Source organism: Bombina bombina, chromosome 2 (genome assembly GCF_027579735.1).
Source record: "Bombina bombina isolate aBomBom1 chromosome 2, aBomBom1.pri, whole genome shotgun sequence".
Taxonomy (NCBI): domain Eukaryota; kingdom Metazoa; phylum Chordata; class Amphibia; order Anura; family Bombinatoridae; genus Bombina; species Bombina bombina.
Genome location: NC_069500.1, coordinates 1,381,982,469 through 1,382,054,557, shown reverse-complemented (window position 1 = coordinate 1,382,054,557; position 72,089 = coordinate 1,381,982,469). Strand labels below are relative to the sequence as shown.

At 37.2% G+C, this 72,089-nt stretch overlaps 1 protein-coding gene across 1 annotated transcript; it reads left to right on the top strand.

Moving 5' to 3' along the window:
• Positions 1–44,892: 44,892 nt before the first annotated feature.
• On the top strand, positions 44,893–55,579 carry LOC128648314 (vasotocin-neurophysin VT-like). The gene is made up of 3 exons (XM_053700928.1): positions 44,893–45,012; positions 49,991–50,192; positions 55,422–55,579. The coding sequence occupies exons 1-3, from the start codon at positions 44,893–44,895 to the stop codon at positions 55,577–55,579; spliced, it is 480 nt and encodes a 159-aa protein (XP_053556903.1).
• Positions 55,580–72,089: the final 16,510 nt, after the last annotated feature.

The following is a 72,089-nucleotide window of genomic DNA, read 5'->3' as shown; positions in this document are numbered from 1 at the left end:
GTGTCCTAATCCTTCTTCAAAGAAGGAACGTCTTTTACATAATCTGGACGTGGTTCGTGCTTTAAAGTTTTACTTACAAGCTACTAAAGATTTTCGTCAAACATCTGCTTTGTTTGTTGTTTACTCTGGACAGAGAAGAGGTCAAAAGGCTTCGGCAACCTCTCTTTCTTTTTGGCTAAGAAGCATAATCCGCTTAGCCTATGAGACTGCTGGACAGCAGCCTCCTGAAAGGATTACAGCTCATTCTACTAGAGCTGTGGCTTCCACTTGGGCCTTTAAAAATGAGGCTTCTGTTGAACAGATTTGCAAGGCGGCAACTTGGTCTTCGCTTCATACTTTTTCCAAATTCTACAAATTTGATACTTTTGCTTCTTCAGAGGCTATTTTTGGGAGAAAGGTTTTACAGGCAGTGGTACCTTCCGTTTAAGTACCTGCCTTGTCCCTCCCTTCATCCGTGTACTTTAGCTTTGGTATTGGTATCCCACGAGTAATGGATGATCCGTGGACTGGATACACCTTACAAGAGAAAACACAATTTCTCCAACATTGGTGTGTCCGGTCCACGGCGTCATCCTTACTTGTGGGATATCTCTTCCCCAACAGGAAATGGCAAAGAGTCCCAGCAAAGCTGGCCATATAGTCCCTCCTAGGCTCCGCCCACCCCAGTCATTCTCTTTGCCGTTGCACAGGCAACATCTCCACGGAGATGGTTAAGAGTTTTTTTGGTGTTTAAATGTAGTTTTTATTCTTCTATCAAGTGTTTGTTATTTTAAAATAGTGCTGGTATGTACTATTTACTCTGAAACAGAAAAGGATGAAGATTTCTGTTTGTGAGAGGAAGATGATTTTAGCAGACAGTAACTAAAATCGATTGCTGTTTCCACATAGGACTGTTGAGATGAAGTAACTTCAGTTGGGGGAAACAGTTAGCAGACTTTTCTGCTTAAGGTATGACTAGCCATATTTCTAACAAGACCATGTAATGCTGGAAGGCTGTCATTTCCCCTCATGGGGACCGGTAAGCCATTTTCTTAGTCAAACAAACAGAATAAAGGGCTTAATATGGGCTAAAAAACTGGTAGACATTTTTATGGGCTAAATCAATTGCTTTATTTGGGCATTTTATTCATATTTATGCTGACAATTCGCATTTATAAACTTGGGGAACGTTTATTAAACAGCAGGCACTATGTTAGACACCTTTTCCAGTCAGGGGGCCTTCCTAGTTGTAGACTGAGCCTCATTTTCGCGCCATTACTGCGCAGTTGTTTTTTGAGAGCAGGGCATGCAGATGCATGTGTGAGGATCTGAAATTTGCTGGAAAAGCTTCTAGAAGGCGTCAATTTGTATCATATTCCCCTCTGGGCTTGGTTGGGTCTCAGCAAAGGCTATAGCTGGCACTGTATAGGGGTTAAATTTGTAAACGGCTCCGGTTCCGTTATTTTAAGGGTTAAAGCTCTGAAATTTGGTGTGCAATACTCTTAATGCTTTAAGACACTGTGGTGAAATTTTGGTATTTTTTGAACAATTCCTTCATACTTTTTCACATATTCAGTAATAAAGTGTTTTCTGTTTAAAATTTAAAGAGACAGTAACGGTTTTGTTTTAAAACGTTTTTTGTGCTTTGTTGACAAGTTTAAGCCTGTTTAACATGTCTGTGCCTTCAGATAAGCTATGTTCTATATGTATGAAAGCCAATGTGTCTCCCCATTTAAATTTATGTGATAATTGTGCCATAGCGTCCAAACAAAGTAAGGACAGTACTGCCACAGATAATGAAATTGCCCAAGATGATTCCTCAGATGAGGGGAGTAAACATGATACTACATCATCTCCTACTGTGTCTACACCAGTTTTGCCCACACAGGAGGCCCCTAGTACATCTAGTGCGCCAATGCTTATTACCATGCAACAATTAACGGCTGTAATGGATAACTCAATAGCAAATATTTTATCCAAAATGCCTACTTATCAGAGAAAGCGCGATTGCTCTGTTTTAAACACTGAAGAGCAGGAGGGCGCTGATGATAATTGTTCTGTCATACCCTCACACCAATCTGAAGGGGCCATGAGGGAGGTTTTGTCAGATGGAGAAATTTCAGATTCAGGAAAAATTTCTCAACAAGCTGAACCTGATGTTGTGACATTTAAATTTAAATTAGAACATCTCCGCGCACTGCTTAAGGAGGTGTTATCTACTCTGGATGATTGTGACAACTTGGTCATTCCAGAGAAATTATGCAAGATGGACAAGTTCCTAGAGGTTCCGGTGCCCCCCGACTCTTTTCCTATACCCAAGCGGGTGGCGGACATAGTAAATAAGGAGTGGGAAAAGCCCGGCATACCTTTTGTTCCCCCCCCCCCCCTATATTTAAGAAATTATTTCCTATGGTCGACCCCAGAAAGGACTTATGGCAGACAGTCCCTAAGGTCGAGGGGGCAGTTTCTACTCTAAACAAACGCACTACTATTCCTATCGAAGATAGTTGTGCTTTCAAAGATCCTATGGATAAAAAATTGGAAGGTTTGCTTAAAAAGATTTTTGTACAGCAAGGTTACCTTCTACAACCCATTTTGTGCATTGTTCCTGTCACTACAGCAGCGTGGTTCTGGTTCGAGGAACTAGAAAAGTCGCTCAGTAGAGAGACTCCATATGAGGAGGTTATGGACAGAGTTCACGCACTTAAATTGGCTAACTCTTTTATTTTAGATGCCGCTTTGCAATTAGATAGATTAGCGGCAAAAAATTCAGGGTTTGCTATCGTGGCACGCAGAGCGCTTTGGCTAAAGTCTTGGTCAGCGGATGTGTCATCCAAGACAAAATTGCTTAACATCCCTTTCAAAGGTAAAACTCTATTTGGACCAGAATTGAAAGAGATTATTTCAGACATCACTGGGGGAAAGGGCCAAGCCCTTCCACAAGATAGGCCTTTCAAGGCCAAAAATAAGTCTAATTTTCGTTCCTTTCGCAATTTCAGGAACGGACCGGCCTCTAATTCTGCATCCTCTAAGCAAGAGGGTAATGCCTCACAACCCAAACCAGCCTGGAAACCGATGCAAGGCTGGAACAAGGGTAAGCAGGCCAAGAAGCCTGCCGCTGCTAACAAAACAGCATGAAGGAGTAGCCCCCGATCCGGGACCGGATCTAGTGGGGGGCAGACTCTCTCTCTTTGCTCAGGCTTGGGCAAGAGATGTTCAGGATCCCTGGGCGCTAGAAATAGTTTCTCAAGTTTATCTCCTGGAATTCAGGGAACTACCCCCAAGGGGAAGGTTCCACATGTCTCACTTATCCTCAAACCAAATAAAGAGACAGGCGTTCTTACATTGTGTAGAAGACCTGTTAAAGATGGGAGTGATACACCCAGTTCCAATAAAGGAACAAGGAATGGGATTTTATTCCAATCTGTTCGTAGTTCCCAAAAAAGAGGGAACTTTCAGACCAATTTTGGATTTGAAGATCCTAAACAAATTTCTCAGGGTACCATCGTTCAAGATGGAAACCATTCGAACGATTCTACCCACTATCCAGGAAAGTCAATTTATGACTACCGTGGATCTAAAGGATGCGTACCTACATATTCCTATCCACAAAGAACATCATCAGTTCCTAAGGTTCGCTTATCTGGACAAGCATTACCAGTTTGTGGCCATCCCATTCGGGTTAGCCACTGCTCCAAGGATTTTCACAAAGGTACTAGGGTCCCTTCTAGCGGTTCTAAGACCGAGGGGCATTGCAGTAGTACCTTACTTGGACGACATTCTAATACAAGCGTCGTCCCTGTCAAAAGCAAAGGCTCATACAGACATCGTTCTGGCCTTTCTCAGATCACACGGATGGAAGGTGAACATAGAAAAAAGTTCTCTGTCTCCGTCGACAAGAGTTCCCTTCTTGGGAACAATAATAGATTCCTTAGAAATGAGGATTTTTCTGACAGAGGTCAGAAAATCAAAACTTCTAAGCTCTTGTCAAGTTCTTCATTCTGTTCCTCGTCCTTCCATAGCGCAGTGCATGGAAGTAGTAGGGTTGATGGTTGCAGCAATGGACATAGTTCCTTTTGCACAAATTCATCTAAGACCATTACAACTGTGCATGCTCAAACAGTGGAATGGGGACTATACAGACTTGTCTCCAATGATTCAAGTAGATCAGAAGACCAGAGGTTCACTCCGTTGGTGGCTGACCCTGGACCATCTGTCCCAGGGAATGAGCTTCCGCAGACCAGAGTGGGTCATTGTCATGACCGACGCCAGTCTAGTGGGCTGGGGCGCGGTCTGGGAATCCCTGGAAGAGTCTCTTCTCCCGATAAACATTCTGGAACTGAGAGAGATATTCAATGCTCTCAGGGCTTGGCCTCAACTAGCAAAGGCCAGATTCATAAGGTTCCAATCAGACAACATGACGACCGTTGCGTATATCAATCATCAGGGGGGAACAAGGAGTTCCCTGGCGATGAAAGAAGTGACCAAAATAATTCAATGGGTGGAGGATCACTCCTGCCACCTGTCTGCGATCCACATCCCAGGTGTGGAAAACTGGGAGGCGGATTTTCTGAGTCGTCAGACATTCCATCCGGGGGAGTGGGAACTCCATCCGGAGATCTTTGCCCAAATAACTCAATTATGGGGCATTCCAGACATGGATCTGATGGCGTCTCGTCAGAACTTCAAGGTTCCTTGCTACGGGTCCAGATCCAGGGATCCCAAGGCGACTCTAGTAGATGCACTAGTAGCACCTTGGACCTTCAACCTAGCTTATGTATTTCCACTGTTTCCTCTCATTCCCAGGATGGTAGCCAGGATCAATCAGGAGAGGGCCTCGGTGATCTTGATAGCTCCTGCGTGGCCACGCAGAACTTGGTATGCAGACCTGGTGAATATGTCATCGGTTCCACCATGGAAGCTACCTTTGAGACAGGACCTTCTTGTTCAGGGTCCATTCGAACATCCAAATCTGGTCTCCCTCCAGCTGACGGCTTGGAGATTGAACGCTTGATTCTATCGAAGCGTGGGTTTTCAGATTCTGTGATAGATACTCTGGTTCAGGCCAGAAAACCGGTAACTAGAAAGATTTACCATAAAATATGGAAAATATATATCTGTTGGTGTGAATCCAAAGGATTCCCATGGAATAAGATAAAAATTACTAAGATTCTCTCCTTTCTACAAGAAGGTTTGGAGAAAGGATTATCTGCAAGTTCTCTAAAGGGACAGATCTCTGCTTTATCTGTCTTACTACACAAAAGACTGGCAGCTGTGCCAGATGTTCAAGCATTTGTTCAGGCTCTGGTTAGGATCAAGCCTGTTTACAGACCTTTGACTCCTCCCTGGAGTCTAAATCTAGTTCTTTCAGTTCTTCAAGGGGTTCCGTTTGAACCTTTACATTCCATAGATATTAAGTTACTATCTTGGAAAGTTTTGTTTTTGGTTGCAATTTCTTCTGCTAGAAGAGTTTCAGAGTTATCTGCTCTGCAGTGTTCTCCGCCCTATCTGGTGTTCCATGCAGATAAGGTGGTTTTTGCGTACTAAGCCTGGTTTTCTTCCTAAGGTTGTTTCTAACAAAAATATTAACCAGGAGATAGTTGTACCTTCTTTATGTCCGAATCCAGTTTCAAAGAAGGAACGTTTGTTACACAATTTGGACGTAGTCCGTGCTCTAAAATTCTATTTAGAGGCTACAAAAGATTTCAGACAAACATCTTCCTTGTTTGTTGTTTATTCTGGTAAAAGGAGAGGTCAAAAAGCGACTTCTACCTCTCTTTCCTTTTGGCTTTAAAGCATCATCCGATTGGCTTATGAGACTGCCGGACGGCAGCCTCCTGAAAGAATCACAGCTCACTCCACTAGGGCTGTGGCTTCCACATGGGCCTTCAAGAACGAGGCTTCTGTTCACCAGATATGTAAGGCAGCGACTTGGTCTTCACTGCACACTTTTGCCAAATTTTACAAATTTGATACTTTTGCTTCTTCGGAGGCTATTTTTGGGAGAAAGGTTTTGCAAGCTGTGGTGCCTTCCGTTTAGGTAACCTGATTTGCTCCATCCGTGTCCTAAAGCTTTGGTATTGGTTCCCACAAGTAAGGATGACGCCGTTGACCGGACACACCAATGTTGGAGAAAACAGAATTTATGCTTACCTGATAAATTACTTTCTCCAACGGTGTGTCCGGTCCACGGCCCGCCCTGGTTTTTTAATCAGGTCTGATGAATTATTTTTTTACAGTCACCACGGTACCATATGGTTTCTCCTATATATATTTCCTCCTGTCCGTCGGTCGAATGACTGGGGTGGGCGGAGCCTAGGAGGGACTATATGGCCAGCTTTGCTGGGACTCTTTGCCATTTCCTGTTGGGGAAGAGATATCCCACAAGTAAGGATGACGCCGTGGACCGGACACACCGTTGGAGAAAGTAATTTATCAGGTAAGCATAAATTCTGTTTTATGCTTACCTGATAAATTTATTTCTCTTGTGGTGTATCCAGTCCACGCCCGCCCTGTCATTTTAAGGCCAGTCAAAATTTTAGATTAAACTACAGTCACCACTGCACCCTATGGTTTCTCCTTTCTCGGCTTGCTTCGGTCGAATGACTGGATATGGCAGTTAGGGGAGGAGCTATTTAGCAGCTCTGCTGTGGGTGTCCTCTTGCAACTTCCTGTTGGGAAGGAGAATATCCCACAAGTAATGGATGATCCGTGGACTGGATACACCACAAGAGAAATAAATTTATAGGTAAGCATAAATTGTGTTTTTAAGAGCAATGCCCCTTTTAGGGGCTTTAGGTAGTTTAGGATTTTTTTAGATTTAGGTTTTTTATTTTGGGGGATTGGTTGGGTGGGGGATTTTACTTTTAGGGGGGACTAAATGTTACGTGTAATTTTTTTTAGGTTAAAGAGAACTTAGGGCAATGCCCTGCAAAAGACCCTTTTAAGGGCTATTGGTAGTTTATTGTTAGGTTAGGGGGTGTTTTTATTTTGGGGGGACTTTTTTTTTATAGGGCTATTAGATTAGGTGTAATTTTTATTATTTTGGATAATTTCATTTTTTATTTTTTGCAATAGTGTTTTTTTTCCTCGTAATTTTAGCTTTTTTTTGTAATGTTAGATTTTTTAATTTTTTGTAGCATTAGGTTTATTTAAATTTGTAATTTAGGTTTTTTATTTTTTCGTAGTTTTAGGTTTTTGTAATCATGTAATTTAGGATTTTTAATTGGTAGTTTATTTTATTTTATTAGAATAGTTATGTTAGGTCAATTTTTAGTTTAATTTTAGGAATTTTTTTTATTTTACAGGTATGGTTATATTTTTTTTAAGAAAGTTATATTGTAACCATTAATTTAAAGTTAGAGGGGTGTTAGGTTTAGGGGTTAATAGTTTAATTTAGTTTTTTGTGATGTGGGGGGCTGGCGGTTTAGGGGTTAATAGGTTTCGTTTATTAGTTACGATGTGGGGGGCTGGTGGTTTAGGGGTTAATAGGTTTAGTTTATTAGTTACGATGTGGGGGGCTGGAGGTTTAGGGGTTAATACTTTATTATAGTGTTGGTGATGTGGGGGGTCAGTGGTTTAATGGTTAATAGGTTTATATAGTGTTAGCGATGTGGGTGGGTGGCAGATTAGGGGTTAATTAGCAATGTGGGTGGGTGGCGGCTTATGGGTTAATAAGTTTAATATAGTATTTGTGATGCGGAAGGGTGGCTGTTTAGGGGTTAATTGGTAGTTTATGGGTTTTAGTGTACTTTGTTTTATTTATTTTTTATTTTTTGTGAAACATTTTTGTTTCGCAAAATCCATAACTATTGGTCTCAGATCACAGAATGGATCGTGTCGGTATAGGCTGTAATGCAACCATTTTTGAGTGCAGAATGGACGTTGCGTTACAGGCTAAAATGCCCGCAGTATAGCTATACTGCCGCCACTTGTAATATGCGTTGCCTGCCATTCCACGCAAAATGACCAATTTGTCAGCGATATAGCTGTACTGCACCGTAACGCAAAACTTGTAATCTTGCCCATTGTTAATAAGAAGAATCTCATTTATTTTACACCCCCAATGATTACATTAACACTTCCTTAAAAGTAGTAGCAAATATTACCAATACAATATATAAGTATAGATATATGTTTCTGCTAAGAAAGGGTTGTTATTGTTAAAGTGACAAGAAACCCACATTTTTTCTTTCATGATGCAGATAGAGAATACAATTTTAACCATCATTCCAATTTACTTCTATTATCTAATTTGATTCATTCTTTAGATATTTTAAGTTGAAGAAATAGCAATACACATGGGTGAGTCAATAACATAAGGCATTTATGTGCAGCCACCAATCAGCAGCTACTGAGCCTATTTAGATATGCTTTTCAGCAAAGGATATCAAGAGCATGAAGCAAATTAGATTATAGAAGTAAATTGGAAAGTTGTTTAAAATTGCATGCTCTTTCTCAGTCATGAAAGAAACAATGTAGGATTCATGCTCCTTTTCAGTTACATCAGTAGGCTTTTTAAATGTATTACTATCAGTTCCCTTGACATGGTTTTTATTATAAAATCAGGCATAAAAGATAATCTGTAAAGGTTTAATTCAATGGTTGTATGAACAATGATAATATCAGATTTATCTTTGTCACATTACTAGATTATTTTACTATGTTATTTTTTATTGCATGCGATTTTTGTTTTGATTTAATTGAAGTAACAATTGAGCGGAGGTATTAAAACTTGGATGACGTTACTGTTCTCACATGCTATTTGATATCTCATTACATATTAAATATATGTGAAAGAGAGTATGATGATTTTGTTACTCTTTCTCCTTATAAATGTGTGATAATCTGTAATATTTTAGAGGTTTTTAAGCTTAACTTAAAAAAAGCATTTCTCTTTTTTAAGTTGACACTTAACTGTTCCATTAGAGAGGTATCCATCCATCACCATTCCACAAATGTGCAAAAGGTAATGAGGATTTTGGATGTTCTATAAATGGAATTCTCCAGTGACTGATTACTCATATGAGTAGACCATATTGACAAATAAATTGCCATCAGCAAATGAATGTAACCAATTTGTAAAGGAAAGTAATCAACTGAAATTGAAGCAAAACCAGGAACTGGTAACAACAAGAAAGAAAATGTGAAGATGTTCAATGACAAAAAAGGGACAACATAATAAAATATTCATTAGAAATAGAAATTAGCTATTATAATAGGAATAATAAGTTTTTTTTTCCAGTTAGGAGCTACTTGGGTACATATTGCTAAATTAACGCTATTATAAGCTTGATCCAAAGCAGCAATTGTCCATAGAAAGCCCCAGTTTTATAATGTTGGCTATAATTGTGTTACAAACCTGTCCTGCCCTGAGATCTAACTCAACAAAACTACTGTAAGTACTCAGGTTAAGGAGGAGAGAACTGAATAGGGAACTCAAATAACAGTGATTCTTAAATACCAAACATTTATTAGAACAAAGTAAATAGAGAACATATGATAAAGGATAATGATTTATAGAACTAAGAACCATTTACTATGGAGTCAATACTACTGGTAATACTGAAATGTATATGATAGCACAGTCAAATTCAGTCCCTAGAGGTGTAAAGAGCAGCACTCTGTTGATAAATAGCATCAATACAGGAACAATGTGATCTGCACTCACTAGTTCATAAGATCTGTTGTAGCCTGACAGTTCAGCAAACTCTAAATTATTAATAGGAACCGTAGCAGCAGGATAGCTCGGCAAACACACTCAATGGATTGGCTGCACATAGCTATCCTAAAATCAATGATGAAGCATCGAACTAGAGCAAAAGGATAACAAGGCCGTACCTTGTAGTATGTGCAGGACTCGCATATGAATCCAGTAGTATATATATACATTACGTGTTGCATGCAAAGACTACAAGAATCCAGATCTCCATTGTGTCCATGTCACATTTAGAATCATATTGAGAGTCCTAAGGTATCTATGAAAGTGAGCTCTGCAACCATGCAAATGTCAAACCTCGAACGGTGATGCTTGAATCTGCTCAGCATAGAGCAGTCCATAGCTGCATTGCAACTGTTTTGTTTATTGAAACCTCAAACCGTTCCTCTCAAGAATATGGCCATTTAAATGAACTGAACCTACAGTAGGGAAACCTTTAGCATTTGCGGTGCCCCACAGTCCAGCGCTCTTATTCCCCTCCCCCTGTATGCCCTGGCCCATGTATGCATGTTTTGCACACACCTGTCACAAGATTCAGTGTTAATGTAAAGAATAACAGTATATGTTACCAAGCTTTATACCATAAACACTTCTTCAGGATATACATTACACCTTCTCATACCTTAACCCCTGAAAGTGCGGGGGCCCCCAAGGCATGAGGTCCTGGGTGGGTGCCCCACTTGCCCTGCCCAAAGGGCAGGCCTGGCCTACATTTAGCCACCAATCAGCAAGTGCTACCCAGGTACTGAATCAAAGATGGGCCATCTCATAAGCTTACATTCCTGCTTGCAAATAAAGATACCAAGAGAACAAAGAAAAATTAATAATAGGAATAAATTTAAAAGTTGCTTAAAATGGCATGCTCTATATGAATCATGAAATAAAACTTTGGGTTCAGTATCCCTTTAATCCCCTTAATATACTTGAAATGTTCTGCTATACCACCTCTCTCTTCTTTTCTCTAAGCTATACATGTCATTGAGTCTTAATTTGTCATTTTCATTTTCTAGACCATGTACCATTTTAGTAGCCCTCTTCTGAACAGATTCAATTTTATTTATGTTCTAATGGAGATATGACTTTCAGAACTGCACACGATACTCAAGATAAGGCATAACTAGTTATCTGTAACGGGGGGCAAAAGAAGCTTACTATTCCTGCTGCAGATACCTCTACCTATACAACCAAGCATTCTACTGGCCTTACTCTCAACAATACTACAACATTTGAAATCATTCAACATGACAATTCCAAAGTCCCGTTGTAACAACCAGTAAAGTGTAGCTGAGTCTGTATTTAACTTTTTGATTCTTCTTTCCTAAATGCATAATTTTACAGTTTTTGATGTTGAAAATTAGATCCCAGACATTTGCCAATCCTCCAAGTTTTTGATAAGGCTTCTCACTTGACCCACCCTTCAGAACATCAACCATACTACAAATACTACTACAAATACTACTTCCTTTGTAGCCTATTGAGTATATCACTGATAAATATATTAAACAAAGCAGGCCCCAGAACTGACAGTACAGGAACACTACTAGCTCTCCATTTGTTAAGACACTCTTTGTTTATAACCACTTCTGTTTTTTAATGAATTTTTCCATATGCCCTTAATATAGATACATTTTGCAGATGTTTGATAAAATGTATCTTATATTGCATTAGAAGTATTCAAATAATAAAGTTTAAAGGACCATTATAGTGGAAAAATGATGGGCTAGATTACAAGTTTAGCGTAAAATATCGCTTCTGCGAAAGCAATATTTGTCTGAACTTAGTAATACCAGCGCATGTGAGGTGCAACATGAACACAACCTCAAGTTTGCATTGCACGTTTGCATTGCGGTCACGAGAGCGGGCTTCAATGGTAGCCTTGTTCTCATGCTGTGAGACATGGTATGAGAACTAGCGCAGGGAAGGGGTAAGTAGCACAGTGATGGGCAGCAAATTGAAATTTATATGTATATGAATATGTACATATATATTTATGTGTTAATATGTGTAAGCATATACATATATATTTACAGAGAACACACAGTCACCATATACCGCAATGTAAAGGCACTTTCAGTACCATTGTTTTCTAACACCCCACACTGGCTAACATTCAGCCCTCATAACTGCTTCTTGCAGTTATTTTATTAAAAAATAAAAATGCTTTTTAATAAACTACACAACACTGTATTTTGGGGCCAATTGGGGGACATTTAAAAATTTAACCAGAGATCTGATCTCTGGATCATTTTATGAGCGCTAATTGCTACCGCAAGCTTACAGTAGCAATAATCAGCCACTTGCAATAGCTGGTTATTTATTGTGTGTCTGTAATCGGGTGAATTTGCCCCTTTGCGGGCTCATGATAAATTAGCACTCCACTTGTAATCTAGCCCAATATGCAATAATTTGTTAGATCATGTATTTATAACATTGACAACCCTCATAGTTAAATTACGGCTCTGGAGTCGCAGAGCACTGCTGGTTATGAGTGGAAACTGCTGCTCGCCCAACCAGAAGCAGCAGTCACATAGCTGAGTCGTGTGACTACTGCTTCTGATTGGTTCAGCAGCCATGTCAACTTGAGACTAGAAGTGATTAGCAGCTCTTAAGTGCTACTTAAACGAGATATTTAACTTCTTTTCATGGGGTAAACACATAGCATTGCTGGGTCACTAGTGTTGAAATTACATAATCTAAAGAATTTATTTATTATGAAATCTTCTAATACAAAGAATATACTAATATAAACTAAACATAAGGTGGGATTTAAATGTACATCTAAATACATTAGTGCTATGCACTCAGTTAATTCCAGTTTTATTGTATAGGCTTTACTGACTCCCAAAAGAAATGCGGTCTGTACATCGGTCTTTGTGTTTTATTTTTGGTGGTGTTTATAATTTTTCATCAAAATTCATTAAAATTATGGGGGGAGATAAAAAAACTGAAATTAAAATCCTCCATGTCTCAAAATTAAATCAATGTAAATATTAAAAAGCAAGCGGGGATTCTTGCCTAGATGTGCTAATTTCCTATGCAAATATTTACATTGATTTAATTTTTCATCAAAATATGTTTTGATGTAAGTAGAAAATATGTTGTGCTGTCTACAAGAATTAAATAAAATGATTGAACTAAAAATGATATTGGTTTATTGATTAACTAAATGATTTTCTATAAAGCAATTGCTATGATCACTTACAACTACAAGCAGATATCCTGAGGGAGCCAGCACTTAAATGCTGTGTCACAGTTCCTTAGCTAGGACATGTTATTGGTTGTGTAGAGCTATAGTACTTAGCACTAGATGAAAAGGCACATTTCTCTGGTTTTTTTATACAGCCAATTTCTTGCCTATCTGTGTATTGAAAAATAAAATGTTCATAAATTATTAGAAAATGCCCCGCCCCCAATTGGAAAAATTTGCAGGTACAGGTATAGGCTAGTGTGGTTGCAAATTTGTTAGTTTGTGAGTTAGGGTTTGTGTTTAGGTTAGGGTTAGTGATTGAGTTAGGGGTTGTGCTTGGTTTAGGGTTAGAGATTGAGTTAGGGTTTGTGTTTAAGTTAGGGTTAGTGACTGAGTTAGGTTTGTGTTTAGATTAGGGCAGTGATTGAGTTGGGGGTTTGTGTTTAGGTTAGGTTTAGTAATTGAGTTAGGTTTGTGTTTAGGTTAGGGTTAGTGACTGAGTTAGGGGTTGTGCTTAGTTTAGGGTTAGGGATTGAGTTAGGGTTTGTGTTTAGGTTAGGGTTAGTGACTGAGTTAGGTTTGTGTTTGGCTTAGGGATTGGGATTGAGTTAGGGTTTGTGTTTAGGTTAGGGTTAGTAACTGAGTTAGGGGTTGTGCTTGGTTTAGGGTTAGGGATTGAGTTAGGGTTTGTGTTTAGGTTAGGTTTAGAGATTGAGTTAGGGTTAGTGTTAAGGTTAGGGCAGTGATTGAGTTGGGGGTTGTGTTTAGGTTAGGGTTAGTGATTGAGTTGGGGTTTGTGTTTAGGTTAGGGTTAGTGATTGAGTTAGGGTTTGTGTTTAGGTTAATGATTGAGTTAAAGTTTTTTGCTTAGGTTAGGGTTAGTGACTGAGTTAGGGTTTGTGTTTAGGTTAGGGTTAGTTAGGGTTTGTGTGTAGGTTAAGGTTAGTTATTTAGTTAGGGTTTGTGTTTAGGTTAGGTTTAGAGATTGAGTTAGGGTTTGTGTTAAGGTTAGGGGAGTGATTGAGTTGGGGGTTGTGTTTAGGTTAGGGTTAGTGATTGAGTTGGGGTTTGTGTTTAGGTTAGGTTTAGAGATTGAGTTAGGGTTTGTGTTTAGGTTGGGGTTAGTGATTGAGTTGGGGTTTGTGTTTAGGTTAGGCTTAGTGATTGAGTTAGGGTTTGTGTTTAGGTTAGTGATTGACTTAGAGTTTTTTTCTTAGGTTAGGGTTAGTGACTGAGTTAGGGTTTGTGTTTAGGTTAGGGTTAGTTAGGGTTTGTGTGTAGGTTAAGGTTAGTTATTTAGTTAGGGTTTGTGTGTAGGTTAAGGTTAGTAATTGAGTTTGGGTTTGTGTTTAGGTTAGTGATTGAGTTAGTTTTGTATTTAGGTTAGGGTTAGTGATTGAGTTAGGGTTTGTGTTTAGGTTAGGGTTAGTGATTGAGTTACTGTTTGTGTTTAGGTTAGTGATTGAGTTAGGGTTTGTGTTTAGGTTAGGGATTGAGTTAGGGTTTGTGTTTAGGTTAGGGTTAGGGATTGAGTTAGGGTTGGTGTTTAAGTTAGGGTTAGTGATTGAGTTAGGGTTTGTGTTAAGGAAAGGGTTAGTAATTGAGTTTCGTTTGTATTCAGGTTAGTGATTAAGTTATGGTTTGTGTTTAGGCTAGGTTTAGTGATTGAGTTTGGTTTGTGTTCAGGTTAGGGTTAGTGATTGAGTTAGGGGTTAGGGTTTGTGTTCAGGTTAGGGTTAGTGATTGAGTTTGGTTTGTGTTAGGTTAGGGTTAGTGATTGAGTTAGGGTTTGTGTTTAGGTTAGGGTTAGTGATTGAGTTAGGGCTATGTTTAAGTAAGGGGTAAGAGATTAAGTTAGGGTTTGTGTTTAGGTTAGTGTTAGTGATTGAGTTAGGTTTGTGTTTAGGTTAGGCATAGTGATTGAGTTAGGGTTTGTGTTTAGATTAGAGATAGGGATTGAGTTAGGGTTTGTGTTTAGATTAGAGATAGAGATTGAGTTATTATGGTTTGTGTTTATTTTAGACATAGGGATTGAGTTAGGGTTAGGCAAGGGGCTTAGGGTAAGGGATTAAGTTAGATTTAGTTAGGGCTACGACTAGAGTTAAGGATTGGTTTTAGCATGAGAACTAGAATTAGGGAGATAGGATAGGATTTGAACTAGGATTAGATTTAAAGGACCAGTCAACACCAGAATTTTTGTTGTTTAAAAAGATAGATAATCCCTTAATTACCAATTCCCCAGTTTTGAATAACCAACAAAGTTATATTAATACATGTTTTACCTCTGTAATTACCCTGTATCTAAGCCTCAGCAGACTGCCCCCTTATTTCAGTTCTTTTGACAGACTTACAGTTTAGCCAATCAGAGCTGTCTCCATGATAAATTCACGTGCATGAGCTCAATGTTATCTATATGAAACACATGAACTAATGCCCTCTAGTGGTGAAAAACTATCAAAATGCATTTAGATTATGCATTTAGATTAGAGGCGGCCTTCAAGGTCTAAGAAATTAGAATATGAACCTCCTAGGTTTAGCGTTCAAATAAGAATACCAAGAGAACAAAGCAAAATTGGTGATAAAAGTAAATTGGAAAGTTGTTTAATATTACATGCCCTATCTGAATCATGAAAGCTTTTTTGGACTTGACTGTCCCTTTAACCCCTGAATGTCAGTAAGTGTTGTAATGTGAGCTTGTCTTCTTCTGACAAGGTTGCCTATGACATTCCAGTTGAGGTCATAATCCTGGTCTGACATTCCTGACGAGAACATGTGAACTCATCTTAATGCATAAACATAAATCTGAATTCATGAACTTAACTAATGAAAACAGCCATTTCTGTCTAAGCAACAGCTGCACAATGGGAATGAAGATGCTATTAACCAATACATATTATTGGTTCTCCATAAATCTGGTTTTATTGTCTGGATGATGCAGTCGTTTACTAAAACATTTTCCTTGAATATTTCCTGCTTTAAATTAGTTTATTAAATCAAAGTAGCACTACAAATTGTATGAAAAGTTAAAGAGACAAGGACAAAATCACTTTTATTATTATTTTCATCATGTAATTAATATATTGCACATATAAAATCAGTTGTTGAACAGTCCCTCTATTGTCTTATAATAAAGGCAATGTTTAAATTACCTACAATTAAAAAAAGGGGGATAGTAAAATCAACATTATTACCCCGTCCATTTTAAATTAAAGGGACATGAAACCCAGATTTTCCTTTCATGAATCAGACACGTTGCAATTTACCTCTATCATCAAATTTGCTTCATTTTCTTTGTATCCTTTGTTGAATGAGCATCAATGCACTACTGGGAGCTAGCTGAGCACATCCTGTGAGCCAATGAAAAGAGGCATATATGTGCAGCCACCAATCAGTAGGTAGCTCCAAGTAATGCAATTATTCTCCTGAGCCTACATAGGTAAACTTTTCAACAAGGAATACAAAAAGAACAAAGCAAATTAAATAATAGAAACCCATTGGAATGTTGTTTAAAATTGCATGATCTATCTGAATCATGAAAGATTAATTTTGAGTTTACTGTCCCTTTAATGAAAACAACATTGCAATAAACATTCTCATTATCTATATTGTTTGCTTTTGCTGTAACATATGTCTAGTAGATGTAGTTGTTCCATTACTACCAGATTGAAGAAAATATTCTCTACTCTGCATTTGCATTTTTGCTGACCCAGCTACATAATACAGAGTTATTACTTAGATTTCATAGGGATTGCAGTACACAAACACTAGCACAATAAAGGGATATAAGCTCTTGTGCATATTTTAAACATTTATCTTATATGTAGATCATTTTGCAATTGTGTGCATGATTGCTAATCTATACTGTATATAAGTAACATTTACTTTACTCTCCATTTAAGAAGCCTTGTTTGCTTTCCAGCATCTCCTCCCAAACATTACAGGCTTCTTCACCTGATGCTGAGAGCGAAGTTAACCCCCCCCCCCCCCCCCCCCCGCCACCTTCTCCTATAGTAGGATCGACACTAAATACAACATTAACTACCAATGCATACAACAAGGGTAAGAAAAATATATCCTCAGGCCTCCCCAACAGGCCAGATTTTTAGGATTACCTTAGATCAGAGTAGGTAAACTAACCATGTTTACTACTCAGCTGAATATTTTACCAGATATCCTCAAAACAAGTTATAAGTAAAACTTTAGCACAAGAGCAAAACCTGATTCGCACAATCACACAGATGAAAATGTTGTTTTTAATTTTAAATCTTTAAATGTGTTTGAGTGGAAAGGACTCCAAAGTGTGTATATATATATATATATATATATATATATATATATATATATATATACATGTGTATATATGTGTGTATATGTATGCATATACATATATAAACACATAAATACAGTTGTATACCATCAACATATATACACATATACATATATAAACACATAAATACAGTTGTATACTATATACATATATACACATATACACATATAAACACATAAATACAGTTGTATACTATATACATATATACACATATACACATATAAACACATAAATACAGTTGTATACTATATACATATATACACATATACATATATAAATACATAAATACAGTTGTATACTATATACATATATACACATATAAACATATAAATACAGTTGTATACTATATACATATATACACATATTTACACATGTATATGCATACAAATGCAGCCTTCAGTGAAACATGGTGGAGGGTCTGTTCTGGTTTGCGGCTGCATTTCTGCCAGTAGTGTTAGTGACATTGTCCGAATTTATGGGATTATGAATGCTGAAAAGTACAGACAGGTTTTAGTTCATCGTGCCATTCCTTCTGGAAAGCACCTGATTGGGATTGGCCATATTTGGAGCGAGAAACAGCTGATAAAACACTGACAGTCATGGACTGACCTCCACAGAATATTATAGCGGCAGTATGGGGTCACCTGGACAGAGAAAGAAATAAAAGACAACTTAAATCTATTCTAAAGAATTCTGGGAAGTGCTGAAAGAAGCCTGGTATAATACACCAGAAGATTACTTCAGAAAAAAGTTCAAGACGTGCTTAGTGCCACGGGAGGGCACACTAAATACTGACTTTTGCTGTAAGAAGCCATTTTGTTCTGAAAATTGTGGGGTGTTTTATATTTTGTGTAGACATTTCCAGTATTTTCTATTTGTATCGTAATAAAGAGACCAAAAAATAAATATGGATGGTCATTAAAACTTTGTTAAAACAACAAATCTAAAGGTAGCATAAGACTTTTGCACAGTACTGTATATATATATATATATATATATATATACATACACATATTTAGACATATGTTTATGCAATATAGCCCTTTCCAGTCAAATACCTTGTCATATACCATATAACTTTTAACCCATATACAAATTTGTTATTAATATTTATATGTAATATTTTATCAGAAAATATGTATATGAGTCCAATTGTATATTTAAATGTATTCATGTGGTGTTTGGTACAACTTTTTTTCCAACCCTTACACTTATACGCTACCTCTTCTAATCTGTTGACTGCAACTTTGGGGGACATTGTTTTGTGTTCACAAGAGTATTTTTATTATTTTAAACCTCTGGTCCAGGTTATTAGTGACCAGCGTTTGTATACCTGTGGTATTCAAGAAAGCTGCCTTGGAATCTTCATGTGATTTTTCTGGAATGTATCTTCTTTTTATTTTATTTCACAGTTGTTGATATTACATTTTTAGTTTAGTCTCTATTGATATTGGTTCATTTGATTCCATTCTTGATTTATTGTGAATGTGCTACACGCCGTTTATTATTTTTGTAGAGCTTATCCTTTTAGCTTTTATTTATATAAACAATATATGAGGCAAATATAAGCCAATTTGTGGATGCTGGGAGTTTGAAGTGCGTAGGACAGCACTAAACCTCTACATCAATATCAAGTATGACAAATTTGAATATATTGTTAAGAGACCACTAAAATACAGTAGAATTGACTAACTGACAAATACATACTATAAAGAGAGCGCAATAGCACTTACTTTGAAATGAGCAGTGGACTATTTTCTGGCAAATGTCAAAGTAAATCCAATTTTCTCTCCCATTATATCAAGTGACAGCTATCAGCCAATCACAAAATACATATACGTATATACTGTGCACTTTTGCTCAGAAAAGGTGCAAAAAAAATAATGTACACCCTTTGATAATGAAAGTATATTAGAAACTTTTTTTTTTTAAAGTGCGTGCTCTATCTGAACCTTGAAGCTTTAATTTTGACTTTAATGACCTTTTAATTTAGTCACAATAAAGCTTTTGTTTTATTAACATGCAGTACAAAGGGTGAGCCCCATAAATAAGTGTACATATTTCTAGTTTCGCCTATATTCAATCAGTTGTCTGTAAATATTTTACAACATTCTATTTCGTGTAGGGCTGCCATTTTTTTGACAACAGACTGGTTACTATTTTACTGTTTGAAGAGGTCCAAAATCACAAATTTCTAAAAATCAAAAACAGAGGCAAAATATAAAGTCAGATTAATAGTATAAACTAGGGTTACACCGATACTAGTATCGGTATCGTACCAATACCAAGTACTGGCACCAGTAGTTGTACTCGTGCAAATGCACCAATACTTAAACGGATACCTCCAGATTTTAGAGCTTACCCATACGCCATCTTGTGGCGTTTTTTTCAAATTTAATGTTCCTATTTTATTTTAAAGTGAATGTAAATTTTGATGCTAAAGTGCCCGATTTTTAAAAATTTGATTAAAAACAGGGGCACTTTAATTCATCAAAATTTACATTTCACTCCTGTTGTGAAAAAAAACATCTTACCTTTTAATCTTCACAGCAGCTCCAGCTTCCTCCACCCGTTGCAAAGCCTCTTCCTGGGTCTAAAGTGAGGAAACAGGCTTCCTCCAATCACGGCGTTGAATCAGACACTGATTACCCTGGGGGGGAAGCCATGATTGGAGGAGGACCTATCCATCATTTCTGACATCAGAAATGGCTTGCGATGACCGGAGGAAGCTGGAGCTGCTGTCAAGTTTAAAAGGTAAGATTTTTTCACAACAGGAGTGAAATGTAAATTTTGATGAATTAAAGTGCCCCTGTTTTTAATCGAATTTTTAAAAACCGGGCACTTTAGCATCAAAATTTACATTAATTTTAAGCTGGAGTGGAGACTTAACTAAAAATTGTTCACTTCTGTTCTGCCAATAAAAATTTCTGTTATTTGTATTATTGTACATCTGAGAGCAGTGCTCCAAAAGCCGCTACTATACAGCTGGAAGCCTACATGGGAGAGATCACTGTACCTCATTCAGACAAACCCCTGATGTACTGGGCACTTAATAAACTGAGATTTAATGGCCCAGAAATATCTTTCAGCCCCATGCAGTAGTGTGAAAAGTGAAAAACTATTCAACTTAGCGTCAAACGTCCTTACTGATAAAAGAAACAGACTTATAGCTGAACATGCAGAGATGCTTCTGTTTCTTAATAAGAACTTGCCACTAACTTTGAATAAAAATTATCCTAATTGCTAGATGGCCTGTTATACTGCTAGTTCTCATCTTGCACAGTAATGCTTAAAACTTTAATGGAGTTGGACATGTAATGAGAGCATTGGTAAAGCTTACCAGTCAATATAATCTATCCCATAGTGTTGTTCCCCATGATTAAACAGTGCACTGTTATATTTTTAACTGTATTGCACTTTTGGCTGGTTGTGATTTATATTTGTTATGTATTGTTGTTATTATTAAAATATTTTATTGTAATATTTTTATTTATAAACATGTTCTGTGAAATTTCTTCATGCTTTTACAACTTTGTGTGACAACAAGCAAATTAAACTGTTTTATTATTTCATAATGTATTTTGAGTTACAGTTCTTCATAATTATAAAGAAGCTATCTTAAAGGGACACTGAACCCAATTTTTTTCTTTCCTGATTCAGACAGAGCATGCAATTTTAAACAACTTTCTAATTTACTCCTATTATCAAGTTTTCTTCATTCTCTTTATATCTTTATTTGAAAAAGAAGACATCTAAGCTAAGGAGCCAGCAATTTTTTGGTTCAGACCCATAGACAGCACTTGTTTATTGGTGCTGTCCAATCAGCAAGGACAACCCAGGTTGTTCACCAAAAGTTAGCCTTCATCTAAACTGACATTTTTGCTTTTCAAATAAACATACCAAGAGAATGAAGAAAATTTGATAAAAGGAGTAAATTAGAAAGTTGCTTAAAATTGCATGCCCTTTAAATCATTAGTCTGTATTGTGCTTGAGAAACTATCACATGACATAAAAAAGTATGGTTAATTGGTATTGGAGAGTATTTGAAAAAAGTATCAGTACTTGTACTCGGTTTTAAAAAAATGGTATCGGTGCAACCCTAATATAAACTTATATTAAAGAACGAATTGCAATTTGCAGAAACCACCAAAAATATGAAAAGTTTTGATGACATAACAATTTACAATGCTTTACATTTATTTTAACATTTTTGTATATAGTAGAAATAAAGGGAATATACATTTCTCATGTTAATATGTCCTCCTAAAGGGACAGTGTACTGTACAATTTGCTTCCCTGTAATGTGTTCTCAGTGATTCATTTCACCTGCTGGTGTGTATTAAAGTGTTTACAACTTGCACATTTATGTTTATTTTACTTTCTGAAATCGTTACTTTTGCTTGTTGAAATTGTTCAAATTTTCTATAAAAAACTATACAAACAAGAAGCAACAACAGAAGTCAACCTATAAGGGAGAAATACCAGCTCATTTGTAAGGGTGTTCTTGCAGCTGCTCTCAATACAATGACCTCTTATCAGCAGCTTGCAAAAGTGTATTGTTCCTTGAAGAATCTTTTACAAAATGTGTTATTTTTTATATTACAATTTAAATTTTCTGTCCTGAATAAACCAATGCTCTCCTGCCATATTGTGGAGGTTTGTTCCTTTTCTCCAATAGAGATGCAGTATTAGCAGGTAGGGAAAAACTTCTAATACTGCTGTAATAGATTCAGTTTGAGTTTATTAATTTTTTTGGAAAAATCATATTTTTTACGTTTAAATGCTTCTCATGATGCATGATAAATAAGTAATTCTGTAACCTGCAAATGCTGCAAAACAAATAGCTGGTTTATGCAATTGGCAGCATTTCTCTTGTTAAGTGTATCCAGTCCACGGATCATCCATTACTTATGGAATATATTCTCCTTCCCAACAGGAAGCTGCAAGAGTCCACCCACAGCAAAGCTGCTATATAGCTCCTCCCCTAACTGCCATATTCAGTCATTCTCTTGCAAGCCTCAACATAGATAGGAGGTCGTGAGAGTCTGTGGTGCTTTCTACTTAGTTTATTCTTCAATCAAAAGTTTGTTATTTTTAAATGGCACCGGAGTGTGCTGTTTATCTCAGGCAGTATTTGGAAGAAGAATCTGCCTGCGTTTTTCTATGATCTTAGCAGACGTAACTAAGATCCATTTGCTGTTCTCACACATTCTGAGGAGTGAGGTACTTCAGAGGGGGAATGGCGTGCAGGTTTTCCTGCAGATAAGGTATGTGCAGTAAAATATTTTTCTAGGAATGGAATTGACTAAGAAAATACTGCTGATACCGAAGTAATGTAAGTAAAGCCTTAAATGCAGCGATAGCGACTGGTATCAGGCTTATTAATAGAGATACATACTCTTATAAAAATGTGTTTTAAAACGTTTGCTGGCATGTTTAATCGTTTTTTAACGTACATTGGTGATAACACTGTAATGTTGGTATAGCCTTAAATGCAGTAAAAGCGACTGGTATCAGGCTTATTAATAGAGATACATACTCTTGTAAAAATGTGTTTTAAAACGTTTGCTGGCATGTTTAATCGTTTTTTAACATATGTTTGGTGATAAAACTTATTGGGGCCTAAGTTTTTTCCACATGGCTGGCTTAAATTTTGCATTGAAACAGTTAACTGAAGCTTCCCACTGTTGGCTGTGGCAGTTTGTTGTGTCTGTTTTTTAAAAACGTCTATGTCGTTTTTTTTGTTTTTTTTTATCTGTTTTTTGCATTAAGGGGTTAATCATCCATTTGCAAGTGGGTGCAATGCTCTGTTACCTTATTACATGTACTGTAAAAATTTTGTTTGTTTTACTGCCTTTTTTTCACTGTTTTTCAAATTTTGACAAAATTTGTTTCTCTTAAAGGCACAGTAACATTTTATATATTTGCTTGTTAACTTGATTTAAAGTGTTTTCCAAGCTTACTAGTCTCATTATTAGTCTGTTCTAACATGTCTGACATAGAGGAAGCTCTGTGTTCATTATGTTTTAAAGCCATGGTGGAACCCCATCTTAGAATGTGTACCAGATGTACTGATTTCATGTTAAACAATAAAGATCATTTTTTGTCTTTAAAAACATTATCACCAGAGGATTCTGTCGTGGGGGTAGTTATGCCGACTAACTCTCCCCACGTGTCAGACCTTTTGACTCCCGCTTTAGGGACTCACGCTCAAATGGCGCCAAGTACATCAAGGGCACCCATAGCGTTTCTTTTACCAGGGGATTCTGTCGAGGGGAAAGTTATGCCGACTAACTCTCCCCACGTGTCAGACCCTTCGACTCCCGCTTCAGGGACTCACGCTCAAATGGCGCCAAGTACATCAAGGGCGCCCATAGCGTTTATTTTACAAGACATGGCAAAGGTGGTGAATAATATTCTGGCAGCAGTATTAGTCAGACTACCTGAAATTAAAGGAAAGCAGTTAGCTCTGGGGGTAGATACAGAGCATACAGACGCTTTAAGAACCATGTATGATACTACCTCACAATATGCTTAGTCTGTGGGTGATTTTTTTTGACTCAGGGAAGATGATTTAACCTGATTCTGATATTTCTACATTTAAAATTTATGCTTGAGAACCTCCACTTGTTGCTCAGGGAGGCTTTGGCTGCTCTGAATGAATGTGTACAATCGCAGGGCCAGAGAAATTGTGTAGACTGGATAAATAATATGCAGTGCCGGTGTGTACTGATGTTTTTCCAATACCTAAAGAGGTTTACTAAATTTTTTTTAATAAGGAATGGGATAGACCAGGTGTGCCGTTTTCTTCCCCTCCTATTTTTTAGAAGAATGTTTTCTAATAATTACCACCACACGGGACTTCTGGCAGACAGTTCCTAAGGTGGAGAGAAGAGTTTCTACTCTAGCTAAGCGTACCACTACCTCTGACGAGGACAGTTGTGCTTTTTAGATCCAATGGATAAAAAATGTTTATTCAACAGGGTTTTATCCTGCAGCCCCTTGCATACATTGCTTCTGTCACTGCTGCTGCGGCGTTCTGGGTTGAGTCTCTTGATGAGGCTTTACAGTTAAGCGACTCCATTGGATGAATATATTTGACAAGCTTATGCTAGCCAATTCCTTTGTTTTCTGATACCTTGTTCATTTGACTAGACTAATTGCTAAGAATTCTGTTTTTTACTATACTGGCGCGCAGAGCGCTATGGCTTATATCATGGTCAGCTGTCGTGACTTTAATAAATAAGCTACTTAACTTCCCTTCAAGGGGCAGACCCTATTCGGGCCTGGTTTGAAGGAGATTATTGCTTATATTACTGGAGGAAAAGGTCATGCCCTTCCTCAGGATAGGTCTAAATCAAGGGCAAAAAAAAAAAAAAGCCTAATTTTCGTACCTTTTAAAAACTTCAGGGCAGGTGTGGCATCCTCTTCCTCTAAGGCAAAACAAGAGGGAATTTTTGCTCAGTCCAAGGCGGTCTGGAGACAATCGGACCTGGAACAAAGATAAGCAGGCCAAGGAGCCTGCTGCTGCCTCTAAGGCAGCATGAAGGAACGGACCCCTATCCGGTAACGGATCCTATAGGGGGCAGACTTTCATTCTTCGCCCAGGCGTGGGCAAGAGATGCCCAGGATCCCTAGGCATTGGAATTTATTTCCCAGAGATATCTTCTGGATTTCAAAGATTCCCCCCCAAAAAAAGGGGAGATTTCGCCTTTCACAATTATCTGCAAACCAGATAAAGAAGGAGGCATTCTTACATTGTGTACGAGATCCATCCAGTTCCAAGAGAGGAACAGGGACAGAGTTTTTACTCAAATCTGTTTGTGGTTCCCAAGGAGAGGGAACCTTCAGACCTATTTTGGATCTAAAGATCTTAAACAAATTCCTCAGAATTCCGTCATTTAAGATGGAAACTATTCGTACCATCTTAACTATGATCCAGGAGAGTCAATAGAGGACTACAATGGATTTGAAGGATGCTTATCCTCACATTGTGATGCATAAAGATCACCATCGTTTTTCAGGTTTGCCTTTCTAGACAGGCATTACCAGTTTGTAGCTCTTTCCTTTGGGATATCTACAGCCCCAAGAATCTTTATGGAGGTTCTGGGGTCGCTTTGGCGGTCCTTAGACCGCGGGGCATAGAAGTGGCCCCTTATTTAGACGACATCCTGATACAGGCGTCAAACATCCAAATTGCCCAGTCTCATACGGACGTAGTACTGGCATTTCTGAGATCACATGGGTGGAAAGTGAACAAGGAAAGAGTTCTCTATCCCCAATCTCAAGGGTTTCCCTCCTAGGGACTCTGATAGATTCTGTAGAAATGAAAATTTACCTGACGGAGTCCAGGTTGTCAAAGTTTCTAAATTTCTGCCGTGTTTTTTCATCCCATCCGCGCCCTTCGGTGGCTCAGTACATGAATGAAATCGGCTTAATGGTAGCGGCAAGGGACATAGTACCGTTTGCACGTCTACATTTCAGACCGCTGCAACTATGCATGCTCAGTCAGAGGAACGGGGATTACACAGATTTGTCCCCCTGTTAAACCTGGACCAAGAGACCAGAGATTCTCTTCTCTGGTGACTATGTCGGGTCCATCTGTCCAAGGGTATGACCTTCCGCAGGTCAGATGGGACAATTGTTACAATAGATGCCAGCCTTTTAGGTTGGGATGCAGTCTGGAACTCCCTGAAGGCTCAGGGATAGTGGACTTAGGAGGAGACCCTCCTTCTAATAAATATTCTGGAACTGGGAGTGATATTCCATGCTCTTCAGACTTGGCCTCAGTTAGCAACTCTGAGGTACATCATACTCAGTCGGACAATATACACGACTGTGGCTTACATCAGCCATCAAGGGGGAACAGAAGTTCCCTAGCGATGTTAGAAGTCTTACAATAATTCACTGGACAGAGACTCACTCTTGTCTATCAGCTATCCATATCCCAGGTGTTGAGAACTGGGAGGTGGATTTTCTAAGTCGTCAGACTTTTCTTCCGGGGGAGTGGGATTTCCTCCGGAGGTCAAGACCAAGCAGGAGAGGGCTTTGGTGTTTTTGACAGCGCCTGCGTAGCCACGCAGTACCTGGTATGCAGATCTGGTGGACATGTCATCCTTTCCATCACGGTCTCTGCTTCTGAGACAGGTCCCTCTACCTCAGGGTCCTTTCAACCATCTAAATAGAATCAATCTGAGATGGACTGCCTGGAGACTGAACGCTTGATGTTATCAAAGCATGGCTTCTCCGAGTCAGTCATTGATACCTTAATACAGACATGAAAGCCTGTCTCTAGGAAAATTGAACATAGATATGGTGTAAATATCTGATTGTTATGAATCCAAGGGTTACTCATGGAGTAAAGTCTGGATTCCCAGGATATTATCTTTTCTCCAAGATGTTTTTGAGAAAAGGGTTGTCAGCTAATTCCTTAAAAGGGGACAGATTTTTACTCTGTCTATTTTTTTTGCACAAACGTCTGGCAGGTATTCTAGACGTTCAGGCATTTGGTCAGGCTTTGGTTAGATCCAAGCCTGTGTTTAAAACTGTTGCTCCGCCATGGAGCTTAAACCTGATTCTTAAGGTTCTTCAAGAAGTTCCGTTTGAACCTTTTTTGTTCCATAGATATCAATCTTTATCTTGGAAAGTTCCTTTTGGGTAGCTAATTCCTCGACTCGTAGAGTCTCCAAGTTATCTGTGTTACAATGTGATTCTCCTTATCTGGTCCTTCGTACGGATAAGGTAGTCCTGCGTACCAACCTGGGTTTTTTCCTAAGGTGGTATCTAACAAGTACATCACTCAAGAGATAGTTGTTCCATGCTTGTATCCTAATCCTTCCTCAAAGAAGGAACGTCTATTACACAATATTGGACGTGGTTTGTGCTTTAAAGTTTTACTTACAAGCTACTACAGTTTTCATCAAGCGTTCACCTTGTTTGTTGTCTATTCTGGACAGAGGAGAGGTCAAAAGACTTCAGCAGCCTCTCTGTCTTTTTGGTTAAAAAGCATAATTCATTTAGCTTATGAGACTGCTGGACAGCAGCCTCCTGAAGGGATTACAGCTCATTCTACTAGAGCTGTGGTTTTCACTTGGGCCTTTTTTAAATGTGGCTTCTGTTGAACAGATTTACAAGACGGAGTCTTGGTCTGCGCTTCATACTTTTCAAATTTAACAAATTTGATACCTTGCTTCTTCGGAGGCTTTTTTTGGGAGAAAGGGTTTTTTACAGGCAGTGGTAACTTCCGTTTGAGTACCTGCCTTGTCCCTCCCATCATCCGTGTACTTTAGCTTTGGTATTGGTATTCCATAAGTAATGGATGATCCGTGGACTGGATACACTTAACAAGAGAAAACATAATTTATGCTTACCTGATAAATTTATTTCTCTTGTAGTGTATCCAGTCCACGGCCCGCCCTGTCACTTTAAGGCAGGTAATTTTTTCATTTGAACTACAGTCACCACTGCACCCTATGGTTTTTCCTTTCTCTGCATGTTTTCGGTCGAATGACTGAATATGGCAGTTAGGGGAGGAGCTATATAGCAGCTTTGCTGTGGGTGGACTCTTGCAGCTTCCTGTTGGGAAGGAGAATATATTCCATAAGTAATGGATGATCCGTGGACTGGATACACTACAAGAGAAATAAATTTATCAGGTAAGCATAAATTATGTTTTTTTTTTCTCAAAACCCTAGGTCAGTGATGGTGAACCTTGGCACTCCAGATGTTTCAGAGCTACATTTCCCATGATGCTTAGGCACTCTAAAGTCCAGTCGAGCATTATGGGAAATGTAGTTCTGTAGTTAATCACTGCACTAGTTTATAGATTTTGTTCTTTAGGGAGAGTGGGACAATAGCGCAACAGTATAATTTATAAGCATTTATTTCACTTTGTATCACATTTGTTCGCCCCCTTTAGATTTTTTACCTACAGCATTCAATACATAATGTATATTGTTTAGAACAAAACCCTTTCAGTGCTGAGCCATTTATTCTTCCATGCTAGGTTTCAGGTTTCTCTTTTCATTTCAACAATAAGAATATCTGAACGAATGCACCAAAGAAAATAAAAAAATAAAAAAATACTGACCAAAAATCGTCACTATTCATTTGTTTTCTTAAATTTTTTAAGAGGTTAATACTTATTTTAATGCATTCTGGAGAGCGCAGAAGGCTCCAAGGACCTGCACTAAAGTGAGTATATATATATATATATATATATATATATATATATATATATATATATATATATATATATATATATATATATAAAAATACAGTATATATATCAGCATTCTCAAATCATTAAAAGCTGATCAAAGATACATTATGAGGGAGGTATTTATTAATGTGACATCATATTAAATCAGACATGTATGCAGCATGAAAAAAAACATTTCAAGAGCAAAATTATCTGATTAGAATCTCACCATTCCATGGAGACTTATTATTTAAAGTGTTATTTGCTGTCTGGGAGACTTTAATGGAGGCATTTAATCAAGACTCGGCACTGACAGCTCCTCCCACACAGGAAAAACTCTGTAGTATCATGGCACAGCCACCCAGCACTGGTAGCTTCTGCAGAGCTATTAGATAAAAGTATAGGTGCTGTTAACCTCATGGTTACCAAAATAGTTGCAAATGATTGCACAAAAATACATAGCAACGGGCTTGGTTAGCAGTCTATCAGTGACAGACTCAGTCACTGAAGTGCTGCCCCCTGTCAAGTGCCACCTGGGTCCATTGGACCCATTTGGTCTCATGGTTAAGCTGGCCCTGTTGACTGTACAGACCACGATTTACAAAGCTCACTCTCACTGTACAGTGTGCGATTTAAAAACCTTACTCTCACTGTACAGTCTGCGATTTAAAAACCTTACTCTCACTGTACAGACTGCAATTTACAAACCTTACTCTCACTGTACAGACTGTGATTTACAAACCTTACTCTCACTGTACAGACTGCAATTTACAAACCTTACTCTCACTGTACAGACTGCAATTTACAAACCTTACTCTCACTGTACAGACTGCAATTTACAAACCTTACTCTCACTGTACAGACTGCAATTTACAAACCTTACTCTCACTGTACAGACTGCAATTTACAAACCTTACTCTCACTGTACAGTCTGTGATTTACAAACCTTACTCTCACTGTACAGACTGCAATTTACAAACCTTACTCTCACTGTACAGACTGCAATTTACAAACCTTACTCTCACTGTACAGACTGCAATTTACAAACCTTACTCTCACTGTACAGACTGCAATTTACAAACCTTACTCTCACTGTACAGTCTGCGATTTACAAACCTTACTCTCACTGTACAGACTGCAATTTACAAACCTTACTCTCACTGTACAGTCTGTGATTTACAAACCTTACTCTCACTGTACAGACTGCAATTTACAAACCTTACTCTCACTGTACAGACTGCGATTTACAAACCTTACTCTCACTGTACAGTCTGCGATTTACAAACCTTACTCTCACTGTACAGACTGCAATTTACAAACCTTACTCTCACTGTACAGTCTGCGATTTACAAACCTTACTCTCACTGTACAGACTGCAATTTACAAACCTTACTCTCACTGTACAGTCTGCGATTTACAAACCTTACTCTCACTGTACAGTTTGCGATTTACAAACCTTACTCTCACTGTACAGACTGCAATTTACAAACCTTACTCTCACTGTACAGACTGTGATTTACAGACCTCACTCTCACTGTACAGACTGTGATTTACAGACCTCACTCTCACTGTACAGACTGTGATTTACAGACCTCACTCTCACTGTACAGACTGTGATTTACAGACCTCACTCTCACTGTACAGACTGTGATTTACAGACCTCACTCTCACTGTACATACTGTGATTTACAAACATCACTCTCACGGTACAGACTGTTATTTACAGACCTCACTCTCACTGTACAGACTGTGATTTGCAAACATCACTCTCACGGTACAGACTGTGATTTACAAACCTCACTCTCACTGTACAGACCACAATTTTAAAACCTCACTCTCGCTGTACAGACTGATATTTCAAAACCTCACTCTCACTGTACACACTGCGATTTACAAACCTCAATCTCACTGTATAGACTGCAATTTACAAACCTCACTCTCACTGTACAGACTGCAATTTCAAAACCTCCCTCTCACCGTAAATACTGTGATTTCAAAACCTCACTCTTACTGTACAGACCGTGGTTTCAAAACCTCACTCTTACTGTACAGACCGTGGTTTCAAAACCTCACTCTCATTGTACAGACTGCAATTTCAAAACCTCACTTTCACTGTACAGACCACGATTTCAAAACATCACTCTCTCTGTACAGACCACAAGTTCAACACCTCACTCTCACTGTACAGACCACAAGTTCAACACCTCACTCTCACTGTACAGAACAGGGTTTCTGTTGCCACATTTCTATAACTGTATGAAGATGTAAAATATTTAACTCATGTTCATAACACGGTTGAGAAATCCTGTTCCTAAAGATGAGTATACTGCACTTTACAATCCCAAACCTGTGAGTATGAAATAAAAACAAAGATATTAAGATCAAAATTGCTAGACTCCATTTCTCGATGTTTATTCGATTTCCATTTTATTGCTTTTCCTGCAGATATCTTAAGCTGTACAAGATATCACGTCTATTAACAACATATACAATAAATAAATAAATAAAAATGCAACTTAGGAGGTGCCCAAGATATATATATGTGAGTGTATGTGTGTAATGTTAAAGATGAGATATATCAGGTAAAACAATACTAAAAAGTCCCATATATCAAAAACAATAAATCAATAGTTGGTGCTAAACGACTGTCCTTCTTCCTTCCAGGCAGCTCCATTAACAAGTTCTCAGTCCAGCCTTTTGATGATAATTATATGTACAGTATATGCAAAAGACAGTAGTAAAAAGATGATACGGGTACTCACAAATGCACCCTCAAGTGTTTGTAGCGCAGGCTGGAACTACCAGTAGTACAGCAGACTGATAGCCATGCAAACAGGATACTTCTTGTCCACTAGAATGGTGGGTGAATCATACATAACAGCTCAGCCTAGTCTAAAAAGTTAAAACTTTAGTTAAAACAATGGTCATAACAGGTGACACATATCTTAGCCTCCTATTGGATGTTTCATTAGGCCAATTGAAATGATCTTGTGAGCTCAACAAACAAATCCAGCAAGTAAATGTTTGTTTTTTGAGCTCACCGGCTCACTGGTGTAACAGCCCCTTTAAGACTGAGAAATGTATAGTTTAGAACTTTAAAAACACTGATCAGCAACTGAAAAACTGATGATAAATGGGTTTGGAAAGACTAGAAGTGACCATAATGTGATATAATGCTATACTTCTATTCTATGATGTGGGAGTTAAAAAAAAGACCTCTTAAAAGAACTCTCATTACAAATAAATGCTGTGAGGTTTTTGTCATTGTTAAGACAACCAACTGTCAGAGGAAGACTACAGAGCCACTCACTATACCAGATGTCTATGGTGATAGTAGAAATAATGTGACAGCACTTCTCTTGGTTTTTGCTGGATGTTAAAAATGTGATCACTCAAATAAGAGTAACGTTTCTCTTGTACGGGTGAATAAAGTTTTCGCGCCCAGCAAAAACCAAGAGGAGTCCCATAATTTCTTTTACTTACATGTGGTTGGGCTCTCTGAGGGGAGTCTGGGGATTGTAAACCCTGACTGACTTTTACTAATGATCAATTTTATTTATCCCTAGAGTGTGGGTCTCCAAATGTCTATGGTGATCACTGTTGCCATGGTGAACAGATAATAGTCTATAATAATTCGCAAACACTGGCCAATTCTACAAAACTGTATACCCAATGTTGAGGAGTTCTGCCATTGCCCAATGCCAGCATACAAACGGAATAAAAGTCTGAAAGATTCACTTGTTAAAGCTGATGTGGGCTCTGGCAGATCACCCCAACAAGGATACATCACTAAAAAGAATTTGGGCTGTTTTCCCTGTTTGAGCTGTATTAACTGTAGCTCCATAATCAAAAGTCCACATTTTGTACATCCTCAAACCGGGTATAAATTCAAATTCAAGGATTATTATACCTGCAATACTAACTTTGTAATCTATCTGATAAAGTGTCCGTGTGGGCGCGCCTATGTGGGCGGGTCCACTAGACGGGTAGGGGACCGCATCACGGAGCATAAAAGTAATATCAGGTGATAGGTATTAACTGCCCCAGTAGCATATCACTTTTTGCAAGCTGGGCATCATGTGAGCCAACTTCGCTTCCAAGTTATCGACCACGTTAAGAGGGGGCGGTAACAGGTCTCTGTTACTGAAACAACGGGAATCCTATTGGATTTTTAAGTTGGATACCTTGGAACCGAAGGGAATGAACCGTGAAATTGACTGGTCTATTTTCTATTGATGCCCTACTTGCCCTTCTTTACATGGATGTATAGGATGTATAGCATGTATATTTATATGCCAAAAAATTTTCATCTTGAGGTTCAATGAGTTCTCACTCTCTGCTCCTCTCTATATATAGACATCCTTTTATTTAAGATAGAGCCATTTTTAGCAATTAAAAGGGACAGTCCTTTTGAGGTTCAATGAGTTATCACTCTGTTCCTCTTTATATATAGACATCTTTTTAATTTGAGATAGTGTTTCTACCTTTAAAGAATAAAAGGGACAGTCCCTTCTTGTTATTTGATTTAATCTAATTTTGATTTTGGAAGTTATTGATCTTCTCCAGCTTTGCAGAATGAAATATAATGTGAAACATACATTTTATAACATGTTGCAATTTCTTTTATGTCTGTATATTAGTCTAATTGAATAATGTAAACATGTAAATATTTTCTTGAGGCTTCCTTATATTTCAAGTTTATTTTAATTTTGCATGTCACGCCACCCTTGACCAGTAGGGGTCAGTATAGCATTAATACTAATGGGCCATTGTCATTATAAAGAATTGAAAGAGTTAATATGATGAAACAATTACCTGGCCCAGCCTATTTAAACAGGTGTGGTGTGTATGTTTGTTATCACATGACTAAGGGGTACTGACCCCGAAACGTTGTGGTGTTCTGTGTCTGATCCTGTCTAATAAAAATATTTTGGGATTTTTACAAGAGCAGTTACCCTTATTTTTCTTTTTCATACTCTATTGCTGGGAGTGTGGCAGTCACTCCAAAGGAGTACCCTCTATCTTGGGGTTTGAAACCGGTGCTGGATTATCCTCATTTCATACGAACAGATAATAGTCCCCAGACATGTGACCCCCTTCTTTAAATAGGTACTTGCCCTGTTGTATAGCTTCTTTGCATGTGGTGGGGTGGGATCCTTTTTAAAATCCCAGAGCTTGGTAAAAGTCACATAGCAGACAAGTGCTATTTCTATGACAATCATATGCTACCAAATGGGACATGAGATCCTTTATTTGAAAATTGGTTGTCTGTTCTTTTGGTATATAGAAAATATGGTAGTGCGCTAGGGCTACAGATATCAAGCACCTCGCAATAAACAATTCCTTCTAATTGTTAAAATAAAATTAGTAAACTAAAAAAGTGTTAGTGAGGGCGCTAGCCAGCTGAAGATATTAATAATACAATAGTGTAAGTACTTAAAACATTAATTTATCTATCTAGAGTTTTCTCTGAAAAGTAGGGACGTCTCCCTTAAAAGATATATATACAGTGTATCATATGCCAAAGGTTAATGTGAAACAGTAAAAAAAAGTCCAAATGTATCTGATTATTCAGTTACTCGTTAGTAACTAATACACTTTCCAGTTAAAAGTTAAAAGTTCGGATATAGACATAGCCGTTGTAATATACCACCATCGGATCTTTCAGTTTACTCAAATACCCAGTATTAGGAGATCAGCTGATGTTTTATACAGTTCCATTACACATAAGATAAACAAGATGGTAAGTTACTTCCAAATTTTCGGATCCCTTTTTTGTGGATGTGGATTTACTCGTACTTGTTCTCCTCAGCCGTTCTGTAGTTACAGGGGGTTGTGAGCGGCTCCTTGATTCAAACAGCGCTTGTTGCAACCGTGAGTTCACCCCATGTGACCGATGGCGTCTGACGTCACGGGTGACACTCGCAAATAGTTTGCCCTCTGGTTCCGACAGCCGTTATAGGTTGATATCGCTGAGAATAGGCTGATGGTGCTAAGAATACCAACTTGTATTCTGATGGTTGACTTGGTTCCTGCACTTAGTGCCATGCACGCAGGAATTCTGAGGTGCTTGTCTGTTCTTTTGTATGAGTGGTATTGTGTGGGTTCAGAGTACTGTATTTGAGGGATGGAGTCCACCATATAGTAACTATATTAGGTAGGTGGTTGCTATTTTTATGGCAATCACATACTACTAATAGGAGTATTAGATGCACATTGGAAAGAGGGGATAATAGAGGCTCCAAAAGTGTGCCCTAATGATCATTACACGCTGCACGGGGACTTAATAGGGGCTGGTGCTCATTATTTCCACTTGTTTCAATTAAAATGAAAATTGAAGGGGTCTCATGGCCCTCTAATTAAATCAGAGTTAAAGATAGGGACTATAATAGTCCCCACTCCACAAACCCTAGAAATAACCTGGTTTCTAACATTCTAGTGGGACAGGCGATTGCCATTTTTAATGGTGATCATTTGCATTCTAGGAGGACAAGCTCCCTTCATTTGAAAAAGGGCATTGCCCCCTTTCAAAAGAGTGGCCCCTTGTCTATCTAGCAAAAACTTGGGGATAGGGGCTCCGTATAGTTCCCATCAGGGTAAACAGCACTTTAATTACTACTGCAGGTTATTGTTGTTTTACAGCATTCCCCTGTATCTTACAGGGGTGTAAGTATCTTTCAAATGAGAGGTCTTTTGCCCTCTGTTAGTGGTCTGGGGCCTGAGCCATGGTCTTTTAAATCCCCTTTAGCCACAGACTCATTAACAAGGAAATCTCTACTCCAGCAGAGACCTCCTTGTTCCCTGTGAAGTAATCATGTCACATGATGACTTCATGTGGAGTACAGACCGGTTTGAAATGTGTCATCTTCCTCATCCTACACGCTAATTGTACAATTTTCTTACTAGAATTTTTTACTTTTTTTTTTACAAGTAACGACAAAAATTGTCAGCTATCCTAACAGAAATAGTTTACTCTTTTAAAGGGACATTATACACTAGATTTTTCTTTGCATAAATGTTTTGTAGATTATCAATTTATATAGCACATCTGGGTATGTTTTTGTAAAAATGTATAGTTTTGCTTATTTTTAAATAAAATTGTGCTGATTTTAAGACTCCTAACCAAACCCCAAAGTTTTAGATATATACTGATGTATACTGACTTCAGACTGCTTCTGTTTGTATAATGGATCTTTTTATATGCAGAGGAGGGGGGAAGATCTGCTCTCAGCCCCTTTCGGTGGCTGTGCCAGGCTAATCTCAACAGTGTTAAATTGGGAGCTTCTAACTACGTTTTTAAAAGGTTTTACACTGGATTTTTAGATCAGTATCTGTGCATCTTATTCTTTATAGTAGTAACTATTACATGCAGTTAAATGAAAATTGATGTATGTTGCCCCTTTAACTAGTTCTGTTGAGAAAAACATAAGTGACATACATAAAGGTTTGCCATCTTGGACATGGTTTCTTGAAATGCTATAACTTACACATGTTGCAGTAAGCAGGGAGGAACATTAAAGGGATAATGAACCCAAACTTTATCTTTCATGATTCAGATAGAGCATGCAATTTTAAACAACTTTCTAATTTACTCCTATTTTCATTTTTTCTTTGCTCTCTTGCTATCTTTTTTTGAAAAAGAAGGCATCTAAGCTAAGGAGCCAGACAATTTTTGGTTCAGGATGCTGGACAGCACATGTTTATTGGTGGGTGAATTGATCCACCAATCAGCAAGAACAACCCAGTTTGTTCACCAAAAATGGGCCGGCTTCTAAGCTTACATTCTTGCTTTTCAAATAAAGATACCAAGAGAATGAAGAAAAATTGATAATAGGAGTAAATTAGAAAGTTGCTTAAAATTGCATGCTCTATCTGAATCATGAAAAAAAAATTGGCTTCAGTGTCCCTTTAATAGTGCTCTCTAGCAGCACAATTCATGTTCCTCCCTGCAGCATGTGTGACCCATAGCAGTCCAGGAAAACATGTCCATGCATTTAGACAAACTACATAATATAAACTCTTTACAATTTTAACAGCAGAACATATTCACTAGAATATCAAGCCCACAATCAGAACATACAATTTTAAACAACTTTCCAATATACTTCTGTTATCAGTTTTCCTTCATTCTCCTAATATCCTTTATTGAAGGAGCAGCAATGAACTACTGGGAGCCAACTGAACACATCGGTAAGCCAATGATATGAGGTATATATGTGCAGCCACCAATCAGCAACTAGCTGCCAGCTCCTGAGTCTACCTAGGTATGCTTTTCAACAAAGAATTCCAAGAGAATGAAGCAAATTAGATAATAGAAGTGAATTGGAAAATTGTTAAAGATTGTATGCTCTATCTGTATCATGTGACAGCCATCAGCCAATCACAAAATGCATGCTCATATATACTGTGCTCTTTTGCACATGCTCAGTTGGAGCTGGAGCCTCAGAAAATATGTATTTGAAAAGAATGTGCACATTTTGATAATGGAAGTTTATTTAATAGTTGTTGTTTTTTAAATTGCGAGCTTTATCTGAATCATGAATCTTTTATTTTGACTTAAAGGGATAGTAAACCCCAAAATTTTCTTTTATGACTCAGATAGAACATACAATTTTAAACAACTTTCCAATTTAATTCTATTATCAAATTTTCTTCATTCTCTTGTTATCCATTGCTGAAGGGACAGCATTACACTACTGTCAGGAAGCTGAAAATATCTATTTAGCCAATCACAAGAGACAAATGTGTGCAGGCACCAAATAGCAGCAGCTCCCACTAGTGTATGGTATGTGCATATTCATTTTTAACAAGGGATACTAAGAGAACGAAGCACATTTGAAAATATAACTGAATTTAAAAGTGTCTTAAAATGACATGCTCTATCTGAGTCATGGAAGTTTAATTTTGACTTTTCTATCCCTTTAAGTGGCCCTGTAAAAACTTAAACTAGTTTGCTGAATAACCGGTGTATTTATTATATGATATGAATTGAGCACTGAAGAATTTAGATGTCTACTTTACTTTATCAAATAGTGCAGGTTAACTATCGACCAAACTAACTGTCCATTTATTTGTTATCAGAATCAGAACTGCTGCAACAAACTGATCTGTCAGTCAGTGAAGATCACTTATTTGTGCAAATAGCAGAGCTTGAATTGGAGGCTAACAATAATAAATCCCATGGGAGTAGCTGACGTTGTTATTAAGGGTTTGATGATCATTTGCATGTTAATTACACGTTCTCAGGGTCACCCCCCTAGTGCTTGCCTGTCCTGTGGGAACAATCATCAGACTTTATGCTGATCAACAAAAAATAATCTGACATGGATTGACTATGCCAGCTCATTTCCTCAGTGGAAAATAAAATGATCATCCTAATGAATGCGTATCAGACAGTTTACAATAACATATGCTTGATCAGACTAGTTCAGCCAGGGTCAGAGCTGTGTATACTGACAGGTGACGCTGCTGCCCTGTGTGTGTAACAGGTAAACTGCATATACTGCTATATTGCTGTGAAATAACTGACTGTTCTTACATATACAGGCTATATGATGAACTATTAAAATATGTATTTGCACAGTGCCATGTATGTGCCTATTATTGTTTGACACGGGGAAACACAATTACTCTGTAAGTAGTTGGCAATGAAGGAGTTAACTATCTGGCAGTCTAGAAGACTCACCTGTGCTGGGGATTAAATGCTAAACTACTAGACAGGTTTACAGAGAGAGGAGAGTAAAATATATGTTTGGCTCCTAGCTGAATGCTGCTTTTTCCATGTTTTAGGATTTATGAGAAGCTAACCTGGAAAAAGGGCATTTGTTTTAATTTCTGCAGTTGCATCTTTAAAGGGACAGTCTACTCCATAATGTTTCTTGTTTAAAAAGATAGATAATCCCTTTATTTCCCATTCCCCAGTTTTGCAAAACCAACACAGTTATAGTAATACACTTTTTATCTCTGTGATTACCTTGTATCTAAGCCTCTGCAGACTGCCCCCTTATTTCAGTTCTTTTGACAGTCTTGCATTTTAGCCAGTCAGTGCTGACTCATAGATAACATTGTGCTCATGCCCGTGGAGTTATCTATATGGCACACATGAACTAGCATTGTCTAACTGGGAAAAACTGTTAAAATACACTGAGATACGAGGCGGCCTTCAAGGGCTTAGACATTAGCATATGAGCCTACTTAGGTTTATCTTTCAACAAAGAATACCTAGAAAACAAAGCAAATTTTATGATAAAAGTAAATTGGAAAGTTGTTTAGAATTGCATGCCATATCTGAATCATGAACATTTAATTTTGACTGTTCCTTTAAGTGGATTCAAGTAAAAGGCTTGCCTGGAAGTTTTAAAGGGACAGTGTACTCTAAAATGTGCTTCCCCTAAATGGGATAGATTACATTGGAGAGATATATTTATATCGCCCATGAGCGCTAACTGCGCGCATAGTAAAAACGTAGCCCTCCCAGGTTAGCTCTAGTATTATAAGTTGGAAGTAAAAAGTTAGCATTCGAGTGCACTAACTTCAGGACTTATATTGCGACCTCGCTAACTTTTATGGGACATGCTAAAGAAATCATTTTCTATTTATCACTGGCACTCTAACCCGAAATTGAGCTAGACCAACTGTGGTAAAGCTGAAGGTGCTTTAGGAATACTTCATATTCCTATGTTCTTCATATATGTTTATGAATATTTTATTTGTAATATATATATATATATATATATATATATATACAGGTGGCCCTCGGTTTACAACGGTTCAATTTAAGGCGTTTTAGAATAACAGCCTTTTTTCAGTCATGTGACTGCTATTGAAAAGCATTGAGAAGCAGTGCATTGATTAAAATAGCCTGTAGGTGGAGCTGTCCGCTTGTGTTGCAGCAAAGATATGGAAGCCAAGCAAGCTGAAATTAATTTGTGTAACTAGACCTGAGCTATTGAGCAGTTTTCAAAGGAACAAGATCTTTCTGTCTATAAATCAGTCCAGATTGGAATGCATAGAAAGAACTGTTTGCAGAAAAATGCAAGTAAAGTCTGTTTTGTGTGATTATTTTATTAGGTTTATAACGCAGTTTAGCAAATGTTTTTGTTCATTTAACTTAGTTTAATTATATATTCTGTGTTGTGTGATTATTTTATTAGGTTTAAAATGCTGTTTAGCATTTAAAGTCTTTATTTCAAAGCTTTAAAAATAATGTTTAAGTGTTACTTATGACAATTTTGAGAGGGGCCTGGAACCTAACTCACTCACTTCCTATTGACTTACATTATAAACTGGGTTTCAACGGTTTCGATTTACAACCATTCCTTCTGGAACCTAACCCCGGCGTAAACTGAGGGCTACCTGTATATATATATATATATATATATATATATATATATATATATATATATATATATATATATATATATATATGTGTGTGTGTATGTATATACATGTAAACATACACATAAACACATATTTACACATAAATATGTACTTTGGAGCCCTTCCAAGTCAATTACCATATCCCTTTTTACCCTTTAAAATATGTTTTGAATATAAACATAATTTTTTATTGAAAATGAGTATATATGAGTGTAGTCCTTGATATTAATATGTTTTCCATGTGTTTTGGAAAACTTTTTTATCTCTTACACTTCAGGTCTCAGGTCACGCTAATTCTTTTAGCGCTATCTGGATTTTCGCTTGAGCGCAACCCATAACTTTTACTTGTAATATCAGCGCTATTTAGCTCATTCACCATATACAATGAAAGTATTGGGTCACTAGAGTGATGATGGCCACGCTATTCCTTCTCTGTTAAGTCTGTTTTACCATGGATTTGTAATATCAAGTTGCGTGCTAATTTTTGCACGTTCCAGCAATACTACCTATTGTGTCCTGCGCTAGTATTTGTGCACCACTCATATCTGTGCCAATGTACCAAATACATAATACATTTTGTAAGTGAAAAAGCTGTTTTTGTTCTTTGACACCAAAACCCAGTAAAATAGGTGTTGCTTGTAGGGAAATCAGATATCCTTATTTTATCACTGTTTATGCACAAAATGCTTATTTATCTTATATCTATATGTATACTAAAGCCCAATACATAAACCCTGATGAGAAAAGATTCTCTAGCTTGGAGATAAATTGTAGTGCAGACTTCACAGGGACTGAACCCACTGAATAATCAAAGAAAAGGGACAGAACTCTCCAGCACTGCAAGCTCTTTCACAAGATTCCAGACATGTACGTTTTGCTGTACTTGTGTAACGGGCATTCCCTGCATTTCTGTATATAAAGTAGAGACAAGCTCAGTGCAATATAGCTCTGTATGACATAAGAGTTTTGTTACACTTACACTTTGTGCTTTGTATTTTATATTTCTTTACACGTCAGATTTTGTCCTTTCAGTATTATTACATTTAAGCTTTGCACTTTCTATTTTTTATTTTAATTTATTTAGATTTAGATCCAGCAGTGATTTTGCAAATTCAGATTATGTTTTGAAAGTTTCTGTGTTACTTTAACAAATTAGGATCATACATTGTATATTTCTGTGTATATTTTACAAATTACCTTGCACTTTGTATTTTCCCTATTGTAAAATAAATAACAGCTTTGGATAGGGCAGGGACAGGGTAGTTCATTTGGCTGAACAGGGGAGTTCCCAGGGTATGCCTGAAGATCTCTCACAATTCTTATGAAATGCTGTAAACATTTTAAACAAGGTGGTCTTACTGAATTATCTTGCCAGCTGTATGCAGGTGAAGTTTGTTCAAAATTCACAATACACATATGTAACTGAAAGAAAAATAATATACAGTAAATACTAGCAAAAGCAAGTTAAAGGGACAGTCTACTCCAAAAATTTTAATTTTAAATAAGATAGACAATCAGTTTATTACCCATTCCCCTGTTTTGCACAGCAAACATGGTTATATTAATATACTTTTTTACTCTATGATTACCTTGTATCTAAGCCTCTTCTGGGAGCCCCCTTATCACATGGCTATTTATTTATTATCTATGGACTTGCATTTTAGTCAATAAGTGCTGTGCCATACAGAACTCCAGTAGAGAGAGCACAATGTTATCTATATGGCACACATGAATTTGCAATCTATTGTTGTAAAAAGCTAATAAAAAAACATAAAGTATATTAATATAACAATGTTGGTTGTGCCAAGCTAGGGAATTTGTAGTAAAGGTATTATCTATCTTTTTAAACAATAAACATTTTGGTGTAGACTGTCCCTTTAAACTGTAGTGAAAACATTTCAGTTCAATTTGTTTTTGCTGCAAACTGAGACTTTATATCCGCCACAAGCATTTTCCTGTTTACTTCTCTCTCCCCTATAGAAAGCATCTCTCATCTCTCTAGGACTTCCGGGTTCCGCACTTTTTCTTATAATATTCTTTGAGTTTAGCCCCTGAAAAGTCTATACTATAATTTCACTCCAAACTGGAGAATCATTACTTTTCTAGCCCATAGAAAGTAATGAAGCTCCCTGGGAAACTGAAGCTGTGAGTTTTTCAGTTTTATTTTAAATAGATTAAATACATGCAATGTCATTTGTAAAAGATATGCATTACTATACAAAGTATACGCCTAATTTATCAAAGTTACAAAAAAAAAAACTGTGAAAGCATAATCAGAATATATAAAATCACAATCCTAAATACCTTGTTGTATACAAAATGAAATACAAAATATAAAGTGCAAAGATTAAATGTAATTAAACTTAATCTTAAGTGTAAAGTAATATAAAATACAAAGCACAACGTGTAAATGCAGCAGAACGCTCATGTCATGCAGTGTTATATTGCACTGGGCTTGTCTCTCCTTTACATATAGAAATGCAGGGACGCCCCCTTAGAGAAGTACAGCAAAACCTTTTTAGAATTTTACTAGGAATCTTGAAGTGCTGGAAGAACATTGTATATCATCTCGTGTGAGCAGAGAGGTTTATATCATCCGGTCCTTAGAGAGAAATTGAAAATGAATATTGTATTATTTATCTCTCCTACACCCCACTGGGAGTGCACTTTCTTCTTTTGGCTATGCTTATATAGCAAATGCTTAAATGGACATGAAACCTCAAATTTTTCTTTTATGATATTGAGCATGTGATTTTAAACAATTTTCCAATTTACTTCTATTATAAAATGTGCTTCATTCTCTTAGTATCCTTTAAAGAAGGAACAGCTATGAGCTACTGGGTGCTAGCTGAACACATCTGGTGAACCAATAAAAAGTGGAATCTGTGTGCAGCCTACCAAGATAATGAAGCAAATTAAATCATAAAAGTAAATTGTGAAAAAGTTGTTAAAAATCACATGTCCTGTCTGAATCATGAAAGAAAAATATTGTGTTTGATGTAACGTTTAGAACTGAAATATGCAATATAGGTGCAAATTTAACAGTTGATATTTCAAATGCCAAAACAAAGGTAAAGGAGACATTTGTAAGCATGTAATACACTGCAGATAAAATGCATAATTGCACTGTGGTGCAATAAAGTCTGTAATTGATATATTAAAGGCCCCTCTGTTCTGCTACACATAACATGCACAGACTTGTATAGAAGTTGCAATAACTCTGATTAAATTGACTTAAATGATCAATTCTTGTCCAAGTCAAAATTAAAGGGACATAAAACCAAAAAATTATTCAGATAGAGCATTTAATTTTAAACGACTTTACTTCTATTACTGAATTTGCTTCATTATCTTGGTAATTGGTATCCTTTGTTGAAGGGATCACAATGCACTATTGGGAGCTAGCTGAACACATATAAGGTGAGCTAATGACAACAGGTATATATGTGCAACCACCAATTAGCAGCTAGCTCCCAGTAGTGCATTTCTGCTGCTGAGCTTACATAGGTATGCTTTTCAACAAAGGATACCAAGAGAATGAAATACATTAGATAATAATTAAATTAGAAAGTTGCTTATAATTGTATGTTTTATCTGAATCATGAAAGAAAAAAATTAGCTTTCTTGTCCCTTTATCTTTCACAATTCTGACAGAATGTTGTATTATATAATGTACTTGTATTATCAAATGAACCTTTTTCTTTTGGTTTCCTTTGTTGACATGTATTTCCTTTCCATAAAGGAATACAGATGTAGGCACAGGAATGTGCAAATGTCTGTAGCACTATATATGGCAGCAATATTGGCAACAATGTTTGTAACTATGTTAGAAATATACTAATCAAGGCATATGCATAATATTGAGAATACTTTAGTATGCTCTCATGAAAAAGAACTAAGTGTCATAAATTATACCAAATGAAAAAGCTGAATAAAAGTAAATTAGTCATTTATTTCTAAAAAAAAATAACCCTTTAATCCAAATGACATCTCCTTTAGGGAAGTGTTCAAGGACAGAATAGAGTCCCAGGTGTGTAAAGTGCACAAACATCTTCACTCTGGGATTGAATTTTAACTGTAAATTAGTTGTCTGTGCTCATCATTTGACAAACTAAACAAGCAAGGTGAGGCAATGACAATCAGAATTAATAAAACAATCAGAATTAATAAAAATAATTAATGACAATCAGAATTAATAAAACACTCACAAGTATCCAGTATTTTGTTTTTCAGTACCAACATACTGAATCACCATGTTAAATAATGTGGGCACCTGACTATCACACCTATATGAGCTTGTTGGACCTCCCATTCCAAAACCATGGCTGGGTTTTAATATGGTGTTGCCCCCCTGTTGGTGACCATGACAACTGTCACTCTTTTAGGGATGCTTTCCACACTGGGGGAGGTTGACCAGAAAACTACTAAGTTTCAAATAAATTTGATCACAAACCTAAAAAACTGTTTTAACATTGAACAGTTCCTCGAGTTTATACTATACTGTGCTTTACTACAGATATGCAAACTCGTGTTTTGAATAGTTCTATGCAAGTATCAGGAAGCTAGGGAATAAGTCCAGTAGGTAAACTGGAGGAATTTGCAAGTGTTACATTGAGTGTGAGTAGGGGGTGTTCTTGGGAGAAGCTGGGCATGGGTGTAAAGGGAGGGTAGTAGGGTGAAAAGTAAATGATTTGGGTGCTTTTGCACCTTTGTAGAACCCCCACACTCACGCATATGTTTCATGTTAACCTTTTAAAGTCATTGCATAGGAGGAAAGACTTAAGAACAAAACTTATGGTGTAAATTCATGTACATTTGAAAACTCAATACCTAGAAGTTGTTGTAAATGAATGGCTATATCACATGGATCTATAATGAATGAGACTGATCTGTGATGAGACTTGCATTGCGATTTAACTCTTGCTAATTGCCTGTCACTGTTATTTTTTAATGTAAACACTGCAAAGTGACAAAAAGGGGACACAACAATTACGTCAACGTTCTGCATAAATAAATGGGGTATAAATAGCCAGCTGAGAGAGCAGGGAGGTAGTGGACCAGCCAACACGTTGCAACAGACCCTCCTCCCTCTGCCAGCCAGAATGACTGAAGTCACTGTACCTGCCTGCTTCCTGTGCCTTCTCGCCTTGTCGTCTGCCTGCTACATCCAGAACTGCCCCAGAGGTGGCAAGAGGTCCTATCCAGACACAGAAGTCCGACAGGTGCAGTATTTCTCTTGTATTTCATGCAGAAGCTATTTTGCAGTTATTTGCTGCTAGAATAAATATCAATCCTATCTCTTTTTTCACGAGACTACTTAAAACTCTACAGAATACAGTGCATTATATTTACCAAATCATTTAAAGATATTTTAAACATAGCTTACCTCTTCAGGGCACTTTTAAAAAAAAAATAATTGTTGAGTCTATAAAGAATTTTCAATATAGATTGAGAACTAATGTAAAGAAATAAATTACCCTGATCATCAAGTCAGTGTTCTGTTGAATTCTGACTTTAGTTTTTAGCAACAATCTTTTGAGTTGTAACCAATTCATTCTTTACCGTTGCAAGAAAAATATCTTGGTTTGGGTACTATATGTTAAAAAACAGTTACCCAAAAAATAGATTCAGTTTAGTTTAGGAAGCTACTGTTCGGTTTCAGCACCTTGGACAGCTCTGAGCAGCAGCATTGAATTGAATTGTAGCAGGATCCTTATAAAAATTGCAGAAGTCCTGAAAGGTTTAAATGGTAATCTAATGACTGTAATGATTGTTCTTTACATTAAACCCATTTATAATATATGCAGGGGAAACCATTTGCTCCTCAGCTATAATGTACAATACTGGAGGTCGATTTCCTGAATAATCGTCGGCACAGAATTGGCATTTCATAGTTATTAAACGCAATTAAATAATTTAACCATACGTTCTTCTTTTTCTTTTTAATATAAATATTTGTTTAGGGGTCCATGATTGAAAGGCTGTGTGTATTAATGTCATGGTGTATAGGAAAGTTATTTTGTATGGATTTTAACTGTGAATTCAGACTAGCTATTTAGATATGCTGTGGTTTTATTTGCATACAGATGTGCAAAGTTAGATGATTGTTACAGGGACCCTCTATTTGGAAAGAGCCTATTTTAAATAATGTGACAGTCATACACTCAGATTCAAGTATGGTAACAGCTGTAGGTATTATTTATCATCATTTTATCAGCTGGATATGAAACCCAATTTTTTTATTTCATGATTAATTGAGCATGTAATTTTAAGCAACTTTCTAATTTACTCCTATTATCAATTTTTCTTCGTTCTCTTGGTATCTTTATTTGATAAAGCAGGAATGAACGCTTAGGAGTCTGACCATTTTTGGTTTGGGAACCTGGGTAGCGCAACATTTAGCCACCAATCAGCAATCCAGGTACTTAACCAAAAATTGGCCAGCTCGTAATCTTACATTCCCACTTTTCAAATAAAGATAGGAAGAGAACGAAGAAAAAATTATAATAGGAGTAAAGTAGAAAGTTGCTTAAAATGACTTGCTCTATTTGAATCATGAAAGAACAATTTTCATTTCATATCCCTTTAATGTGCACACATATCAGACAGTAGATTAAAGGGAACATATATATGTATAGAAAGATACACAAACACACACATATGTATGCATGTATGGATAAATAAATGATAGATTAGATAGATACATGGATTATAGACAGAAAGACAGATACACATAAACACACACATATAAAGAGAATGAGATACACACACCCAGAAGCACAGAGATAGAGGGAGTGTTTAAACACTAGATGTAAGTATGCACTCCTTTATAGCCTGTAAACCTTTACTGCCCTAGTAAAAAAAAGCTGAAATAAAGATCAATACAGACTTATCCAATTTAAGGCCTGTTAATAACAATGGGTCCTTCAAACCATTCTTAAGAGCCCTCCACTCTGTCAAACTGAATAATGAATGTGTTTTTAAAGGGGGAGGTTCTTCTTCAGTATCTTGGTTTTAAATCAGTACAGTCACTTCTTTAATGCTGCTAAGCGAGGAAGTAAAAAAAAAAAAAAAAAGGCATCTGTGCAATAAAACATCCTTACATCACATTACCAGACAAATGTAGGCTAAAGCATTGATCATCTGAAGTTTGCTAACATCTGGCTGAACTTATAGTTTCTATTATTTATATATAGATTTTTTTAATCAAATGTGGTCATAGCCTTTCTATCCTAAATGGATGATGACTGGTGAGGATTTTCATGGCCTTATTGGATCACACGCCACTAGTTCTCAATCATTGGGGGAAATTAAATGATCAATTTAATGCAGGAAATAACACAATTAAATTTGCTTATTTTGTTTACTTTAAATTTTTTGTTTAGAATGTGTGAACCTGAAAGGAACGGTACGTCAAAATTAAACTTTCCTGATTCCGATTAGGCACATGCATACATTCAGAATAAGGCCATCGGCATCAGCATTCCGCTATTGTAGGCGTCAGATATATTAGCGTTTAAGTGCAGCACACAAGTATCTGGATTTGCACAGATATTTGTGTGTTGTATTTAAACAATAAAGTATCTGGCACCTACAATAGCCGAAACCCATTGCCTGTGGCCATATTCCGAATTTGTTTGTGAAATGAATGCCGAATTAATTCATATGATTCAGATAGAGCACGCAATTTTAACAACTTTCCAATTGACATCTATTATCTGGTTTGTTTTCTTCTTGTATTCGATCGGGTTGATTTCTGTCCGCGGCCTCAGAGTAGGCGCACAAGTTATGGATCAGCGGTCTTTAGAAACACGGGGCATCGAGCTCCATACAAGGCGTGCTATACCTTTAGACGTCTTTTTTTTTTTATAATATGTGGGGCACACATATTGTGGGGACAAGGTTCGGGAATTTCTGTGGATCATGAACATCTACACTGGATGGTTGCTACTGAGATCAGTGATTCCTTGCCTTGTTAGCGCTTTCTATGGTTAAAAGGACATGAAACCCAAAATGTCTCTTTCCTGATTCAGATAGATCATACAATTTTAAACAATTTTATAATTTCCTTCTACTATCCAATTTTCTTTGTTCACTTGGTATCTTTTGTTGAATAAAGATCGGAAACGTGCACATGTCTTGAGCACTATATGGCAGCAGTTTTGCAACAATGTTATCTATTTGTAAGAGCATTAAATGGCAGAACTATTTCCTGCCATATAGTTTTCCAGACACCTACTTGGGTATCTCTTCAACAAAGAATACCATGGGAACAAAGCAAATTTGCTAAAAGAAGTAAATTGGAAAAAAAAAAAATACAAAATAATTTTTTGGTGTTTCATATCACTTTACGATGCTTTATCTGAAACATAAAAGTTTGATTTCATTCCCTTTATTATTATTAATTATAGTAATAATAATAATACATATAAATAAAATGATATTTACTTACACATTTTAGATCAATCCTGAAAAGTTATACCCCTTGTAAAGAAAAACAGTTTACTTACAATATTTTGCTTAAACTAGAAATGCTAATGTGTACAGTACACTTACAATATAAACATTGTATAGATCTGTATTGCTAATTCTGTTTAGTTTGATATAGTGTGTTTTTGAATATTTTTATATTGTAAATCTGCCAGCCTTTGTTTATTAAATTTGACTTTTGGGGGCCGATTTATCCTATGTCGGCAGACATGATCCGCTGAGCGAATCATGTCCTCCTGACATCGCTGAATGTTCTGGTGAACTGCTTGTGCAATGCCGCACCCTGCAGATTTGCGGCCGCAAGCAGGGGGTGTCAATCAACCCGATCGTATTCAATCGGGCTGATTGCTGTTCGCTGCCTCAGTTAAGGAGTAGCTGTCTTAAGACCGTTGTTTCTTAACTGCTGAAGACTCGTGCTGAAACAGCTGCATTTGGTCCAATTGACTGCTTTGTAAATTGGCCCCTTGGTCTTATTTTTGTTCCAGAATAACCTCAATGACGTTCTCCAAATTGCCTTTCTCATTATTTGTTTAATTGTGCTATTCTACTCAACTAATGAAATCTGCTTGATGACACATTTATTAAAACTATATATGATAAATTAACTTTTCAACCTATGGAATACATTTACATTTGCTATATAACTTCCACATTATTTTTTATTTTTGTATTTTGTATTGTATCTTGTGTGTTCACATTTACAATGCACATTCAAATATGCTATAATTATTGTAGGCTGAATCTAAGTTTTGATTGTTCTACTAAAGATGTAAATTGTTAAAATATTCTGCTGGTTTAAAGTGCGTTCAGCCTGCTTCCTGCTACAGTATTATATACTTCCTGACTCTGTTTTACGAGCGCAGGAAAATCTCATCAATTTGTAAGGTTTTAAATTTTTTAGATGAAAACTAGTGTCTCAGATAATGTTGCTGAGAAACTTAAAAAAAAATATATATTAATTATTCATTTACATAAATGTGAGTTTCCTCTGTTTAGCTAATATATGTTTGTATTTTAAACAATATCTTGTGTGTGAATGTGTATATATAAAGATAGATAGAGAGATAGAAACTGAGATATATGTATAGATACATAGACAAACACCTATATAACACGAGATTTGTATAAAACATAAATGTAGCCACCAATCGGCAAGTTCTACCCAGATTCTGAACAAATAATGGGCTGGCTTCTAAACTTACATTCCTGCTTTTTCAAATAAAGATACCAAGAGAAAAAAGAAAAATTGATAATAGGAGTAAATTAGAAAGTTACTTAAAATTGCCTGTTCTATCTAAATCATTAAAGAATTTTTGGGGTTTCATGTAACATTTTTGCCAGACCTTTTTCTTTGTTTCAAGAGAGGACATTTCAAAATGCTGTACTGCATTGTTTTTAAATGGATGTTCCTTTGCTGAACACATCATTCTATTGGTGTGGAGTTTTTAGAGCTGTCTCTCTCTCCCAAAATATTTGTGAGAGTTGCCCTTATCAGCCAATCATTATTCATTTGGCAATGTCAGATGAGCACAAACTTGCATTTCCTCAGGGTTTATTTAAACAAATATCTTGTTTCATACAAAATACATATTTTAACACATTTAACTGCTGACCTTTCCTATTCAGGATATTTTGTAACTTTTTCTATTGGATTTCATTGTCCTTTAACCCCAACTTAGAGTACCCTGTTGACTATCTTTGTCCTTGCAGTGCATCCCATGTGGCCCCGGCAACAGAGGGAATTGCTTTGGTCCTAATATTTGCTGTGGTGAAGATCTGGGATGTTATATTGGTACCCCTGAGACCCTGCGCTGTGTAGAAGAAAACTACTTACCTTCTCCCTGTGAAGCTGGAGGAAAGCCGTGCAGCAGCAACGGTAGATGTGCCGCTCCAGGGATCTGCTGCAGTGATGGTACGTAACTTACAGCGATATCTGTGATTGGCTGACTAAGGTAAAGGAAATGGACAGAGCAGAAAATAACAACACATAACAATAGCAGAGGAATTGTTTTTATCAGTCAAGTGTACTCTATAAAATAAAGACACTGACAGATTTCATTGTAAGATCCTGGTCTGATATGTAGAGTTAGGGTTGCCACCCGTCTCTTAAAATACAGAACACTTATAAGTTACACATGCTGCAGGGTGTCCAGGGAGGAATATAAATAGTGCTGTTCAGAAACACAATACATGTTCCTCCCTGCACACCCTGCAGCATGTGTAACTCATAAGTATCCAAGAAAACATGGCTGAGGTGGCAACCCTATGTAGAGTAAAGGTACATTATACACTAAATACGCTTTATAAACGTACTACTGAGGTTTTGCTCAGCCTCCCTCTAGTAATAGGTGCCACCATGTTGAAATCTAACTTTCAATGCATTACAGCACTGATGTATTCCAAAATGGTGGTACCTCTAATTAGAGGGAGGTGCATGAAATGTATTTAGTCTTTAATGTCCCTTCTTCATTTGTATAAAAATTGTGCTTTGTCTCACACTCCCTAGAAAGGCCACAAAGCAAAACCTGTAACCGAGGTTTACAAAATGCTGCAAAGGACCTTGTCCAGCTGTTTAATTTGCAGGTTACACAATTTTGAACCAACGCCCAGCTAACTTATGCGTACCCTTCATTTTTTTTTCTCCACAGAGGTAGTTGAGGACAGTGTTAATTTAGGTTAAGGTATAAAAAGGGACATTAAACATTTTTTTTATTTCCCCATGAAATGTTTAATTAAACATTAAGCAATAAATTAAATTATTTTGCTTCCTGATTATCCTTTCTTGACATCTAATAAGTTGTTATCACGACTTTGTCAGCAACTTAACAGGTCTGCAACAAACTGCAATAAAATGTCATACCAGATCTTTCTGGAAATTAAGGCGTTAAGCCATCAAATAAGAGCTGCTATTTGGGGACAGCTGTATGGCAAGACATTAACATAATCAGTCTGTTCCAACTCTTCCTAATGCTACATAAAATAATGTGATGGTCCAGTCTTGCAACGTACATTCCAGTGTTAATGGGCCACCATAGTTAAAATGAAAGTTTCATGATTCAGATAAAACATTCAATTTATAAAAACTTTATAATATACTTAAATCATCAAAGAGTGCACATTCTTTTTATATACACACTTTCTGAGGCTCCTGCTCCTACTGAGCATGAGCAAAAGTGCACAGTATATAAATATATGCATTTTTTTAATTGGTTGATAGCTGTCACATAGTAAAAGGGGAAGACAAATTGGATTAAAGCAACATGAATCCCAGTTTTTTTCTTTCATGATTCAGGTAGAGGAGGGTTCTTCAAATGTTTCCCTTCAATGTAATGGTACAACATAAATTTGCAATATCATTTTCATGCTTATTCTGAAAAATGCTGACGTACTATACAACAAGATAGATGCAATTTTGTATTTAAACTTAAATGTGTTGTAAAAATGTATAACACACACAAAGGTATAAGTTACTACCTAAAGTATGAGGGACATATAGTAGATATATAGTTCACTTAGCATGAAGAAAAAAAAAAGTGAATAAAATGTATTGATATTTAAATACATTTAAATAATAATAATAATATTGAAGGGACACTCTAATGTAAAACAATTACATTCCTTAAAGGGACACTGTACCCAAAAAAATTATTTTGTAATTCAGAAAGAGCATGCAATTTTAAGCAACTTTCTAGTTTACGCCTATTATTAATTTTTCTTCATTCTCTTGCTATCATTATTTGAAAAAGAAGGCATCTAAGCTTTTTTGTGGTTTCAGTACTCTGGACAGCAGTTTTTTATTGGTAGATGAATTTATCCACCAATCAGCAAGGACAACCCAGGTTGTTCACCAAAAATGGGCCGGCATCTAAACTTACATTCTTGCATTTCAAATAAAGATACCAAGAGAATGAAGAAAATTTGTTAATAGGAGTAAATTAGAAAGTTGCTTAAAATGTCATGCTCAGTCTGAATCACGAAATAAATTTTTTGGGTACAGTGTCCCTTTAAGCTCTTTCAGTTATTGCATTGCTGATTTTAGCTAATTTGTGGTTCAATCACAATTCTTTAGAAAAGTTATTAAACGAAATTATCTACAAAAATCCTCATAGACTTAAATAAAATAATAATTTGATAAAACTTTCTATAAGATTTGAATTGACACCTTTGAAAATCTTAGCTTTATTTTCTCATAGAATTCTCCATTAAATATATGATTTATTTTGTAGGTTATGTGATAATAATCTGGAATATAGTCTATCCTAGATTAGGATACACTATAAAGTGTTCTACGTGGTGTCTATAAAATATAATGTAGATTATCATAATATTCCTTAATATTGTAATACTGTACAATTTACAGAATAAGGATTCTAAGGTAACAATACTTTGTGAACTGCATACAAATAAACAGGTTTTCTTTATATTTGTTAATTAACCTACATGAATACAAATTAAATACTAAATCATTTTAATTGAACAGTTGGCAGTTATCCTGAACACTGTAAATCAGATATGTATCTTATTTTTATGCTGTAATTTACAGTCATTTATGTATTTATGTTTTTTTTACAGAAATTAAAATGCAGTGAATATATTTTGAAATGCAACATCATTATAAATATTTTATTTGAAGTGTTGTTGTACTGTACTCTACAATATATAAATATTTTAAACACCAATAATCCAAAAAGTATCAGAAAGATGCTGAATGTTTGTTTTCATTACATTAGAATAGTCACATTCAAACTTTTTGATTAATATATTCAAAGTTCAAATATTACATTCAATTTATTTAGCTATTCACGAGTATAAAAAAATGTGTGGTACAAGTCTATCTCCAATTTTAAATTATAGATCACCTTTCAGAATTAAATTCAGCAGTTGTTTACTAGAACCCTTTCCATAGCGGGTTAGACAAGGTTACGCTTAATATTGCAATCTATTGGGATATGCAAATTAGCCAAGGAAGACAGATGAGTTATTTATTAAGTACAAATTAAATAGAATATATGGCAAGGTAAAACTGGTATTATCAAACACAATTTTATTTTTAAAAAGCAAAATAATTTGTGTAATTAAATTAACATATTCTAGCTTCTTTAGCATATATTTAAAATAAATATATATTACTTTGCAAATAATTTATGTATACATAATTGCCCACTGTTCACAAATTGATAGGTTGACTGTAATATTTAAGTGTATACGCAAGTGATCGTCAACCAAGTTATTTAAACACCCTGGAATGCCGCAGCCAATGAACTCATGGAATATTAGTTAACGTGATAAAAATGCAAAAAGAAAATGCTTTAGTATGTGAGATTTTAAAATTGAGCTATTGCTTGCATATAACTATGTGTTTAATCCCTGCAAATTGATTAAACACATAGTTAAAGTAATCATTGCACTGCTGAGAGCTAGCTTAACGCATATGGTGAGTCAATGACAACAGACATAAATGTGCATAGCCAATGCCATTAGTCACCAGCTATGTTCCTGTAGTGCATTGCTGCTGCTGAGGATATGTACATATTATCTTTAACAAACGATAACAAGAGAACAATTAAATTAAATAACAGAAGTGAAATTTAAAGTGTCTTAAAATGACACGCTCTTATCATGCAAGTTTCATTTGGACTTCTCTATCCCTTTAAGCCTATACTTTCAATCTTAAAAGGGGTTAAATGGCAAAAAATGTGTAATGTATTTATCAATTAAAATTGCTTACATTTTAAGTTTTTAATGTATTTTATCATCAAATGTTGGTATTTGTATCCTTTATTGAAATTATATTGAAACTAATTTTCATGAGAGCATATTGAGGTGTGTACCATTATAGTTACACATACACGTGCACACTCTTGAGCATACGTCAGTATGTTCGTATGAATTTTTTTACTAAAGGATAGTAAGAGAAAGTGTTGTATTTAATAACAGAGGAAAGTTGGAAATAATTAAAAGTGAATGATCTACCTGATTCATAAAACTTCGATATTGGTGCCTATGCCTCTTCAACTAAAGAAATTAAAAGATCACGTATACTATACTATCATGTGTATGAAATATAACTACATGTTATGTAAATAAATACACAAACAGATCTATAAATTATTATTTTTTAAATGTTCTTTCATTTTTTAGACAGAACATACAACAATTTTTAACAACTTTCCAATTCCCTTCTATTATCACATTTTTTTTTTGTTTTTTGTTTTTATTTGTTGAAAAGCAGGAAGAACGTCCAGGAGCGTGCACGTATCTGCACTATACGGCAGCAGTTTTGCAACAATTTTATAAATTAGCAAAAGCAGTAGATGGCAACTCTATTTCCTGTCATGTGGTGCTCTAGAGATGTGCACGATATCTATCTAGATATCTCTTCATCAAAGAATAACATAAGAACAACACAAATTTGATAATAGAAGTAAATTGGAAACTTTTTTTTAAATTGTATTCTCTATCTGAATCATGAAAGAATAAATTGGGGTTTCATGTCGCTTTTAAGAGAAAAATGAACAGTTTTTTTTTTTAGATGTTACTAACAAAAATGATTGTGATGAATCTTTAACAGGGTATTTTATACAGGACAAACAATTACTTTTGTGTTCCCACTTTTCCCAATGTTTTGTGCATCGTGGCTGGAAAAAAACAACAACCCATAAATAATTTCCAGCCTATAAATCCATATTCAACAACATTTAAAGGGATAGGAAAGTCAAAATTAAACCTGCATGATTCAGATAGAGAGTGCAATTTTAAGGTATTTTTCAATTTACTTGTATTTTCAAAAGTGCTTCATTCTCTTGGTATCCTTTGTTGAAAAACAATATGCACATATCCCACACTAGTGGGAGCTAGCTGCTGATTGGTGCCTGCACACATTTGTCTTTGAGATTGGCTAACTAGATGTGTTCAGCTAGCTGCCAGTAGTGAATTGCTGTTCCTTCAGCAAAGGATAACAAGAGAATGAAGCAAATGTGATAATATAAGTAAATTGGAAAGTTGTTTAAAATTGTATGTTCTATCCAAATCATGACATTTTGGTTGTTTTCTGTCCTTTTAATAGATTCTATAATAAATAAACAAATACTTACAAGTAAATATCATTTCATTAACAACCATCACCTCTAATTATTCACAGAAAGTTGCAGTCTGGATTCTGACTGTTTGGATGATGAAAGCGAGAGACGACGGGGCCCTTCAGAGAAGAATACGACGCTGATGGACGGCTCTGCCAGTGATTTCCTCCTGAAGCTCATGCATATGGCTAACAGACAAGGCAAACACCAGTTTTATTGACCTGACCCACGTGAATGACATGTAACATATGCTTTAAGCATGAGTTTTACTGAGGCTCGTGCACACCCTGTATGTACTGAGACACACATGGTGACAGTTTATTGTATATATAGCAAATAAATAAAGTCTTTTATTGCACTGTACTGTAAAACATGACTCATCTCATTATTATTAGTACGGGTCAACTCTGCAGATCATTTTCTACTGCTCCAAAGACCTTTTTATAAAAAAAATTTTTTTACATTGAATCTGATTAAAGTATCAATTCTAGCACTGTTGCCAAAATGTAGTTCAGGTAGCCATTATCATTTCAGTTTTCCTCACATTATATGACTTTTATTCTTAAAGGGGCATGGAAATCTTTAACCCTTTAACTGTCCCCCGGTACTGAGCCAATGTTGAGCTTTTTTGCTACCTAGATTTAAACCCTATCGTAATTCAAATTTTAGTGAGTGACCCACACAAATTATATTGTTTTTTTCAGCAGGCTCGGCAGATTCACAATATACCATTATTATACTTATATTACATGGCATGTGTGATAGCTACGGCAAAAACTATAAAAATAAGTATAATTTTTTCTTAGATTTTAGTAAATAATACTGAAAATGGCCAAGTTACCACTGCTGTTACTGTGATCACCTTACTAAATGGTCATCATGGGTAGAGAAGCCCGATTGTTCAGAACAGAAATAAAAGCACTTTTTTTCTTGCAAGGTGTTTACTGTTACCATAGTGACCCCTACCATTGTGATCTTTTTTGAGTGAGGGAGTTGTCTAATATAAAATAAACTTTATTAAAGGGTCTCTAGACATACCAGATTTTTTAATTGCACAACACATATAATAAGCCATTCCCAAGCAAATCCCCATCTATGTTTCTACTTTAGGGGATTCTCTTTCAAATGAGGTGTCTTGGAGGTTTGTAGCTGCTATGGGAGCTGAGATTGAGGTGTTTGAATACCCCCCCCCCCTCCAGCTCTCTACAGTGAGCTTCCTAGTTCTGCCCCCTTTGCGAAATCACCACGTGCACACGTGGTGATGTCACCAGCACACCCATGAATCCAGGGAGTGCTGCCAACTAGGCCACCAATGATCCCTGGCCTGTAGTGAGGGGGATTACAGTAAACAGCATTTGATCAACAATCCTCCTGCGTGACGAGAAGGGCTCATCATGCGCCTACAGGTAGCAATGATGTGCAGTATGAGAAAACCTTGTGCTCATGGAAGGGGTTAATGATTCAGATAGAGCATACAATTTTAAACTTCCCAGTGTAAAATAAGATAAGGATATGTCACAGAGTCCAAAGAGTAAGGAACGGAATAGTGTCCCAAAACTTGCTTGTAGTTTACTGATGTGATGATCTTCACCCACCTGACAGAAAAGAATGAAAAACACAAAATAGTGAAGCCTATTAGGGAATAGTACTCACACTTTTCTGATATGACTACGCTCTTAGTTGATAGGCAGATTGGTATAAAGCCCCACGGCTTACCTGGAGACTCAGGAAACTCAGGAACTCCAAAGTGGATTAAATATAATATTTATTTTAAAAACATAGGACAGAAATACAGACTGTATACACAAGGTAATATCATAGTTAAAATGCAAGTCTGTCAAAAGAACTGAAATAAGGAGGCAGTCTGAGAGGCTTAGATACAAGGTAATCACAGAGATAAAAAGTGTATTAATATAACCATGCTTTCTGTGCAAAACTAGGGAATGGTAATAAAGGGATTATCTATCTTTTTAAACAATAAAAATTCTGGTGTAGACTGTCCCATTAAAGGGACATGAAACCCAAAATGTTTATTTCATGATTCAGTTGGAGAATACAATTTGAAACAACATTCCAATCTTCTTCTATTATCTAATTTGCTGTGTTCTTTAGGTATCCTTTGTTGAAGAAATAGCAATGTTCATGGGTGAGCCAATCACACGAGGCATCTATGTGCAGCCACCAATCAGCATCTACTGAGCCTATTTATATATGCTTTTCAACAAAGGAAATCAAGAGAATGAAGCAAATTAGAGACTAGAAGTAAATTGGAAAGTTGTTTAAAATCGCATGCTCTTTCTAAATCATGAAAGAAAAAAAATGGGTTTCATGTCTCTTTAAATTCATATTAGGTTCAAGTCTATTGCAAACTATGTTGCTTGGCTAGGGCCATTTACTACTTTTCCATCTGTCAAGATAAAGCAAAATAAGTTGTATTCAGTGTTCAGTTATAATATTATATTTAATGTTGCAATGAATACAAAGTTACATTTCTCCCTTTTAAATTAGTTTTCCCACATACAGTAGTTTGCACCAACACAAAATACAAATTCTAAAGTCAATTGGATTTGTTTTCATTATAGTTTATGTAGATACAATTTAAATTTGTATTTAGTTTTAAGATAAATTGGTCACATGGTATCAGCATGTTTTAAGTTTTCAGACCAGTCTCAGGGATGAACAAAACAATAAAATAAAAAAATCCTTTGCCCTCCACAGTCAGAGAAATGCAGGTCATACATTGTTGCAAGCACTGCTGCCATTTAGTGCTCAAAAGTGCCTAACATTGTTACACATATTGATACAGCACTGCTCTATCTGAACAATGAAAGTTTAAAGGGATATGAAAACCAAACATTTTATGTTGGGATTCAGACAGAGCATACCAATTTAAAAAAGTTTCCAATTTACTTCTATTATCAAATTTGCACTATGTGGCAGGGAATAGTGCTGCCATCTAGCGCTCTTGCAAATGGCTAGCATTCTTGCAAACCTGCTGCCATATAGTGCTCCTGAAATGGGTCCTGTCGAAAACTCCAAGTTGTCGAAATCTCAAATTACACCAGAACCATTTATCTGATTGGTTGTGCATCCTGGCCAATCAGAAGGGCACTGTAATTCAGCATTAGCGCCTATCTTCACTATCTATTTTTGCCTCCGTCTGGAGGGATCAAGGGGGGACAGAGGATTGGTGCAGCACCCCCCTAACCCCCCAGACAGAGGCAAAAACAAATAGTGAAAATGGGAAAGTCACCGGAAGTGCTGTAATTGGAGATTTCGATGACTTGGCGTTTTCAACAGAACACCAGCTCCTAAGCTTATGTCCCTGCTTTTACCCAGAGAATGAAGAAAAATTATAATAAAAGTAAATTAGAAAGTTGTGTAAAATTGAATGCTCTATCTGAATCATGAAAGAACATTTTGGGGTTTCATATCCCTTTAATAATGAGTTTCATGTCCCTTTAAATGTAATGGCAGACCTACATGTGTAATAGGGGTACAAAAACCACCACAATATTTTAGGTTGTAGCACCATTGTGCTTAAGAGGAGGGAGAAACTAGCTTCTTCCTACCTAGCCATGCCCCCAGTTACCTAGACCCACCCCTAACCATCTACACAACCCACTCACCTGCTCCTCTGATATACTGGTTGGACTGAGGGGAAGAGTGAAAATTACCCCTCCCAGTCATTCATGCATAGCCACAACCCCATATTGCATAGCCACATCCCCATATTACCTAGCCACATCCCCATATTGCATAACCACATCCCCATATTACATAGCCACATCCCCATATTGCATATCCACATCCCCATATTACCTAGCCACATCTCCCATGTTGCATAGCCACATCCCCATATTACAGAGCCACATCCCCCATATTGCATAGCCACATCCCCATATTACATAGCCACATCCCCATATTGCATAGCCACATCCCCATATTGCATATCCACATCCCCATATTACCTAGCCACATCCCCCATATTGCATAGCCACATCCCCATATTACATAGCCACATCACCATATTACATAGCCACATCCCCATATTGCATAGCCACATCCCCATATTACATAGCCACACCCCCATACATAGCCACATCCCCATATTCATAGCCACATCCCCATATTGCATAGCCACACCCCCCTATTGCATAGCCACATCCCATTACATAGCCACATCCCCATATTGCATAGCCACACCCCCATATTACATAGCCACACCACCATATTACTTAAAGGAAAGGTAACGTAAAAAAAATAAAATTAAACGTAATGTGTTGGATAGTTCATTAACTTTTAAACAACTTTACATTTTACTTCTATTATAAATGTTGCTTAGTTTTCTTGGTATCCCTTGTTAAAAGGTAATCTTAGCACACCTCAGGAGCGCGCACGTGCTTTTAGCCATTTGGTAGCAAAGCTGTTGGAAAAAAATAAAAAAAATTTTTTTTTACAATAAAAAACGTTGACCTGCCACTGCCTGCACTGATATCATGTGAGTGTGACATGATGCTTCACTAGTGTCTCTGACTACAGGGGTTAGTCTTTCTGTTTTACCCATTGGTGTTTATGTATGTGTGTATGTGTGTATGTGTGTATGTATGTATGTGACTGTGTGTATATTTATGCATGTATGTGTGTGTGTGTATGTATGTATATATGTGACTGTGTGTGTATTTATGCATGTATGTGTGTGTGTGTGTGTGTGTATGTATGTATGTGACTGTGTGTGTATTTATGCATGTATGTGTGTGTATGTATGTATGTATGTATGTATGTATGTATGTGACTGTGTGTGTATTTATGCATGTATGTGTGTGTGTATGTATGTATGTGACTGACTGTGTGTGTATTTATGCATGTATGTGTGTGTGTGTGTATGTATGTATATATGTGACTGTGTGTGTATTTATGCATGTATGTGTGTGTATGTATGTATGTGACTGTGTGTGTATTTATGCATGTATGTGTGTGTGTGTATGTATGTATGTATATATGTGACTGTGTGTGTATTTATGCATGTATGTGTGTGTGTGTATGTATGTGACTGTGTGTGTATTTATGCATGTATGTGTGTGTATGTATGTATGTGACAGTGTGTGTATTTATGCATGCATGTGTGTGTATGTATGTATGTATGTGACTGTGTGTGTATTTATGCATGTATGTGTGTGTGTATGTATGTGACTGTGTGTGTATTTATGCATGTATGTGTGTGTATGTATGTATGTGACTGTGTGTGTATTTGTGCATGTATGTGTGTGTGTGTATGTATGTATGTATGTGACTGTGTGTGTATTTATGCATGTATGTGTGTGTGTGTGTATGTATGTGACTGTGTGTGTATTTATGCATGTATGTGTGTGTGTATGTATGTATGTGACTAACTGTGTGTGTGTATGTATGTATGTATGTGACTGTGTGTGTATTTATGCATGTATGTGTGTGTGTATGTATGTATGTATGTATGTGACTGTGTGTGTATTTATGCATGTATGTGTGTGTGTGTATGTATGTGACCTTGTGTGTATTTATGCATGTATGTGTGTGTGTGTATGTTTGTGGAACCAGCAAATTACAGACCTTGTTACTACAGCATGGGGGGCGGGGGTAAACAGTGTCACTACAGTACCACTATATACAGTACGGGGGGGGGGGGCTGGACCATGTCACAGACTACTGTGGTCACTTTATAAAGTACTGGGGCGGGTAGGGTCAGGCCAGCCATCTCACTGACAGATTACAGACTGTGTCACTAACTTATTATATATAGTACTGGTGGGTTAAACAGTGTCACTATATACAGTAATAGGGGGTCAGACTGTGGGCACAGGGTACCTCCTTTTGCAGACATGTAATGTGATTCACATTTTTTTTCTGTGTTAAATGTAAAAAAAAAAAGATATGTTTCAAATTCACTTTTTTTGGGGGGGGGGGCCCTTCTTAGATTCTTGCACCTGGGCCCTGTGGTTTCTAGTTACGCCTCTGCCTACAAAACATTGCCACAGAATACAGGGAGTAAACATCCTTAAAGGGACAGTTTACCTTACATTCTCCCCTTTTATTTGTTTACCTTACATTTCTCCCCTTTTATTTGTTCCCAATGATCCATTTTACCTGCTGAAGTGTATTGAATTGTTTAAAAATAGCTCCTTTTCAGGGCCGGTCTAGGAATAAAAAGCAGCCCTGGAGAAATTGAACTCCAGCCCTATTTTTTGTTGAGTTCAGAGAATGTACACGCCACATTTTTCTCAAGGGGATTACTAGTATACTCCTACCCCCAATATTATTTTCTGAATTATAATTATATTAATTTATAATAAAAGAAAACCTGCCATGTTTTGTTATACAGCCACCCTACAACCTGGTTTCCTCCATGACTCAATGATTATCCTTAGTGTGATCTGGAGAAGACACTCAAAACAGTGTGTCACTCTATTTCACACAGTGTGACTTGACTAGACATTAGAAACCACAGGGCTACTAAATGATACCTGGTATGGAAATAAAATACTATGACCTTAATACCTATAGCTCAGAGGGGAAAAGAGAGTTGATACAGCATCACCTGACCAGCCCCTGCTGCTGCAGCCCACTGGGAAATTTCCTGGTATCCTGGTAGACCAATCCGGTCTTGTTCCTCTACCTTTATATTGGTATTTGACATAGCTGATTTTACCTGTATTATCAGTGCCTATACTGAAAGATTCTACATTTAAATATAGGCTATAGAAAATAGATGTAAACATAGCCAGCAGAATAAATTACACTCCCAGTGGGAGGTAAGAGAGATAAGTAATAAAATTTTAATTTTCAATTGTTCTCTCTAGGTATTGGGATTTGGTTTATCGATAGAATCAGTAGTGAAAGTGATAAAAATAAGGATATCTGATTTCTATGCAAGCTCAACTCATTTTGATGGGTTGTGGTGTCAAAGAACAAGAACAGCAATTTTATATACAAAAATAAACATAGATGAGTCATTTATCGTACATTTTGTACTCTGCAGCGGTTATAACAAGTCATTGGAAAAAACATTAAGAGAAAAACTATTTTACAGTACACTCTGTCCCTTTAAACTCTGATGATATCTCTAACCACTAACCTTATCTTTAAAGCCTAGTGCTATACGTAAAGGGATTCAGAGAGAGCTTGTGATTTTATGTAACTTTCCAATTTACTTCTATTATGAATTTTGCTTCATTCTTTCAGTATCCTTTGTGGCAGGAGCAGCAATGCACTACTAGGAACAAGCTGAACACATCGGTGAGCCAATGATAATGTGCATATATGTGCAATCACCAATCAGCAGCTAGCTCTTAGCTCCTGAGCTTACCTCAGAATGCTTTCAAACAAAGGATTCCTAAAGAACTAAGCAAATTAGATAATAGAAGTTAATTGGAAAGATGTTTAAAATGGTATGTTCTATTTGAATCATGAAGGGAAAACTTTGGGTTTCCTGTGCTTTTAACCCTACTCCTAAACCTGTTGCTAAATACAAATCTTATATATAACCCAATCTGCTAATAAAGGGGGCAAACTTTTTTTAAGAGTGTGCGCCCAAAATTCTCTCCCGTGTCCATGGTACCTTTTTCTTATGAAATCATAAAGTCTAATATGTACTATAGATTCAAATTAAAAAGAAGTAAATAGGCACTATAAAGTCTATGAAACCAAACAGTTTTTACATGCCACGTTGGGGACTTCTGCCATAGATTTGACATACAGCCCTAAACCTATATAAGCTGCATACTATTACATACATTTGTACAGCGCCCCAAAAACTTGGTTTGTCCAAATCTTTCGGGATTAATATTCAGAGAAATGTGTCTCCCCGGATATTCGTCTGCTGCACTATTTGGTTTTGTTTAATTTTAAACGAAGCCAATACTGAATATTCGTGGAACATTTAAATCTTTTGTTAAACGAATGTAAATATTTGTTTCGCTACAGGTGCAAAATGTTCACCTGTAGCGCTCTACTTACCTCTAGCGTTCTGGAGAGACGCACTATCCCCGATCCTTCTTCTCAGAGCCCTGGTTCATAGGAGGCTTAGCACGGCAGGTCCCAGGATCTGCATTAAAGGACCTTCTTTATTAACGCAGTTGCTAAGCATTCTATGAGTGCAGCCCAGGACTGTGAGAAGAAGGATCAGGGTAAGCGCGCCTTAAAGGTAAGAAAACTAATGAAGACTGGCGAATTTTGTTAGTGTTTTTTAATTTTCTTTAAATTTTGTTGGTGCATTTACTTGGATATTCATTTTGGGAAAGTCTCCTTTGCGTTTATTTTTACAATTTAAATAGCAGGTTATGCCCATTGAAGCCAATCCCTTTAATGACATTTCCGTACCTAATTATTGGTCTTTTGTATATAGAGAGAGATATTATAAGCAGGCTTACACTTCATGCAGGCTCAGCCCTTTTGAATGGATGTTATTGAGTACAAGGGGTGGCAGTTTTAACCAGCTATTTCAAATACACAAATAAACACAAAGAGCATTTTGCAATACCTTCAATACTATTTACATAACAAGTCATTAGAAATATATTAAAGGGAAATACATTTTATAGGATACTGTGCTTTTAAAGAGACAGTGTAGTCAACTTTTTTCTTTGTTTCATCTAGAAGAGGGCATTCCAAAATATATGTATTTTCAGACCATCATTATATTTATTTGCTCAGTCTATTTGTACTTGTCTCATGGCACACACATTTCAACTCTATTTTCAGAAAGCAAAAAAAGACAAAAATAAAATCCTGGCATACATTGTAGAAATTAGAGGGGAACTTGCCCCAGCCCCACCTCGGAAACTAAAATCGAACACATCTTTACAGTATCAACAAAATAACGTAGGTGACATTATCAAAGAGTGTTATCTTAGCGCCACCATTAAACGGTCTTTATAGTGACAGATAACATGCTCTAATTTGTTAGAGCGTATACATTTTGCACAACTCTGGAACTCTGTGCGCCAAAGCTGAACACAGCCCGTGATTGGCAGGATTCTGCAATAGTCGTTGCTGATTGGTTCACTGGATGTTTCCTGTTTGGGATAAGCAACTCTCTGTAACTCCTGAGCAGGACTTTATCTGTATGTTTAAACAGTTTTGTGGGTGTTAAACACAGAGTTCCAGGGGAGGCAGTGCAACCGTAACATGATGTAACAAATTAAAAAAATGTTTCCACTAAATCTTCCCTTTAAAGGGATACAATAAAGCAATTGTAAAATGTTTGAAGGAATAGAAACACTTTCCTTTAACTGATAACCCTCACAAAAACATTTAAACACAAAGTATGTAGTGGGTACATGTAAAGCACAGCTAATCACCCGTAAGGGTCTCAATTATTTTATCAACCTCAGAAGGGTGGCAGGCTGAGCGGACCTCGCCAGGGATTGAACCAGCAACCCTTGGGTTGCTCCAAAGTTCAGCTGCAGTGCCTTAGCATGCTGAGCTATCTGCCCAGCAATAAATTGATGCTCTGGAACTGTGTCTATTGATTGGCTGTGTACCCTGCTATTGACTGACTTACATAGATAAAGAAAAGCATTTGTGCACAAATGCAATCTAACACATTTAAACTGTGTTATTTCACTACTATGTCCTCTCATCTCAGTATAAATCTCCTAATAAAAACTCTACAAATCAGATTTTTACTATGCAAAGAATTGGGAGAGAACAAAAATATATTTGTGGTGTGTGTTACTGAACCTCAGCTTTTGTGAAGATAACTTTTTGTTAAAAAATGAAATTTAGTCTGAACCTTAATTGTAATACAGCGTGATGCAGTAATGACACAAACAAAAGCGCCTCATTGTCGTGAGTGTGGACTAAGTCATGTTGGTGACATTAAAATGGCATAAACAGATATTAGCTTTATAGATGGGTTGAGTTTATGAGGTTAAAGGGACATTTTACTAAAAAGTGTTAAAACCTGTACATGAAAGTGCGGCATTTACATGTCATGTTTTTGTCTTAAAAATGTTAAACTTTAAATTTAAATTGAAACTAATACCTGTACTGCAGTTTGGGTTTTGTACTTCCTATTAATCCTCACTGGCCAATTAGAACAACTTGCCTCTGTTTTACTTGTGGAGAGGGAGATGTGGCTGCATACAGTATAAGAAAACATTAGTCTGTTACATACAGGAAAATTACTATTTCCAAAGACAAAAAAATAAATTTATTTAAAAGCTTTACTTTTTGTAAATTGTTGTGAAATAATCTAAAAACAGCTTTAAATTATTCATGAGAAGCATCTGTGCTTAGTATTTGTTTTTGTGTATGCTTCAATACAAATATGTGTAAAATCGTATCTGCCCGCAGAAAATAGAGGGAACATGGGTCTGGGCTTAAAGTTAGAGACACAAATCATGTACTGCATTGAAAAATATTTGTATACATATCAAACAATTTTGAATAATTTAAAACTCTCTTTTTATTTGCAGTTTTGCAGTCCAGGGAGATAACCTTTGAACAGTTGTCTTATCCACTGTTCAGAGATAGATATAAATAAATTTCTGCACAGATAAAGTAATCACTAAGCAGGATGTTGTAGGGTCATATTCCTGCAGCTTCAACTCCATCCTATCTGTGGGCAATGTTTGTTTTTACAGAAAAAACGAAAGTACACAGCGATCCTTCAAAAGCGCTTCCTCTTTATAAGGTCAGGAGGCTGCATTCCTTTGCCCATTACACAGATAACCCCTTCACCCCTATTCCCCACTTCAACTTATCTAAACCTTATCTAAAATAAACACACAGACACTGGACTTATGGCGAAATGTGGAAAGGTCACGATTTATTATTTATTGAATTTTGCCACCTTTAAGCTTTGTATTGCAAAATTTAGCCATAAATAAACTTTAAACACCAAACAATGCCACTGCATTAAAAAACAGAATTTTAGGAACCACGCCTAGGGGGGTGGACCACCACCACCACCCCCTGGCAGGGCAATTGGAGAAGGGAGAACCCACGGCATAGCCCTCCCCCTAGATAGACCACCGGATCACCCCTCAGGGCTGAGTATGCCGCGGGATCCTCCCACCCCCCATTCTGCCCCGCCCACGTGCCGGACCCAAACTTCACCGCTTGTTGTGATTGTATCACCTAATTACAAAAACAGCTGCCGATTTTTATCCTCCAGCCAGCGTAGACCACCAGGTCACCTGCTGCCCTTCGGTTGCGCTGTATTCTTCCCCTTATTGAGGAGCACGGGCGGCCTTACTGCGACTCAACCAATTAGTCAATGTCCTGCCCATAGCCATGCAGCTACTGTTCTCTTCACGTGACCTCTCCGATTATTGCATCGTGTTTTGCTGCTTCTAGGGTGGGAGGGTGGGAAACAAAGAAAAAAGGTTAGTGACTACTCCTTGCAGTCCCCTTCCTTATATCCCCTCTTTATCTGCCCCTTCCCTATCCATTCTCTTGACCAATGCCTGTTCTTTTGGCTCCAGCAGTCTTTTCCTCTTATCTTTGCTACAACCCCCACACCTGGCACTCCTATTGTTCTCCCCCAGCAGCCCCTCCCTTATGACGTTCCCCTCACATACGTTCCATACACTAGTTTAAGGTCAGGAGGCTCCATTCCTTTGCCCATTACACAGATAACCCCTTCACCCCTATTCCCCACTTCAACTTATCTAAACCTTATCTAAAATAAACACACAGACACAGGACTTATGGCGAAATGTGGAAAGGTCACGATTTATTATTTATTGAATTTTGCCACCTTTAAGCTTTGTATTGCAAAATTCAGCCATAAATAAACTTTAAACACCAAACAATGCCACTGCATTAAAAAACAGAATTTTGGGAACCACGCCTAGGGGGGTGGACCACCACCACCACCCCCTGGCAGGGCAGTTGGAGAAGGGAGAATCCACGGCATAGCCCTCCCCCTAGATAGACCACTGGATCACCCCTCAGGGCTGAGTATGCCGCGGGATCCTCCCACTCCCCATTCTGCCCCGCCCACGTGCCGGACCCAAACTTCACCGCCACCAAAAGAGCCCCTCTCTTTCGGCCAACACCTTTCCTCCTCTGTGACCTTTACCAACTCCTGGCACATCCCTTTGATGTCCGCCAGCATCTGGTCATTCCCTTCATCCGTCAAGTGCACACCATCTCGCCTGAATAGCTCCTCCTCTTTTTTTTTTTTTTTTGCCGCTATCAGTGGGTGCTCCATCACTCTGCCCCCTATCTCCCTCATTACCTTCGCTGCTACCTGATTCACCTTCCTCCTTGATCTATATCCCGCCTTACTCGTATACAAGTTCCTCCAGTACAATCTTGACACTATGTTGGACCATATCACCAGCACTGATGGCCATGCTACCTTTAACCATCTCATTCCTTCTGCCACTTTCTCTTCCAGCTCTCTGAGCGGGTATGCTCCTATATTGTTTTCCCCGAGGTGTATAATCAGGGCATCAGGACATCCCCATCTTAACCTTGCCTGCTGTACTGTTGGCACTAACTCATCCCACCTAATCCCTCTTTTGCCTATCCATCTGATGCTAGCTTCCTTATGCAAAAAACCTATGTGTACCCCTTGCCCTGATGCTGCTGCCCTAGCCTGCGCCCAATAAGCATAGGAATGCCCCACTATCCAGACTCTTAATGTTTTGCCTGTAATAAAACAAATTTCACACGTTAGTAACTATTCATCTGCGCTTTTCCAAACCTCGCCGCACACCAAACCAACACAGCAATAATAATACCATCTTATCTATATCCCTCCTGCCTTACTTTCTCGCATCCTAATGTATGACTTATAGGCTGCCGATTTCCATCTCCCCAGTTTTTTGATCTGTTCCTCTGAACAGCCTCTGCTTGCTGCAGCGGTTGCCGCACCTATTCTAAAGGAGTGTGGCGCAAAGTATGCACTCCCCCACCCTGGCTTCCTCACCACCCTCTGCAGTACGCTCTTGAATTGAAAGATTGTTACCTCTGACCCATCCGCATGCCGCAGGAATGTTCGCCCTTTGCCCCTTTGAGTTGCTAGATAACTTTTCACACAGGCCACCGGACACAGTGTCCCTCCTGTCCCTACCATATTCAACCATGCCCCTTTTCCTTCTGTATCTGTCTTGGACCGTCTTACAAATACCAGCACTGCTTCCTCCCCGCATCTCACGTCCCCTGTTTCTACTCCCCCTTTTCCTACCTTCCTGTTTTTTGGCAGCAGCTCCCCTATCCTCATTGCTCTGTGGAAAGCCCCTATGAATGCTGTCCTGAAGATTATCGCCTCGTCTGTGCTTGCGCAATCCACTGACAATACCCCTACCATTCTTTCCAATCTATCTTCTGTTATTGATTCCCTCTTATCTGTTACCTTCTCCTCATCTCTCCCGCATGCCCTCACAATCTTTTTCACTATGAACTTCTTAGTCCAATCTATTCCACCATATAGCTGCGTGCAATATGCTATCCCCGCTAGCATTGATCCTAACCACTCTTTTTAACCCCTTCTCTCCGTAGCTCCATCAACCTTACTAGGAATCTTCCTTCCTCCCCTTCTCGTGTCCCCTTCCTATGCTTGCACCATAGTCCCCAATATTTTTTGTAAACCGCCCATTTACTTGGTGCCAGGGCCTTCAACGAGTTCCTTGATTCCGTCTATCCGTTGCCAATCTGCCAAAGAAGTACAGGGCAACATTCACCTTCCTGTCTGGCATTGGGGGCTAAACCCTAAACTTCTCCCATTTAAAACGGGATAGCATCTCCGCCACTACATTTCTGAAACCCGGAATATGTTTGGCCCTGATACAGATGTTATGCTTTAAACATTTTAGCACCAAATACCTTAGGTACCTAATTACTGGTAGCGATGATGCTGATAGAAGGTTGATGACCTCTACCACTCCCCTGTTGTCCGACCGACAGATTAATTTTCTATTTGCTAACTCCTCGCCCCATAATTCTATTGCTATCACTATGGGGAATAGCTCCAGCAGTTCCAAGTTCTTAACCCAATCCATTTCCTTCCATCTTTCTGGTCACCCTCCTGCGCACCACTTTCCTCCTTTCCATAAAAAACTCAAGTTCCTCCGCTAGAATTTCCTTCTCCCAAATCCTCACCCCATTAAACTGGATCAAGAATGAATACCACACTTTGAGATCTTCCTTCAATTATTTGGTTATTCTGATTTTATGTTCTGGCTTCTTTATTCCACAGGTACTCAACTCCAATCTTCTCTTAAATACTCTGCCCACTGGTATAACCTTACACGCAAAGTTCAAAATTCCTAGGACTTTCTCCATTTTCCTGAGCGATATTTTTCTACTCCCTACAATTTCTCTTATCAGATCCCTGGCCTTTTTCCCCTTCTCCTCTGGTAACTGGCATTGGCCCTTCACGGAATCTATGACTATACCTAGCAAGACTAGCTTGGTACAAGGCCCCTCTATCTTCTCCATAGCTACCGGTACTCTCAAAATTTTCCAACATTCCCAACTAATTCACCTTTAACCTTTCGCAATCGTTAGCTCCCGCTAAGCCCATCCACAAAAAAAAAAAAATCATCTAAATAGTGAACAACATTGTCCATACCAGACTTCTTAATGCTTAACCAATGCAAAAAAGAACTAAACGAAATTGAACACCCTATGGGTAAACTTTTATCAACATAATAGTTGCCATTAAAACTTGCAACCCCTTAATTTAAAACTCTCTGGGTTAAGGGGCAACGAATTAAATGCTGAATCTATGTCAATTTTTTATAACAAAGATCCCTTACCCAAAGCCCGCACCATATGCACTGCCCTGTCAAAAGACTGGTATTCAACAAATGAATCATTTTTAGCTATTGCATCATTTACTGCCCCTCCCCTAGGGTAAGATAGGTGTTGGATCATCCTGTACTTGCCCTACTCCTTCTTTGGGACTACGTCTGTGGGATACACTACTAAATCCTCAATCGTTTTTTCTTTAAATGTGCCTGCCATCCTCCCTAATTTTACCTCCTTGTCCAATTTCTCTTGCAGCAAACTGGTACCACAAAACCCTCAGACAAACTATGCTCTAGAAATTTTCTATCCTCTATGTTCTCATATGCCTGTAGTTCCTGTAACAAGCTATCTATCTTCAGCGGTGTTTTGGCCAACCCCCAATCCAACTCCACTGCTGGTATTACCCTGCCCTTGAAAGGAATACCTGGGCCTATTCACATTGCCCCTTTTACAATCCACACCAGAGTGACTTCCGTTACAATATCTACACACATGCCTATATTTACAGGAATTCCCTCTATCACACCTCTTATCGTAAAGACAAAATTATTTTTCTACCATAGCATGGTGTTTATCAGCTTATATCCCCTATGCAACCCCTCCTCCTAGTGACATCACGCATATTAATTAATCAATCCAGGAGAAGCATGACCATCTGAAACTGTAAACCTGGCTTATCTAGTTTACATAGCTTCTAAACAATGCCTTAGCTTAAAACAACAAACCACCCCTTACTTCCCTTTGCTAGCAAAGTAACCTCCTTAAGCTGTTCCCTTAGTATTCTGTCAGTACACTGTACTAAGGAATTTAAACTTTAGTTTTCACCTTCCCTGTAATCCTATTAATTTATAACCTTCCCTTCTCCCGACTGATTTTCTTTAATTAATAATAATAAATACCGACACAAAAGTTTGGCGTTCTCTCCCCTCCATTAGATATTTTGTTCATTAGAATATCTTGGAGGTGTATTCAATAAATATTAGTACAATTTAGGAGTGCCCTCCTAATGAGATTATTTATGGATTATAAATATCAATAATTAATTACAATACAGTAATACATTTTTTGTCAGCAATACCTCCAATTCATATAGTAGAATCTTAGCAGTGCACCCCAGAAAATTGTTATATAATCTCAGTAGCGCACTCCAAAATAATACTATTGAGATATCTAGCAATTAATGACAATACAATTATTATCAAATTTTAATATTTAATCCCAAATAAAATATTTCCTAATTTCTGAACAGGTTATTATTATTTTATTTTATTTTTTTATAAACACAGTGATTATATTTATGCAGTAAATAGAATATTGATTATGACCAGATACATATTAATTGATTTTTACCATATTAAAATTATAATATAAAGCAAGGTATAGAAATATTTAGATTAATTAATATTCAATTAAATCGTCTGTATTCTGGATATGGTACCATATTATTAGGAATTAAAGGGACACCGAACACAAACCCCCTCCCCTGTGACTTAGACAGAGCATGCAACCCCTAACAACCCCCTAATCTACTCCCCCCATCAAATACTCCATGCCCTCCTGCTCTCCCTATCCAAAAAGGAGGCATCTAAGCTTTTTTCATAGTTCAGAACTTTGGACAGCACTTTTTTATTGGTGGAAGAATTTATCCACCAATCAGCAAGGACAACCCAGGTTGTTCACCAAAAATGGGCCGGCATCTAAACTTACATTCTTGCATTTCACATAAAGATACCAAGAGAACAAAGAAAACCTGACTATAGGAGCGAACCAGAGAAGCCGGCCAAAATCTCATGCCCCATCCGAATCACGAAAGAAAAAACCCGGGCCCAGCGTCCCCTGAACTTTAAATAAAACTAATAAACTATCAAATATCACAATTTAATGTTACTAGATATAACAATTATAATTCGCCAGTAGCAATAACCAATTCGGCATATGGCTTATTTAACAACGTTTAGCTAGCAAATGTCCAAACCGAATAGAATTCC

Bases quoted from the DNA above. Each gene is read 5' to 3' on its own strand.
- LOC128648314 (XM_053700928.1), top strand. From the start codon at position 44,893: ATGACTGAAGTCACTGTACCTGCCTGCTTCCTGTGCCTTCTCGCCTTG. The intron at 45,013-49,990 runs GTGCAGTATTTC...TTGTCCTTGCAG, and splicing joins CAGACACAGAAGTCCGACAG to TGCATCCCATGTGGCCCCGG. The intron at 50,193-55,421 runs GTACGTAACTTA...AATTATTCACAG, and splicing joins AGGGATCTGCTGCAGTGATG to AAAGTTGCAGTCTGGATTCT.